Source organism: Chionomys nivalis, chromosome 4 (genome assembly GCF_950005125.1).
Source record: "Chionomys nivalis chromosome 4, mChiNiv1.1, whole genome shotgun sequence".
In the NCBI taxonomy this organism is placed as follows: domain Eukaryota; kingdom Metazoa; phylum Chordata; class Mammalia; order Rodentia; family Cricetidae; genus Chionomys; species Chionomys nivalis.
The window spans coordinates 19,424,501-19,496,589 of record NC_080089.1 but is presented as its reverse complement, the minus strand read 5'-3'; the positions used below and the strand labels follow the sequence as shown (position 1 = coordinate 19,496,589).

The 72,089-nt window shown below is 36.4% G+C and overlaps 3 protein-coding genes and 1 non-coding gene across 4 annotated transcripts; 2 read left to right on the top strand and 2 right to left on the bottom strand.

Moving 5' to 3' along the window:
- Positions 1–24,201: 24,201 nt before the first annotated feature.
- On the bottom strand, positions 24,202–25,140 carry LOC130873354 (olfactory receptor 7G2-like). Its single transcript, XM_057768151.1, has one exon. The coding sequence runs from the start codon at positions 25,138–25,140 to the stop codon at positions 24,202–24,204; it is 939 nt and encodes a 312-aa protein (XP_057624134.1).
- Positions 25,141–38,959: 13,819 nt separating this feature from the next.
- On the top strand, positions 38,960–39,877 carry LOC130872916 (putative gustatory receptor clone PTE03). Its single transcript, XM_057767299.1, has one exon. It carries the CDS (start codon positions 38,960–38,962, stop codon positions 39,875–39,877), a length of 918 nt encoding a protein of 305 aa, XP_057623282.1.
- A 16,614-nt stretch (positions 39,878–56,491) lies between these two features.
- LOC130874061 (U6 spliceosomal RNA) lies at positions 56,492–56,597 on the top strand. The gene has a single exon (XR_009057104.1). It is a non-coding gene; the product is annotated as a U6 spliceosomal RNA (small nuclear RNA).
- Positions 56,598–64,639: 8,042 nt separating this feature from the next.
- LOC130873125 (olfactory receptor 7G2-like) lies at positions 64,640–65,593 on the bottom strand. Its single transcript, XM_057767692.1, has one exon. The coding sequence runs from the start codon at positions 65,576–65,578 to the stop codon at positions 64,640–64,642; it is 939 nt and encodes a 312-aa protein (XP_057623675.1). The 5' UTR covers positions 65,579–65,593.
- Positions 65,594–72,089: the final 6,496 nt, after the last annotated feature.

The window sequence follows — 72,089 nt, the reverse complement described above, 5'->3', positions numbered from 1 at the left end:
CTGACTTGATTTTCTCTGGATGTTATGTATGCAATAAGAGCCACTAAGTAGAGTTACCAAGATATTTATTATGATTTCTTTTATTTTTGATATCATAATATAATTATATAATTTCTCTTTCTGTTTCCCCTGCAAACTCTTTTATGCCTCTTTAATATATTTCAAACCCATTGCATCTTTTTTTCAGTAACTGTTGCTAAATTCATATATATATATATATATATGTATATACACATACATACATGAATCTACATGTATGTTCTTAAATATTATTGTAGTCATGTTGATGAGACTTTATGGGTGTAGCTTCTGACATTACTAGAAGACACAATCTCCCAGAAAACTTCTTGGTTCTATGATTCATAAATTTTCTTCCCCCTTTTCTTCAATGTTTACTGAGCCCTGGGTGTGGGAGTGATTTGTATAAGTATCCTTTGGATTGCCTACATCTTTTTATTAGTTGCTTAACTTGCTTAAAAATATCCCCTTACAGAATTGGTCTATGACTACTGTTTGATCATCTGGCATATACTAGTGTACACAAAAACCATGAGACCTTGATTCTGTTTCCTGATCATTCCAGTCACTCTTTACATTTGCCTTTGGTATGCATCCCTTCACAGTCTTAGCCTTGAGGTGTTCAGCTTCTCTGACTTGGAATGTAACACAATTAATTTCACTGTGTATATTACTGATTAAATTGGTGTTTTTATGCTTTAAAATTAAATTATACAGTTTTCAGAAATCTCATGTAACTGGACATCATCATATAAAGCAAAAAAGCCAAATGCATAATAACAAGTATTTGTAGTTTCAATCATAAGTATAATCTAGTTTAAAAGAAGAGAAGAAAAATATGAAAGTAGAAGGGAGTATATTCATCTCTATTATGTCTCTATCCAATAATGCATGGACAAAAAAACCTAGAGGAGGAAAGGTTTATTTTGACTAAATTTTAGGATCTTTCCATATGTTGTGATAAGAAAGGCAATATGAGTTTCTCAGTCCGTTATAGTAGAAGTATCTGGCAGAAGTGCTCCATATAACTGTGAAACAAAAGCAGAGGGGCTATTTAATTAGAAGCCAGATAACTTTTTTCTTTTCTTTTATTTAATCTTTTTTATTTTGATTTTATATTTCTTTCTTTCTTTCTTTTTTTTATTGAAAAAAACTTTCCACCTCCTCCCCACCTCCCATTTCCCTCCCCCTCCTCCTGCCCCTCCCCCTCCCCCCACTCCTCTTCTCCTCCCTCTCCAGTCCGAAGAGCAGTCAGGGTTGCCTGCCCTGTGGAAAGTCCAAGGTCCTCCCCCCTCCATCCAGGTCTAGGAAGGTGAACATCCAAACTGTCTAGGCTCCCAAAAAGCCAGAACATGAAGTAGGATCAAAACCCCGTGCCATTGTCCTTGGCCTCTCATCAGCTTTCAGTGTCCGCTATGTTCAGAGAGTCTGGTTTTATCCCATGCTTTTTCAGTCGCAGTCCAGCTGGCCTTGGTGAGCTCCCAATAGATCAGACCCACTGTCTCAGTGGTGCACCCCTCGCGGTCCTGACTTCCTTGCTCATGTTCTCTCTCCTTCTGCTCCCCCTTAGGACCTTGGGAGCTCAGTCTGGTGCTCCAGTGTGGGTCTCTGTCTCTATCTCCATCCATAGCTAGATGAAGGTTCTATGGTGATATGCAAGATATTCATCAGTATGGCTATAGGATAGGGTCATTTCAGGTTCCCTATCCTCAGCTGCCCAAGGAACTAACTGGGGACATTGCCCTGGGACCCTGGTAGCCACTCCAGGTTCAAGTCTCTTGCCAACCCTTAGGCGGCTCCCTTAACTAAGATATGTGCTTCCCTACTCCCCTATCCAACCTTCCTTTATCCCCAATCATCCCGTTTCCCCAAGTTCCCCCCATCCTCTCCTTCACACTTTTCTTTCCCCATATCCTCTTACCCCCATCCCACCCCACCCCTAAGAGTCCAATTTTTTGCCCGGCAATCTTGTCTATTTCCCATAGCCAGGAGGATAACTATATGTTTTTCCTTGGGTTCACCCTCTTATTTAGCTTCTTTAGGATCATAAATTATAGGCTCAGTGGCCCCTATCCATGGCTAGAAACCAATTATGAGTGAGTACATCCCATGATCTTCTTTTTGGGTCTGGGTTACCTCACTCAGGATAGTGTATTTTCTATTTCGATCCATTTGCATGCAAAATTCGAGAAGTCATTGTTTTTTACCGCAGAGTAGTACTCTAATGTGTATATATTCCACACTTTCTTCATCCATTCTTCCATTGAAGGGCATCTAGGTTGCTTCCAGGTTCTGGCTATTACAAATAATGCTGCTATGAACATAGTTGGACAAATGCTTTTGTCATATGATAGGGCATCTCTTGGGTATATTCCCAAGAGTGGTATTGCTGGGTCCTGGGGTAGGTTGATCCCAAATTTCCTGAGAAACCGCCACACTGATTTCCAAAGTGGTTGAACAAGTTTGCATTCCCACCAGCAATGGATGAGGGTACCCCTTTCTCCACAACCTCTAGAGCAAAGGCTATCCTTGGTGTTTTTGATTTTAGCCATTCTGACAGGTGTAAGATGATATCTCAAAGATGTTTTGATTTGCATTTCTCTGATCTCTAAGGAGGTTGAGCATGACCTTAAGTGTCTTTTGGCCATTTGAACTTCTTCTGTTGAGAATTCTCTGTTCTCAGTTTCAGGAGGTCCAATTTGTTCAATGTTGCCCTTAATGTCTGTGCTGCTGGCGTTATACATAGAAAATAATCTCCTGTGCCCATAAGTTGTAGAGTACTTCCCACTTTCTCTTCTATGAGGTTCAGTGTGTTCAGATTGATATTGAGGTCTTTAATCCATTTGGACTTGAGTTTTGTGCATGGTGATAGATATGGATCTATTTTCATTTTTCTACAGGTTGACATCCAATTATGGCAGCACCATTTGTTAAAGATGCTTTCTTTCTTCCATTGTAAACTTTTAGCTCCTTTGTCGAAAATCAGGTGTTCATAGGATTGAGGGTTAAATCCGGGTCTTCTATTTGATTCCATTGGTCGACTTCTCTGTTTTTATGCCAATACCAAGGTGTTTTCAATATTGTAGCTCTGTAATAGAGTTTGAAGTCAGGGATGGTAATGCTTCCAGAAGTCCCTTTATTGTATAAGATTGTTTTGGCTATCCTGGGTTTTTTGTTTTTCCTTATAAAGTTGATTATTGTCCTCTAGAGATCTGTGAACAATTTTGATGGAACCTTGATGGGGATTGCATTGAATCTATAAATTGCTTTTGGTAGAATTGCCATTTTTACTATGTTGATCCTCCCAATCCAAGAGCAAGGGAGATCCTTCCATTTCTTGTATCCTCCTCAATTTCTTTCTTCAAAGACTTAAAGTTCTTGTCAAATAGATCCTTCACTTCCTTGCTTAGAGTTACCCCAAGATATTTTATGCTATTGGTGGCTATCGTGAAATGTGATGCTTCTCTGATTTCCCTCTCTGCTTCCTTATCCTTTGTATATAGGAGGGCAACTGATTTTTTGGAGTCGATCTTGTGTCCTGCCACGCTACAAAAGGTGTTTATCAGCTGTAGGAGTTCTTGGTGGAGTTTTTGGGGTCCCCTATATACACAATCATATCCTCTGCAAATAGTCAAAGTTTAACTTCTTCCTTTCTAATTCGAATCCCCTTGATCCCTTTATGTTGTCTTATTGCTATTGCTAGAACTTCAAGCACTATATTGAAGAGGTATGGAGAGAGTGGACAACCTTATTTTCCTGATTTTAGTGGGATGGCTTTGAGTTTCTCTTCGTTTAATTTGATGTTAGCTGTTGGCTTCCTGTAAATAGCTTTAATTATATTTAGGTATGACCCTTGTATCCCAAATCTCTCTCCAAGACTTTTATCATAAAGGGATGTTGAATTTTGTCAAATCCTTTTTCAGCAACTAATGAAATGATCATATGGTTTTTTTCTTTCAGTTTATTTATATGATGGATTACATTGATAGATTTGCGTATGTTGAACCAGCTCTGCATCTCTGGGATGAAGCCTACTTGATCATAATGGATAACTTTTCTAATGTTTTCTTGGATTCGGTTTGCCAGTATTTTATTCAGGATTTTTGCATTGATGTTCATGACTGAGACTGGCCTGTAATTCTCTTTCTTGCTTGAGTCTTTGTGTGGTTTTGGTATCAGGGTAACTGTAGCTTCATAAAAGGAATTTGGCAATGACTTTTCTGTTTCTATATTTATTGTGAAATACATTATGGAGTTTAAGTATTATGTCTTCTTGGACGTTCTGGTAGAATTCTGCATTGAAACTGTCTGGACCTGGGCTTTTTTTTTGTAGGGAGGTTTTTGATAACAGCTTCTAATTCTTCACGACTAACAGGTCTATTTAGATTGTTCACCTGGTCCTGGTTTAACTTTGGTATATGGTACTTATCTAAAAATGTGTCCATTTCTTTTACATTTTCCAGTTTTGTGGCATACAGGCTTTTGTAGTAAGATCTAATGATTCGCTAAATTTCCTCTGTGTCTGTGGTTATGTCCCCCTTTTCATTTCTGATCTTGTTAATTTGCGCATTCTCTCTCCACTGTTTGATTAGTTTGGAAAGGGGTTTATCAATCTTGTTGATTTTCTCCAAGAAACAGCTCTTTGTTTCATTGATTCTTTGTATTGTTTTCTGTGTTTCTATTTTGTTGATTTCAGCCCTCAGTTTGATTATTTCCAGTCTTCTACTCCTACTAAATAAGTCTGCTTCTCTTTTTTTCTAGAGCTCTCAGGTGGGCTGTTAAGTCTCCAATGTGTGCTTTCTCTGTTTTCTTTAAGTGGGTATTTAGTGCTATGAACTTTCCTCTCAGGACTGCTTTCATAGTGTCCCATAAGTTTGAGTATGTTTACTCTTTGTTTTCATTGAATTCAAGAAAGACTTTAATTTCTTTCTTTATTTCTTCCTTGATCCAGGTGTGGTTCAGTAGTTGACTGTCCAGTTTCCATGAATTCGTAGGCTTTCTGGGGGTAGCATTGTTGTTGAATTCTAACTTTAATCCATGGTGATCTGATAAGATACAGGTGGTTACTAATATTTTTTTGTAACTGTGTAAGTTTGCTTTGTTACTGAGTATGTGGTCAATTTTGGAGAAGGTTCCATGAGCTGCAGAGAAGAAGGTATATTGTTTCCTATTTGTGTGAAATGTTCTATAGATGTCTGTTAAGTCCATTTGATTCATTACCTCCATTAATCATCTTATTTCTCTGTTAGGTTTCTGTCTGATCGACCTGTCCATTGGTGAGAGAGGAGTGTTGAAGTCTCCTACTATTAGTGTGTGTGGTTTGATGACTGCCTTGAGTTTTAGTAATGTTTCTTTTACATAAGTGGGTGCTTTTATATTAGGGGCATAGATATTCAGAATTGAGACTTCATCCTGATGAATTGTTCCTGTTATGAGTATAAAATGTTCCTCTCCATCTCTTCTGATTGATTTCAGTTTGAAGTCAACTTTGTTAGAAATTAGTATGGCCTCACCTGCTTGTTTCTTAGGTCCATTTGCTTGATAAACTTTTCTCCAATCCTTTACTCTGAGTAGATGTCTATCTTTGTTATTGAGGTGAGTTTCTTGTAAACAGCAGAATGTTGGACCCTGTTTACATATCCAATCTCTTAGTCTGTGCCTTTTTATAGGTGAGTTGAGTCCATTGATATTAAGTGATATTAATGACCAGTGGTTGTTAACTCTAGTCATTTTTTCTTTTTTTGGTGGTAGAGTTCATGTGTTTCCCTTCTTTGAGTTGTGCTGGTGAAGGGTCATTAGATATTTGAGTTATTGTGGGCATTGTTGGACTCCTTGGTTTGTGATTTTCCTTCTATTTCTTTCTGTAAGGCTGGATTTGTGGCTATGTATTGTTTAAATTTGTTTTTTATCCTGGAAAATTTTGTTTTCTCCTTTTACAGTGAACAAAATCTTAGCTAGGTATAGTAGTCTGGGCTTGCATCCATGGTGTCTTAGTTTCTGCAGTACATCTATCCAGGACCTTCTGGCTTTCATGGTTTCCATAGAGAAGTCAGGTGTAAAAAGCCAGATAACTTTTAAAGGTTCACAGAACCGAAGAATGTCAGATGTTTAGGCTGTGGATGAGTATAAGAAGCAGTAGGCTCTTTCTTGTCCCACCCAGCTTGCATCCAGAACCCTTCTCCCTTCTGCCCCCTTTCCTCTTTGGGCACATAACACCATCCAGCTCAGTCTGTCTGGCGCTGGGGGCAAATCCTCAGGGCAAGTAGGCAGGCGAGACTTCCTTTGTTTCACTGGCCTGCCTGCACCAAGCAAGGTAGGCGCTTTGTTTACGAACTACCCAACCTGCACGGAGACCTGATCTCGGCACCAGGAGAGACAGCAGTGTGGTGAGTTTGTGACCGGCGCCGGAAGCAGCCCTGGACAGGGAACTCTGAAGTTCCTCATCCCCCACCCTATACTCCCTGGGCTCCCTGCAGGGGCTCTACACCCCGCATACTGCCTCTCTCTTCTTGTCCCACCCAGCTTGCATCCAGAACCCTTCTCCCTTCTGCCCCCTTTCCTCTTTGGGCACATAACACCATCCAGCTCAGTCTGTCTGGCGCTGGGGGCAAATCCTCAGGACAAGTAGGCAGGCGAGACTTCCTTTGTTTCACTGGCCTGCCTGCACCAAGCAAGGTAGGTGCTTTGTTTATGAACTACCCAACTTGCACGGAGATCTGATATTGGCACCAGGAGAGCCATCAGTGGGAGAGCTAATCTCGGTACCAGGGGAGCCGTCTTAGGGCACGGAGATCTGATATTGGTACCAGGGGAGACATCACTGGAGCACCAGGAGAGCTATCACTGCAGAGTGCCATCACCTGGAAGGTACATCAGTAGGCAAGAAGACCTGATCCGGTAAAAGAAGATCCATAGGGGAGCATTCAGAGAAAGAGATGGGCAGGCGCCAATGCAAGAATTCACCCAACAATCTGAAAAACTATATGAAACCACCAGAACCCAGCGACCTCACAACAGCAGGACATGAACACCTTAATCATGAAGAAGTAGATAAAACTGACTTTATGAAAGTGATTGACGCCCTTAAACAGCATGTAAAAAATGCCCTTATAGAAATGGATGAGAAGTATAACAGAAAGTTTGAAGAATTGAGTAAATCAGTGAATGATACCCTAGGAAACCAAGGAAAAACAATCAAACAGATAATGGAAACAGTTCAAGACTTAAAAACTGAAATGGAGGCAAAGAAGAAAACACAAACAGAAAGTCAGCTGGACAGGGAAAATCTAGGTAAACGAATAGAGACTACAGAAGCAAGCATAACCAACAGAATACAAGAGATAGAAGAAAGAATCTCAGATTCTGAAGATACCATAGAGAAAATAAACACGCTGATCAAAGAAAGCAGTAAGGCCAACAAATTCTCATCACAAAACATTCAGGAAATATGGGACACAATAAAAAGACCAAACCTAAGAATAATAGGAATAGAAGAAGGAGAAGAAGCGCAGCTCAACGGTCCAGAAAATATATTTAATAAAATTATAGAAGAAAACTTTCCCAACCTAAAGAAAGATATACCTATGAAAGTTCAAGAAGCATACAGAACACCGAATAGGCTGGATCAAAAAAAAAAAAAAATCCTCTCGCCATATAATAATCAAAACACAAAGCATACAGAATAAAGAAAGAATACTAAGAGCAGCAAAGGAAAAAGGCCAAGTTACTTATAAAGGTAAACCTATCAGACTTACACCTGACTTCTCTATGGAAACCATGAAAGCCAGAAGGTCCTGGATAGATGTACTGCAGAAACTAAGAGACCATGGATGCAAGCCCAGACTACTATACCCAGCCAAGCTTTCGTTCACTATAAATGGAGAAAACAAAATTTTCCAGGATAAAAACAAATTTAAACAATACGTAGCCACAAATCCAGCCTTACAGAAAGTAATAGAAGGAAAATCACTAATCAAGGAGTCCAACAATGACCACAATAACTCAGACATCTAGAGATCGTTACCAGCGCAACACAAAGAAGGGAAACACACAAAATCTACTACTAAAAAAGTGACCGGAGTTAACAACCACTGGTCATTAATATCACTTAATGTCAATGGACTCAACTCACCTATAAAAAGGCACAGACTAAGAGATTGGATATGAAAACAGGATCCAACATTCTGCTGTTTACAAGAAACACACCTCAACCACAAAGACAGGCACCTACTCAGAGTAAAGGGTTGGGATAAGGCTTATCAAGTAAATGGACCTAAGAAACAAGCAGGTGTGGCCATACTAATTTCTAACAAAGTTGACTTCAAACTTAATCAGAAGAGATGGAGAGGGAAATTTTCTACTCATAACAGGAACAATTCATCAGGATGAAGTCTCAATCCTGAATATCTATGCCCCTAATATAAAAGCACCCATGTACGTAAAAGAAACATTGTTAAAACTCAAGGCAGCCATCAAACCGAACACATTAATAGTAGGAGACTTTAATACTCCTCTCTCACCAATGGACAGGTCAATTAGACAGAAACCTAACAGAGAAATAAGAGAATTAATGGAGGTAATGAATCAAATGGACTTAACGGACATCTATAGAATATTCCACCCAAATAGGAAAGAATATACCTTCTTCTCTGCAGCTCATGGAACCTTCTCAAAAATCGACCACATACTCGGTAACAAAGCAAACATCCACAGTTACAAAAAAATATTAATAACCACCTGTATCTTATCAGATCACCATGGATTAAAACTAGAATTCAGCAACAATGCTACCCCCAGAAAGGCTACAAACTCATGGAAACTGAATAGTCAACTACTGAACCATACCTGGATTAAGGAAGAAATAAAGAAAGAAATTAAAGTCTTCCTTGAAGACAATGAAAATAAAGAAACAACATACTCAAACCTATGGGACACTATGAAAGCAGTCCTGAGAGGAAAGTTCATAGCACTAACTGCCCACTTAAAGAAAACAGAGAAAGCACACATTGGAGACTTAACAGCCCACCTGTAAGCTCTAGAAAAAAAAGAAGCAGACTCACCTAGAAGTGGTAGAAGACTGGAAATAATCAAACTGAGGGCTGAAATCAACAAAATAGAAACACAGAAAATAATTGAAAGAATCAATGAATCAAAAAGCTGGTTCCTGGAGAAAATCAACAAGATTGATAAACCCCTTTCCAAACTAATCAAACGGCAGAGAGAGAATTTGCAAATTAATAAGATCAGAAATGAAAAGGGGGACATAACCACACACATACAGAGGAAATTCAGAGAATCATTAAATCTTACTACAAAAGCCTGTATGCCACAAAACTGGAAAATGTAAAAGAAATGGACACTTTTTTATATAAATACCGTATACCAAAGTTAAACCAGGACCAGGTGAACAACCTAAATAGACCTGTTAGTCGTGAAGAATTAGAAGCTGTTATCAAAAACCTCCCTTCCAAAAAAAGTCAGGACCAGATGGTTTCAATGCGGAATTCTACCAGAACTTCCAAGAAGACCTAATACCTATACTCCTTAATGTATTTCACAATATAGAAACAGAAGAGTCATTGCCAAATTCCTTTTATGAAGCTACAGTAACTCTGATACCAAAACCACACAAAGACCCAACCAAGAAAGAGAATTACAGGCCAATCTCACTCATGAACATCGACGCAAAAATCCTCAACAAAATTCTAGCAAACCAAATCCAAAAACACATTAGAAAAATTATCCATTATGATCAAGTAGGCTTCATACCAGAGATGCAGGGCTGGTTTAACATACGAAAATCTATCAATGTAATCCATCATATAAATAATCTGAAAGAAAAAATCATATGATCGTTTCATTAGATGCTGAAAAAGCATTTGACAAAATTCAACATCCCTTTATGATAAAAGTCTTAGAGAGATTAGGGATACAAGGGTCATACCTAAATTTAATTAAAGCTATATACAGCAAGCCGACAGCTAACATCAAATTAAATGGAGAGAAACTTAAAGCCATCCCACTAAAATCAGGAACACGCCAAGGCTGTGCACTCTCTTCATACCTCTTCAATATAGTTCTCGAAGTTTTAGCAATAGCAATAAGACAACAAAGGGGATAAAGGGGATTAAAATCGGAAAGGAAGAAGTTAAACTTGCATTATTTGCAGATGATATGATAGTGTACATGAGCGACCCCAAAAACTCCACCAAAGAACTCCTACAGCTGATAAACGCCTTTAGTAATGTGGCAGGATACAAGATCAACTCCAAAAAATCAGTCGCCCTCTTATACACAAAGGATATGGAAGCAGAGAGGGAAATAAGAGAATCATCACCTTTCACGATAGCCACAAACAGCATAAAATATCTTGGGGTAACTCTAACCAAGGAAGTGAAAGATCTATTTGACAAGAACTTTAAGGCATTGAAGAAAGAAATTGAAGAGGATACCAGAAAATGGAAGGATCTCCCTTGCTCTTGGATTGGGAGGATCAACATAGTAAAAATGGCAATTCTACCAAGGGCAATTTATAGATTCAATGCAATCCCCATTAAAATCCCATCAAAATTCTTCACAGATCTTGAAAGGACAAGAATCAACTTTATATGGATAAACAAAAAACCCAGGATAGCCAAAACAATCTTATACAATAAAGGAACTTCTGGAGGCATTACCATCCCTGACTTCAAACTCTATTACAGAGCTACAGTAATGAAAACAGCGTGGTACTGGCATAAAAACAGAGAAGTCGACCAATGGAATCGTATAGAAGACCCAGATTTTAACCCACAAACCTATGAACAACTGATTTTTGATAAAGGAGCTAAAAGTATACAATGGAAGAAAGAAAGCATCTTCAACAAATGGTGCTGGCACAATTGGATGTCAACCTGTAGAAGAATGAAAATAGACCCATATCTATCACCATGCACAAAACTCAAGTCCAAATGGATCAAAGACCTCAGTATCAATCTGAACACACTGAACCTGATAGAAGAGAAAATGGGAAGTACCCTACAACATATGGGCACAGGAGATCGCTTCCTACGTTTATCCCCAGCAGCACAGACATTAAGGGCAACATTGAATAAATGGGACCTCCTGAAACTGAGAAGTTTCTGTAAACCAAAGGACACTGTCATTAAGACAGAAAGGCAGCCTACTGACTGGGAGAAGATCTTCACCAACCTCGCAACAGACAAAGGTCTGATCTCCAAAATATATAAAGAACTCAAGAAACTAGACTTTAAAAGGATAATTAACCCAATTAAAAAATGGGGCACTGAACTGAACAGAGAATTCTCAACAGAAGAAGTTCAAATGGCCAAAAGATACTTAAGGTCATGCTCAACCTCCTTAGCGATCAGAGAAATGCAAATCAAAACAACTTTGAGATATCATCTTACACCTGTCAGAATGGCTAAAATCAAAAACACCAAGGATAGCCTTTGCTGGAGAGGTTGTGGAGAAAGGGGCCTCATCCATTGCTGGTGGGACTGCAAACTTGTGCAACCACTTTGGAAATCAGTGTGGCGGTTTCTCAGAAAAATTGGGGTCAACCTACCCCTGAATCCAGCATAGCACTCTTGGGAATATACCCAAGAGATGCCCTATCATATGACAAAAGCATTTGTCCAACTATGTGCATAGCAGCATTATTTGTAATAGCCAGAACCTGGAAGCAACCTAGATGCCCTTCCATGGAAGAATGGATCAAGAAAGTGTGGAATATATACACATTAGAGTACTACTCTGCGGTAAAAAACAATGACTTCTCGAATTTTGCATGCAAATGGATCGAAATAGAAAATACGATCCTGAGTGAGGTAACCCAGACCCAAAAAGAAGATCATGGGATGTACTCACTCATAATTGGTTTCTAGCCATGGATAGGGGCCACTGAGTCTATAATTTGTGATCCTAAAGAAGCTAAACAAGAGGGTAAACCCAAGGAAAAACATATAGATATCCTCCCAGCTATGGGAAATAGACAAGATTGATGGGAAAAAAATTGGAATCTTGGGGGTGGGGTGGGATGGGGATGAGGGGTGATGGGGAGAGAAAAGTGTGAAGGAGAGGATGAGGGGAACTGGGGGAATCGGGGTGATTGGGGATAAAGGAAGGTTGGATAGGGGAGCAGGGAAACTCATACCTTAGTTAAGGGAGCCACCTAAGGGTTGGCAAGAGACTTGAACCTGGAATGGCTACCAGATGCCCAGGGCAATGTCCCCAGTTAGTTCATTGGGGCACCTGAGGATAGGGAACCTGAAATGAACCTATCCTATAATCATACTGATGAATATCTTGCATATCGCCATAGAACCTTCATCTAGCGATGGATGGAGATAGAGACAGAGACCCACACTGGAGCACCGGACTGAGCTCCCAAGGTTATAATGAGGAGCAGAAGGAGAGAGAACATGAACAAGGAAGTCAGGACCATGAGGGGTGCACCCAACCACTGAGACAGTGGGGCCGATCTATTGGGAGCTCACCAAGGCCAGCTGGACTGCTACTGAAAAAACATGGGATAAAACCGGACTCTCTGAATGTGGCGGACAATGAGAGCTGATGAGAGGCCAAGGAGAATGGCATGGGAACTTTCATCTGGCGATGGATCAAGAGAGAGACAGAGACCCAATTTGGAGCAACGGTCTGAGCTCTTAAGGTCCAAATGAGGAGCAGAAGGAGGGAGAACATGAGCAAGGAAATCAAGACCAGGAGGCGTGCACCCACCCACTGTGACAGTGGAACTGATCTATTGGGAGCTCTCCAAGGCCAGCTGGACTGGGACTGAATAAGCATGGGTTGAAACTGGACTCTCTGAACATGGCGGACAATGAAGGCTGATCAGAAGCCAAGGACAATGACACTAGGTTTCGATCCTAATACATGAACTGGCTTTGTGGGAGCTTAGCCTGTTTGGATGCTCACCTTCCTGGACCTAGATAGAAGTGGGAGGACCTTGGTCTTCCTGTAGGGTAGGGAATTTGGACTGCTCTTCAGTATCGAGAGGGAGGGGCAATGGACTGGGGGGAGTAGAAGAGGAGTGGGGATAGGGGGAGCGGAGCGGGGAGAGTGGGCAATATGTGCGAGGAGGGGGAGGGAAATGGGAAACGGGGAGCAGTTGGAAATTTTAATTAAAAAAGAATAAAAAAAATGAGAAAAAAAAAGAATCAGAAATATCACAATGCAGGGAGTTAGGACTCTGTATAGTGTTTCTTTGGCTGACTTGCAAATGGGAAGAAATAAATGAGGAGATAATCATAAAAAAAAGAAGCAGTAGGCTTAGTGTATACAGAAGTATGGTTGCACATGTGAATTCCCAGTAGTTGAGTCAGTAGGAACAAGACCTCTGCAGACATAGCCTATATAAAATTCAAATATGGAGAGGAAACAGAACCGAAACATCATTCTTTTTTTTTTCCCCATAGGCGAAGCCAGTTTCTTTATTCATTAACCAAAAAGCAACACATAGACAGAAGGGCCTCCCACACCCTTTCCCCTTTTCTGTTTAAACAAAAAGTAAGGTTTTAACTTTAGCACAGTAAAATTAAATATAACAAAACAAGCATCAAACAAGAATTATAACACAATATTTATATCTACTTTATCTTGTATTGTAACTAAGGAAAACTATAAGTATAACTTTTTCAACTCCATCAAAGACTCCAGAAGGATATATTACCTATGTAAACAGGAAGTACATTATAAGCAACTTCCAAAACTCTAAAAATGACAGAAACTTCTTGGAACCTGGACAGTCACCCAAAGTTCTTCTGTAATTTTGGGGCATCCATCTTCAGCCTACTGTCTCATAGTGTCCTGCAGACTTTTCCACAAGCAGGAAATTTCAAAGACAGTTTAGCCTATATTGTCAGTTACTTTATTCTGTATCATGCAGAATGTCTGGCAGACTCTTTCATGAAGCAGGAACCCCAAAGGACCATCTTACCTTTAGGCAAGTTCAGCAGTCATCTTTCTCTGGGTCCTACATGTCCAGTTACACAGCGTACCATCAAGCAGTCCAGGCAAGAGTAGTTTCTTGCCCAAATGACTAGCAAACTCCACGAGGAGCCTCTTCAATGCCCATTTTCCTCTTGAAGTAATTGGTGCTGCCAGGAGCAGATGTGTCTCACTGTCATGAAAAGTCCTAAGTTTTTTTTTTTTTAATTTTTTAATTTTCTTATTTTTTTGTTTATTTACTTTTTATTTTTAACTTAAAAATAAAATTTCCACCTCCCCCCTTCCTCCCATTTCCCTCCCCCTCCCCCCCCTCCACCATTCCCTTACCCCTCCCTCTCCAGTCCAAAGAGCAGTCAGGGTTCCCTGCCCTGTGGGAAGTCCAAGGTCCTCCCCGCTCCATCAAGGACTAAGAAGGTGAGTATCCAAACAGACTAGGCTCCCAAAAGCCAGTACATGCAGTAGAATTTAAACCCAGTGCCATTGTCCTTGGCTTCTCAGTCAGCCCTCCTTGTCCGACATGTTCAGAGAGTCCAGTTTGATCATATGCTCCATCAGTCCCACTCCAGCTTGCTTTGGTGATCTCCCATTGGATCAACCCCCTCCATCTCAGTGGGTGGGCACACCCCTTGTGGTCCTGACTTCCTTGCTCATGTTCTCCCTCCTTCTACTCTCCATTTGGGATGGAGGCAGGGTGGATATGGGAGTAGGGAAGTATATATCTCAATTAAGTGAGCCATTTTAGGGTTGGTGAGAGAGTTGACTCTAGAGGTGTTCCCAGGTGTCCATGGAGATGTCCCCAGCTAGATCCTTGGGCAGCTGAAGATAGGGAGCCTGAAATGGTCCTATTCTATAGCTATACTGATGAATATCTTGCATATCACCATAGAAACTTCATCTGGCGATGGATGAAGCTAGAGACAGAGACCCACATTGGAACACTGGACTGAGCTCCCAAGGCCCAAATGAGGAGCAGAAGGAGGGAGAACATGAGCAAGGAAGTTAGGACTGCGAGGGGTGCGTCCACCCACTGAGACCATAGGGCTGATCTAATGGGAGCACACCAAGGCCAGCTGGATGATGGAGCATGTGATCAAACTCGACTCCCTAAATGTGGCTGACAAGGAGGACTGACTGAGAAGCCAAGGACAATGGAACTGGGTTTTGATTCTACTGCATGTACTGACTTTGTGGGAGCCTAGTCTGTTTGGATGCTCATCTTCCTAATCCTGGATGGAGGGGGGGAGGACATTGGACATCCCACAGGGCAGGGAACCCTGACTGCTCTTTGGACTGGAGAGGGAGGGGAAGGGGGATGGGGGGAGCGGGAGGGAAATGGGAGGAGGGGAGGAGGTGGAAATTTTCAATTAAATAATATAAAAAAATAAAAAAAGAAAAAAAAGTCATTTAAACAAAACCTTAGATGGTGATAAAAACTTTAATAGTCCCAGAGAATTAACAGCTAAAGCAGAAAGGAAATGAACAATTGTTGAGGAGAAATTACAGGAGGCACATGTGGATAGGATAAATCTAAATGTTAATTGTATTCTAGTCATGTTGCCTTCCAGAATTTCTCTTACAGGAATTTTAATGCATAGGGACAATATTATCTTAGAATGTATCTTTCTACCAGAAAACCAAGTAAAAAAATTAAAAACTTATGTGGAAAAAGTTTTTAAATTTATTATAAAAGATAATTTGAGACTTTGTAAAATAGCAGGTATAGACTGCTCTTATTTTTACAGGAAAGTACACATCTTCGCAAATTCAAGACACCCTGGATGTTTGGATGCTGACAGAATCACAAATAACTATCCAATAAGCATCATCAAGAAAAAGGAATATGACTTGTAAGGACAGGTGATAAACACACACACACACACACACACACACGTTTTGGAGGAGTTGGACAACTGTTCTGTCCTTCTTCAAATCCAAGCATGTTGTTAAAAGGAATATTTAGAGTTTCTGTCTCGTGTCAAGAGCCAGCTGATATGAGAAAGAAAGAAAAAAGAATTTACACAAAATTTTACTTTTCTTAATATCTATTTTTTCCTTTATTGTACCTTTCATTGAATATATATGTCTATTTAAATAATGTTTAAGTTTTCCAAAATGAACAATGAATTTTACTGCAGTAATCTTGAAGTTTCCAGGAAGAAGATGGAGCCCCACAACAACAACTTCACTTGGTTGATATGAAGTCATGGTGCTGATAGCACTACTATAAGACCTCTTTTGGGTATGAGCTTCTCAAGATGGATCCAACGTGATTAGCTAAAATAGTGCACTTTTTTTTTTACAGTGTTCTGGCCAGAACTCCAAATAGGAGCCTCAGAAAAACCCTACCAAATACTCAGATACTATTTGCAATTATACTGGAAAGTAATCTTGGAACTTAACCATCATTTTACTTTCATAGAAAGAACATTGCCCCCATGACAGCTGGAAGTAATTCTAGAAGACAAGATTCCCTCTCCCAGCAAAGTCTGTCCTTAGGGTTAGGGATATCATTTAGGGATTAATTATAATTGATATAGGGTTGGGGGTTTGGGAGAGAATTTTTGTAAGCTCAGGGATCTCTTTGAAAATAAAGTGAAAATTGGATGGAATAATATATTAGTGTGAGCTTATTTACACTACTACTAATAATGAGTAAGAGAGTGAACACTTGTGAGCTATTATTTATAGGCAATTTACATTGGTATAGATTCTTGTATATTGATACAAACTTAAATTATATTGAATATATTCCTATTTTCATCCACCACATTTGTATACCTAGGCAAAGTTATTTTGTCGTATTGTAGGTATACATGCTTCTGCCTTTGTTTAAAACATTTTTGTATATTGATACATTTTGCATATATTCATCATATTGCAATGTACATTTCTACCTCTGATCAAGATATTACACATTTTGAGGTCATTGTCCTCATTTGTTGCATAGTTGTTTATTGTATAATATTTTAATATGAAGTCTTAGTCTTTAAGTAATATAGGTATTAAGAACTATAAATTAACAATCATCTATGTTTGTCATACTTATAGTTAGACTAATAATGTTCTTTAGATACATAGAGATTGTATTTTGCATAGATATGTAATCTTCAACCACTTCAAAGAGCTGTAGAATATCATTTAAATAACTTAGCATTCTGCTGAAGGGAGACTTGATGGATCCTGGCAGCACCAATCTATTCCCAAGAGAATGCTGACCACCGAAAATACTCCACTTGGCAAAACTTGCCTTTGGGCAAGGAACTTCTCATGCCTCAACCATTGACAAGGCTCTTGGTACCTGGAAATAAGCTAGACTGTCAAATCTTGCCAAGACAGGGTAGATGGTTTTGAAAAATTTCCTGCCTCTGAAAATGTTCTGTAAGTTACTTTTAGCCTTCAACGTTGCAAGTGACACTTTGGGTGATTTCCCAGGTAGGCAGTTGTTCCTGTCATTTGTTGCACATTTTCAAAGTTGCTTGATTGCACTTCCTTCTTACTCAAGTAATATTATTTTCTTTCTGGGATCTTCAATGGGTTTGAAGACTAGTTATTTTCCTCTCATGGCTTGGCCAAGTTATTTATTATACAAGACTTAAACTCATTAGAATAGGATAATAATTGAATATAGTTGTTCCTATCATATATAATTTTGCATTAGGGTTAAAGCTCTCTTATTTAAACAAAAGGGGGAGGTGTTGTAGGAAAATCCTATAGCCAGTAGCCTTCAAGTTACCTGCTCACTGGGGCATGGCCTCTTATACGATTTATGCCAATGTAAAGCATGTGTCTGCTCTGTTTTCCAGCTGCGGGATTCAGTTTCTGTTCTCTTTTCCAACAGAGGTTTCTGATTTGTGAGTCTACCTCTAAATAAATGATGGTCTATTATTCTTAGGTCTGAGTTAGTATAGGATTTCTTTTAAGCATCTTTCTTCAATCTTCAACAAATGGTGCTGTCATAACTGAATGTCAATATTTAGAGGAATGCAAATAGATCCATATCACCATGCACAAAATGCAAGTCCAAATGGATTAAAGACCTCAATATAAATCTGACCACACTGAATGTGATAAAAGAGAAAATGGGAAGTAGTTTTCAATTCATGGGCACAGAAGACCACTTCCTAAATATAATACCAGTATCACAGACCCTGAGAGAAACAATAAATAAATGGGACCTCCTGAAACAGAGACACTTCTCTAGAGCAAAGAACATAGTCAATACAACAAAAATACAGCCAACTGAATGGGAAAAGATCCACATGAGACAGAGGACTTATCTCTAAAATATATAAAGAACTCAAGAAATAAGACATCAAAATTTCAAATAACTGAATTAAACAATGGTGTACAGAACTAAACAGAGAATTATCAACAAAAGAATCACAAATGGCTAAACGATACTTAAGGAAATGTTCAACATCCTTAACCATCAGGGAAATGCAAATCAAAACAACTCTAAGATACCATCTTACACATGTCAGAATGGCTAAGGTCTAAAACACAAATGATAGCTTATGTTGCAGAGGATGTGGCGTAAGTGGAACATTCATCCAATGCTATTGGGAATGCAAACAGACACTCTAGAAATTACTAAGGCAGTTTCTCAGAAAATTTGGAATCAACCTACCTCAGGACCTAGCAATACCGCTCTTGGGTATATACCCCAAAGTTTCTCTATCATACTACAAAGACATTTGTTCAACTGTGTTCATAGCAGCATTATTCATAATAGCCAGGACCTGAAAATAACCTAGATGCCCCTCAACCAAAGAATGGTTAAAGAAAATCTGGCATATTTACATAATGAAGTACTATTCAGTGGTAAAAACACATGTTAACATGAAATTTGCATGCAAGTGGATGGAACTAGAAGAAGCAATCCTGAGTGAGTTAACTCTGATCCAGAAAGATGAACATGATATGTATTCAGTTATAAGTGAACACTAGCTGTAAAAGAAAGGACACTGAGCCTATAGTTCACGATCCTAGAGAAGATAAGTAACAAGGTAATCACTAAGAAAAACCTACATAGTTCTACCTGGAAAGGGGAAATAGTCAAGATCGCCTGACAAAATTGGGAGCATGGGAGTGGGGGAAGTAGTGAGGATAAAAAGAGTAGTGAAGTGTTGAATAAGAGAGGGGAGGAGATCTTGAGGGAAAGGGATATTTGAGATGGAAGAAGAATAGAGGTTAGAACAAGGGAAAAGATATGGGGCTAGCAAGAAACCTGGCACTAGAGAAATTCCCAAAATTCTACAAAGATGACCTCAGCTAAGACCCTAAGCAATAGAGGAGAGGGTGCCTGAATTTGCCTTGTAGTCATATTGATGAATACTTTTTAAAATTTATTTTTAATTAAAAATTTCTACCTCCTCCCCTCTTCTCATTTCCGTCCCCCTCTTCCCACCCCCTCCCCATCCTTCTCCAGTCCAAAGAACAGTAGGGTTCCCTGCCCTGTGGGAGGTCCAAGGTCCTCCCAACTCCATCCAAGTCTAGGAATGTGAGCATCCAAACAGACTAGGCTCCCACAAAGTCAGTACATGCAGTAGGATCAAAACCCAGTTCCATTGTCCTTGGCTTGTCAGTCAGTCCTCCTTGTCTGCCACGTTCAGGTGAGCTTCCATTAGATCAGCCCCACTGTCTCAGTGGGTGGGAGCACCCCTCGCTGTCCTGACTTCCTTGCTCACGTTCTCCCTCTTAAATGTCATCAAAGAAACTTCATCTAGCAACTGATGGAAACAGAGAGAGAGACCCACAGCAGAGCACTGGGCTGAGCTCCCAAAGTCCAGTTGAAGAGTAGGAGGATTGGGAATATGAGCAATGAAGTCAAGGACATGATGGGTTCACCCACTGAAAAAATTTACCTGAGCTAATTGGATCTCACCAACCCCAGCCAGTCAAAGAAGGAATTAACATAAGTCCAAACTAGTCCCTCAGAATATGGGTGACAGTTGTATGGCTGGGCAGACTGCAGGGCCACTGGCAATGCAGTGTGATTTATCTCTACTCTTCTACTGGCATTTTAGGAAGCTATTCTCTTTGGATGGATACCTTGCTCAGCCTAGATATGGTAAGGAGGACCTTGGACCTTCCCCAAAGCAATGTACCTTACCTTCTCTAAGGAGTGGATGGAGGTTTGGGTGGGAGTGTAGTTGGAGGAAATGGGAAGAGGGGAGGGAATGGGAACTGGGATTATTATGTAAAATGAAAAAAGATAGTTTGTTTTCTTTTCTTAAGAAGTTATAACAAAAGGACAATGGCACTAGGTTTTGATCCTAATACATGAACTGGCTTTGTGGGAGCTTAGCCTGTTTGAATGTTCACCTTCCTGGACCTAGATAGAAGTGGGAGGACCTTGGTCTTCCCACAGGGCAGGGAATTTGTACTGCTCTTCAGTATTGAGAGGGAGGGGGAATGAAGTGGGGGGAGGAGAAAAGGAGTGGGGATAGGGGGAGGGGAGTGGGGGAGGGGGAGGGAAATGGGAAACGGGGAGCAGGTGGAAATTTTAATTAAAAAAGAATAAAAAAAAAGAAAAAAAATTCAGTAGCCTTCTTAGATACTAGTTGCAAACAGATGAAGAAAGAAATGAGGAAGATAGCAACTTTTACAAAATTCCCTTCTAATATCTTGCAATAACTGTTAACATAGCAAAAGAAAGATTGTCACAATAAAAAATGTTAAGACACTGATGAAATAAAAAGCTACACGAAGGTGAAAAAATCTTTCATGATCATAGATTCATAAAATTAATATTAAGTTAACTTCCTACTGAAATCAATCTGAAGAATACATGGAATCCATTTCAAAATTTCAAAAGAAGTCTTTACACAAGCTGAAAAAATTCAATTTTATATGGAGACATGCACATACACACAAACCCCAGAAAAGTTTGAAGACATCACTCTACACAATTTCAAGTTATATTACAGAGCTGTGTTAATAAAATCAGTATGATATTGGCATGAAAACAGGTAAGTTGATTAATGAAATATAATTAAACACTAAGACAATTCCACAATCTATAAACAACTGATTTTTGATAGGAAAGTAAAATATACATACTTGAGAAAAAGATAGTATCTTCAACAAACAATGCTCTTCAAACCAGATCACTGCATGTAGATGAATGAGAACAGATTCATATTTATTACTTTGTAAAAACGTCAGTGCAAAAGGACCATAGTTTTTACCCTAATCATACGCAATGAATTTGGCAGAAGAGAAAGTACAGAACAGTTTTTACTTCATTGGCACAAGTAAGGGCTTTTCTAAACAGGAAACTTATAGAAAGGATGTATAGTGCAACAAACAATTAGTGTTTTCTCATGAATCCTAAAAACTCTGTACAGAAAATCACAGCATAATTTAAATAAAGTAACACACTATTAGGTGAGAAAAAAATCTTTAACACTTACAACCCTATAAAGGGCTATTATGTATAATATATAAAGAAATAAACTGATTGTCAAGAAAAGATGTAATCCAGTTAAAAAGTGAGTTGAGAACTGAGCAGAGGGATTTTAGAAGATGAATAATGTATGACTGAAATTTTAGAAAGAAATCTCCAACATCTTTAGCCACCTTAGCCTGGGAAATGGAAGTTAAAACTACTTTGAGATTTCACATTTTCCAGTTAGAATAACCAAGATCAATAAAACATGTTAGTGAAGATGCGGTGAAATAGGGAACATGAAATCATTGCTAGTGGGAGTGAAAACTGGTGCAGCCATTGTGGAAATCAGAGAAGAGTTTTCTCTGGAAACTAGGAATCAGTATACCTCAAGATCAAGTTATAGCATTCTTGGGCATATTCCCAAAGGTCTTGAAATTCTAATACAAAGATAGCTGCTCATCATGTTCATTGCTGGTCTATTTGCAATAACTAGGAATTGGAAACAACCTAGATGCTCAACAATTTTTGAATGGATAATAAAAGCATTATATATATAATTCATATGTTAAGAAAAATGAAATTATGAAAAATATACATAAATGATAGAGTTAGAAAAAATTTCCCAGTGATTTAATCTAATACCCTCCAAAAACATGCAATGTTTTTCTTTATGTAGATATTAGCTTTAAACTTTCATTAGGAATGATACAATCAGAATAACCACAAAAGTTAGGTAACTAATAAGTTGCTGGAGCATGGGAGATGATTTTCTCAGAGGGAAAATATAATATGTTATTATAAAAATACAAAGGGAAACTAGGGAAAGATTATGGTGGTTTGATCATTGACAATTATACATCTAATATATGTTTAGTGTACAAAACATATAAGGAAATACTAAAAACTGGTCATCAAGAAGTGTGGAATATATACATATTAGAGTACTACTCAGCAGTAAAAAACAATGACTTCTCGAATTTTGCGTGCAAATGAATGGAAATATAAAACACTATCCTGAGTGAGGTATCCCAGACCCAAAAAGAGGAACATGGGATGTACTCACTCATAATCGGTTTCTAGCCATAAATAAAAGACATTAAGCATATAATGTGTGATCCTATAGAACTTAAATAAGAAAGTGAACCCAAAGAAAATTATATAGTCATCCGCATGGAGAGGGGGAAGTAGACAAGATTGCAGGGCAAAAACTGGGAACTTATGGGTGAGGTGGCATGGGGCAAAGGGGAAATGGGATGAGAAATATGAGAAGGGGAGGATGGGAGGAGCTCGGGGGATTGGGATGGTTGGGATATAGGAAGGATGGATACGGGAGCAGCAAAGTATATATCCTATCTAAGGGAGCCATCTTAGGGTTGGCAAGAGACTTGACTCTTGAGGGGTTCGCAGGTGTCCAGGAATATGTCCCCAGCTGGTACCTTGGGCAACTAAGGAGAGGGAACCTGAAATGACCCTATCCTATACTGATGAATATCTTGCATATCACCTTAGAACCTTCATCTGGCGATGGATCGAGGTAGAGACAGAGTCTCAATTTGGAGCAACGGTCTGAGCTCTTAAGGTCCAAATGAGGAGCAGAAGGAGGGAGAACATGAGCAAAAAATCAGGACGACGAGGGATGCACCCACCCACTGTGACAGTGGAACGGATTTATTGGGAGCCCACCAAGGCCAGCTGGTCTGGGACTGAATAAGCATGGGTTGATTCCGGACTCTCTGAGCGTGGCGGTCAATGAAGGCTGATGAGAAGCCAAGGACAATGGCACTAGGTTTCGATCCTAATACATGAACTGGCTTTGTGGGAGCTTAGCCTGTTTGGACGCTCACCTTTCTGGACGTAGATAGAAGGACCTTGGTCTTCCCGCAGGGCAGGGAATTTGGACTGCTCTTCAGTATCGAGAGGGAGGGGAAATGGAGTGGGGGGAGGAGAAGAGGAGTGGGGATAGGGGGAGGGAAGTGAGGGGAGGGAGCAATATTTGGGAGGAGGGGAGGGAAATGGGAAACGGGGAGCAGGTGGAAATTTTAATTAAAAAAGAATAAAAATAAAAAAAAAGAAAAGAAGAAACCCATTTAAAAATGATGTGGAGGACTAAGCAGAGAATTCTCAAAAGATGAAATGGAAATGACTGAGATATCTTTAAAAATGTTCTACATTCTTAGTCATCCGGAAAATGATAACTCTTTTGAAATTTTATTTTATATGATTCAGAACAGTCAAAATCAATAAAATATCTAAAAAATTGTTATATATTTTTATTTTTGTGTACATGTATGAATGCATGCAATATATGTGTTTGGTAAATGCACAATCATAATGTGCACGTGGATCTTAGAGAATAACTTGCAGGAGTCAGTTCCTTCCTTACACAATGTGATTTCCAGGGATATAAATGAGGTTCTAGACTTGGAGGAAAGTGGGTTTGCATACTGAGCAAGTTACTGGTCCAGGTACCATTCTATATATGGTAGGAAACTGTTTTGAAAACAATTTCTACATTAATATTTCTAAATTTTTACATTTTCTGAGATTACACAAGAATAAATGTGCCTACTTTGGGATTTGTTTCTTTTGCATTATGCTCGAAAAATGTGAAGAATGAAAATGTTGTTAAAGAGGTAATACCTTGTTCTAAATTTTACAAATGTTGACACAAAGGAAATCCAGATTTATACTAAAACATATGATCAATTTGTCGAAGTATTATTTCAGTAAAGTATAGTAACAGCAGTCTTAGATATGTACTTTATCAGAAATCTAGTCATTTCTACTAATTCTATACACACAAACCCTAAACAAAGGATACGTTATTCAAGTGACAATATTGAAATTAAAAGATTTCTTATGGCAATTTTCATATCTTTGTTTCTTAAACTGTAGATAAAGGGGTTTATCATTTGAGGAAACACAGAATACATCACTGAAGCCACTGCAGAGTTTCTTGGTAAGGCACTCAGTGCAGAGCTGATGCATACCATAGAACCAGCCCCATAAAATAAGGAAACCACTGTCAAGTGAGTCCCACAGGTAGAAAAGGCTTTGCACTTTCCCTCCAGTGATGCTATTCTCAAGACTGTAGACACAATATGATAATAAGAATAAATGATTCCACAAAGAGGAACACCACCAAGTACACAAGTTGCAACAAAGAGCATGATGTGATCAATGAGGGTGTCAGAACAGGACAGCTTGATGACCTGAACAAGTTCACAGAAGAAGTGGGGGATTTCCAGATTTGTGCAGAAGGACAGCCGCTGCACCATCAAAGTGTGCATCAAGGCACCAATAACACTAATGAACACAGAGAACAGTGAGAGCAGAACACTTAAGTTAGGTTTCATAATGATAGTATACCTCAAGGGGTAACAGATAGCTACATAGCGGTCATAGGCCATCACCGCAAGGAGAAAATTTTCAAAGTATGCAAAAACTAGTGCAGAGAAGAGCTGTGTGAGGCAGGCTGTGTAGGTGATGCTCTGATCATTGGCTCGGATGTTCACCAGCATCTTGATGACTGTGACTGTGCTGCAACAGATGTCATTAAAGGACAAGTTAGAGAGGAAGAAGTACATGGGCGTATGGAGGTGGGACTCAAAGCTTATAACTAGAATTATGAGCAGGTTTCCCAGGACGGTGACCAAGTATATGAACAAGAAGAGGCTGAAGATGAGCGACTGGAGTTCTGGGTCATCTGTAAATCCCAGAAGAAGAAATTGTAACACAAATGTTAGGTTTTTGGGCTCCATGTTGCTTGTCAATCTTTGAGGAAAAATGGGAGAAATTGAAATTCAATTAATTAATTATTAATGAGGAAAAGCAATGTCACAGTGCACCTGAATAAAAATTAAAACTGTGTCAATCACTATTCTCTTACTGAATGTCAGTTGTTGATGAAAATGAATAGTTAATATTTTAACAGATTTCTTAATAATATTTTTATATTTCTTATTTTATTGATTAAATTTGATCTTTGACAATTTTATTCATCTATATAATGTGTTCTGGTTACTCTTACCTCACCATAACTCCCTCCCACCCTGTCACCCACTCACTCTCTTTCCATTCCGTTCTTGTTCCTTGTTCATGTCTTGTTTTTGTTTGATGACTCAGTTTAACCAGGGCTGTGTGTCCATGGTTTGTAAGCCCAGTTAATTCACTAGTTGGACTACAGATGAAATTGAGTCTTGGCTATAAAATTTTAATGTCCACCATACAAACCAACTTCATTCACCACCTAAAAGTTTCACACTTTTCCTAAGCACTGCCAGCAGCAGGAAAGCAAGTGTTAAAACTTCTGAGCATATGGGAGGAATTTCACATGCATGGTATTAAATTCATGCATTTTTTTTTCAAATCAGAGGAAAGTCTCAGGTGTAGGGTTTTTCTTCTAATTGCTTGAGATAAATTCTCTTCTGTTTTTATGATACAGCACCACAGGATATCTGGACCAGGACTTTATGGGAGCATTTCATGCATCTTCTTCCTGTCTCCTATTTTCTGTACTAGGAATTATACATGCTTGCACTTCTTTTTCCAGCTTTTATACTGGGTTTGATATTATCCCACCTATGTTCTAAATGCTTTTGACAATGTTCCATGCATAGAACCTCTATGTGATTCTTGTTTAAAATATTTTTCACAGCTAAAATCAAAATTGGCACTGTAAAAATGACAATCAAGTCTTTCTACGTTTTCCATTTTCTGCACATATTCCTCACATGTCCTCACAAGTACTTGGCAATACAAAGTAAGATGATTTTAATTGTTTGGGAAAGAGACATGTTTACCCCATATTTTATTTGGTACATGTTCTATTCTCAGTCCTTCAGACTATGATCACACAAGGGCAAAGCCAATTATGAAAAATCTGGCCAAGAGTTCATGTTCCAATACAACATAAAATATGATCTTACAAGGATAGGTATTTGCCACAGTAACAGAAATAGGAAAGACCACATGTATATACACAAAGAACATTCCCGTCTATATGCATATGATAAACTATTCTGGAATAGACTTGGCTGATTCTGTTGCTAATCATAGTCAAAATTTCAGAAATGTGGGAAAAAGATTATGAATAATTTACCCATTATGTAATACTTTACTATAGATGTTTTTGAAAGCAAGCATGCTAAGTAGCCCAAACTTTTGCTTTCATCTTCAAAGATAGTAATAATAAAAATTATTTAAGGCAGCTATCATATTTGAGAAGGAAAATATTTCTCTTTTGGCAGAACATGGCCTGGATCCTTTGAAGACAGGTAATATATATCTGGTAGAATGAGAGATAGCTGAATATTTGTCACAGTAAAAAATGACAATGATTAAACAAAATGTCAGGGTACTCACAGTAGATCTGTCTTTTAAAGCCTTTCACATACAGTTTCCTAACTGATTCCCTGAGATAGATCTGGTATAAAAGACCTGCTCCCATGTAAAATCATTAAATACAGCACTCTGCATTACTTGGATGGCTTCATGAAGAATGATCTTCTGCATCCCACACAATAGGAAAGAAAACAGCACACAGCCCTTGCTCACACAGGACAGAATCAGGGGCTCCTGGAAGAAAGACAATCTGCAGAGCAAGGTGAGACAATTCTTTTCTGACATAACTTTTAACTTCCAGAACTTTTAACTGGAGATTTCAGTGGCCGACACCTATAGTCTCAAGATCCCTGACAGTTTAATAGCCAAAGCTTCTTATTAGACAGTAAATAATATTTTCAGTAATATCCCAAGAGTGTAGGTCCTTAAAGACCAACTTTGTAGATAGGAGAAATTCTGAGTGCCTGGTATCCTTACCCATGAGGCCATATTTGCCTTATTTACCTTTCATTATATTTTCTGATCACCACCATTTCATAGACCTGGCAAACAGAACAAACTAAAATTTTTGTAAATTCAAACACCCTATTTTATTTTAACTATATCAATATATTTAGTTAGGAGATCTATTTGAATTTCATATTTGAATATATATTTTAATGTATTGCTTCTGTCTTCTTTCTTTATTATTATTTTATTACTTAAAATATACCAATACAAATTCCAACTTCCTCCCCTCTTCCCACTCCCCTCCCACTCCCTCCTCAACCCTCCCCTCTCTCCCTCCATTCTTAAGAGAGGGCAAGGCACCCTGCCCTGTGGAAAGTCTAAGGCCCTCCCCACTACATCCAGATTGAACAAGGTATACATCCAAAGAGAATATGATCCACAAAAGCCAGTATTCGCAGTAGAGACAAATCCCAGTGCCATTATTATTGGCCCCTCAGTCTGCCCCAACTGTCAACCACATTCAGAGGGCTTAGTTTGACCCCATGCTTGTTCATTCCCAGTTGGAGTTGGTGAGCTTCCATTAGCTCAGGTACATTGTCTCAGTGGGTGAACCCCTCATGGTCTTGACTTTCTTGCTTATACTCTCCCTCCTTCAACTCTTCAACTGGACATTGGGAGCTCAGTCCAGTGCTCCCATGTGGGTCTCTGCCTCTATTTTCATCTGTTGTTTGATGAAGGTTGTAAGGTGATATTTAAGATAATTATCAGTCTGACTACAGGTCAAGGCTAGTTCAGGCATCTCCTTTTCTATTACTTAGGGTCTTAGCTGGGTTCATTCTTGTGGATTCCTGGAAATTTTTCTAGAGCCAGATTTCTTGCTAATCCCAAAATGGCTCTCTCATCAAGATATCTTTTTCCTTGCTGTCATATCTGTCCTTCCTCCATCTTAAATATTCCTTTCCCGCAAGCTCTACCCAACCCTCCCCTTCTCCCCTTGTCTTCTCCTTCCCTCTTCCTTCAACAACCTGCCCCATGCTCCCAAATTTGTCAGGCAATCTTGTCTTCTTCCAGTTTCCAGGTTGCCTATGTATGTTTTTCTTTGAGTTCACCAGATTACTTAGCTTCTGTAGTATCAATGTCATTTGTTTATGGATAGTATCCACTAATGAGTTATAACATACCATACTCATATTTTGGGGTCTGGGTTACCTCACTCATGACAATGTTTTCTAATTCCATCCATTTGCATGCAAAATACAAGTTTTCAATTTTTTTCTTTTTTCTTTTTTTTAACTTCTGGGTAGTACTGTAATATGTAGATTGCTACACTTTCTTTATCCATTCTTTCATTGAAGGGCATCTAGATTTTTTCTTGGTTCTAGATATTACAAATTACGGTGTTATGAACATAGTTGAATAAATGCTTTTGTAGTATGATTGAGCATCTTTATTCCCAAGAGTAATATTGATGGATCCTGAGGTACATTGACTCTCAATTTTCTGAGAAACCACCTCAGTGATTTCCAAAGTGGTTGCACAGTTTGTATGCCCACCAGCAATGTATGAGTGTTCCCCTTACTCCACATTCTCTCCAGCATATGCTATCATTAGTGTTTTTGATTTTAACCCTCTGACAGGTGTGAGATGGCCTCTCAAAGTTGTTTTGATTTGCATTTTCCTGATATCTAAGGAAGTTGAATATGTCCTTAATTATCTTTTGACCATATCATTGAGAAGTCTCTGTTTAGTTCAGTAACCCATTTTTTAATTGGGTTATTTAGAATTTTAATGTCTAATTTCTTGAGTTATTTATACATTTTGGAGATCAGTCCTTTGTCTGATGTGAGGTTGGTGAAGATCTTCAGTAGGTTGCCTTTTTGTCTTATTGACTGTGTCCTTTGCTTTACAGAAGCTCCTCAGTTTCAGGAGGTCCCATTTATTCATTGTTGCTCTTATTGTTTGTGCTACTGGAGTTATACATAGGAAGAGGTCTTCTCTGCCCATGCATTGAATGTTACTTCCCATTTTCCCTCTATCAAGTTCAGTGTGGTCAGATTTATAATCTGTTTAATCCATTTCAACTTGAGTTTTGTGCATGATGATAGATATGGCTCTATTTTCATTCTTCTATAGACATGGATAAAAGAAAGCATCTTTTTTCTTGTTGCAGGCATAGCTGTATGTCAACCTATAGAAGAATGAAAATAGATGCCTGAGCCTATAATCACTTTTATGTTTGCAACAAATGCTGCCTAGAGCCAAAAGGTTTCACTATATATTTATTGAACAGCACATAAAATAGTGCACGTAAAAGTAATTAATATGGAAAAAAATCACATTTCTTGTCTCAACTGATACAGAATAGTACTCAAAATTGCATATAGATGCTATAAACCTTTAGCAATCCATTGCTTTCAACATTTATGGGATATTTATTTTGTTTAAGGTTTTGTTCAATCTGTTGGTTGATGTTAGCAAATACCACAATGCTCACATACACTATTCTAGGTCAGGAGAAAAGAAGAGTATGTAATATAAAAGAAACTATTTGCTTAGATTGTAAAAACTGATTATGTGGAAAATATAAGGCACTAGAACAGTGAATATCTTACATTCTTTGTTTCTTTTTTGTTTGTTTCTTTATTTCTCTCTCTTTTAAAAAATAGAACTAAAATTCTTTAAAAAATATTTTAAACATTTTTAAAATGTGTATGGAATTTTATTTTTCACTAAAAATAAAACATTCTCAAACGTTTGTACAATAAAAACTTCTTAGCAAGTTTCAGAATATTTTTCATGGTAGGAAAGCTTTGTGAAGCAAATTGATGGCCACACTTGTCAATATGTTTTTATAGTTCTTTCCTTGTGCCCAGTGCTCCTGGTTTATTTTTAATGGAATTTTTTTCACTAAGAAGTAGGTAGGCTAACAGCAGATCTTCACTCTCCTTTTGCTCCTCAAAATTCAATCCTCCAGTTTCATTCCTAGGTCCAAAGGAGACTACCTGCTACAGTCTTCCTTTGTTCTCTGCCCTCATCTCCAATAAAATACACAGATCTTTCCTTCCAAACTTCTCTCACCCCATTCATTGATTTATTCCAGCCCTCAAACTCAGAAGGCACTGTCTGGAAATCAATAGCCCTCTATAACCAGGTCAACAGGTAAGATAATTTCTCCTCCTCTCCTAATAATCTAATCCTACAATCTCATCACTATCTCTTCAATAGACACCTGCTGATGTCACTATCCATCCCTAATCACACTTTCAGTGAATCATACAGATCTTCCTATCCCACCTTACCTCTCCTCACATAGTTTTTCAAGCCCACAACTTAAGCAGGAATTCCCTGGGAACCCACAGGCCACTCCAGCCAGGGAAACAGGTAGGCTAACTGTAGAAATTCACCATTCCATTCATTTCTTCAAGACTAATTCTCCAGTATTACTTCCACCTCTGTAGCAGACCACCTCCTCAGGCATCTCATGCTCCATCCACATTCCCAGTGTACTACATAGATCCTTGTGGAACATCCTCCTTTCCTCCCTCTTGAGGATCCCCTCAGGCACCTCCTTCCTAGTCTATACACATCCGTAAGTGTTATCTTTTAGAAACTAATGTTTATGCTTAGAAACAAATGTTACCTGTAATTCCTAGTGGCCATAAGTAACAGGATCCCAGAATAATTTCCTACCAGAAAATATATAGCTGCCCCACACTTCTAAGAAGCAGAGAGGACAACAGAAACAAATAAACAAGATACATACCCAACAAAGACAAGAAGAAAGAAAAGAAGAAATATCATCATATAAAATAGCATTACAGTTTTCCCAAACCAATATGTCTAGATACCAGGATAAAAACACTATCAATAAAAGTCAGGAAAAGAAGTCTTCACCAGAGGCTAGCAACCCCACTACAGATAGAGTCCTGGGTGTTACAGCATAGATGAAGAACAAGAAAAGGGCCTTAAGATAATATTTATGAATATGAAAGGGGTCATAAGATGAAATGAATAATTCTCTTATTTATTTTATATATCTATGAAGACACAAACAGCAGAAGGAAATGAAGAAAAGAGTTCAAACCTAAAAGTGAATAAAATTACTGAACAAACCCAAAACTGAGAAAAATTGGAAAAAAAAACTTTAGAAACTCTAACACAAGTCTCAAAGGTAAGCCTTACTAATAGAATACAAGAGATGTTAAACATCTTTAGTCATTGAGGATTTGTAAATCAAAACTACTGTGAGATTCTATCTTATACCAGTCAGAATGGCTAAAAGCAGTAACAGCTCTATATCAAGGATATAGAGCAAGTGGTACACTCCTCCATTGCTAATGAAAGTTCAAACTTTTACATCTACTTCAGAAATCAGTGTGGCATTTTCTCAGGCTCCAACCCAAGATGCAGTTGGACATACACCCAAAGGATGCTTCATCATATCACAGAAACATTTGTTCAATCATGTTCACTGCTGTTCTAATCATAATAGTTAGATTTTAAAACAACTTAGATGTCCCTCAAAATAAGAATATTTGAAGAAGATGTACATCTGTGGATTGGAGTATTATTCAGCTTTTAAAAATGATATCATGAAATTCATAAGTAAATGAGTAGAGTTAGAAAAAACAATCATACTGAGTAAGGTATGCCAGACCCTGAAAGAGAAATATATCCTGTATTTGCTTACATGTAGATATTAGCTGTAAAGTCAATGATAAACAAGTTATGACTGGTAAAACCACAGAGGTTGGGTATAGAATAAGAGACTAAGGGAGACAAACAGATCTTATTAGGAAAGAGACATAAAATACAGGGTTATAGGAGGGTGAGATGGGAGGATCCAATGGTGAGTAGGAATGAAGAAGATGAAGACAAGGAGAGACAGCCAAAATTATTGGTTATTTGATGTGTAGTATAAAACCTCATACAGGGGACTGGAGAGATGGCTCAGTGGTTAAGAGCATTGCCTGCTCTTCCAAAGGTCCTGAGTTCAATTCCCAGAAACCACATGGTGGCTCACAACCATCGGTAATGAGATCTGGTGCCTTCAGGCATACATGCAGAAAAAATATTGTATACATAATAAATAAATAAATAAAGGTGAGCTTAAAAAAAAAACAAAAACAAAAACCTCATAAAGCAGGAGTTTCCTAAAATATATGCATATACATAGGTGATTTAAATGAAATTGCCCAAAATGGGGAAGGCAGAGTACCAACTTGTCACTTCTTGTCATCAAATGACATTTCGTGTTTGAGGAATAGCTTACATATATAATTGAGTTTTTGATCAAAGTGGCCCCATAGGAACTCCCAAACCATCAAGGCCTGAGGCAGCAACCTTCACAGAAGCAGGTACAAGGGAGTGACTTCTGAGTCCAAGGCAGAGACCTTGGTGGAACCAGGGGCGAGTAAGGGACTTCCAAAGGAGCAGTTCTGAATCAGAGACTTAGGCAGTACCTAGACCAAGCCATGGATTTCAGTGGGAGTAGACCCAAGCCAGGGACATCTGTGGGAACAGGCCTGTGCCAGTGACCTCGAGTAGATCAGATTTGAGCCTGCTATCTCTACCATAGCAGGTCTGAGGCAGTGACCTCCACAGGATCAGGAACAAGGGAGCAACCACCCAGGGAGCAGACATGAGACAGTATAGTTCTCAATAGTATATCCTTTAAATATAAATATAAATATAAATATTATTCTCTGTAGCATATTCTTTAAATGTAAACAAATGTTTATAAATGAACATTTAGGAAATTTGGGCATAGCTCTCTCCAAACTGCTTCCTGCCTTTTGTTGGGCATCTGTGTCCTGCAGCAGCTTCATGGCTTCTTCCTTGACTCCACCTACTCTCTCCTCTATTTGCTTGGAATTCTTGCCTTGCCCTATTCTGTGATGCAGTAGAATCACAGAAGATTCTTTATTAATCAATGGTATTCACAGCATACAGAGGGGAATTCTACATTATCTTGTTGTCTTCCATCTCTCTGGTTCTTAGAATCTTTCTGCTTCTTCTGCAGGGTTCCCTGAGCTCTTAGGGGAGGGATCTATGGGGATATCAAGTTTAGGATTGAGTGTTCCAAGGTGTCTCACTTTCTGCATTTTATTAGGGGGGCTTCTATTTATTCAATGTCATTTACTACAAGAAGGAGGTAGTGGTCTGAGTTACGGCAGAATGTATTTAAGAGTCATTTTATTGCTATGTTCTCTTAGGTGAGCTGGAGTACTTAATTTTTACCTAGTTTAAACTTCAATAGGCTGAGTACACATGGCAGTAGGATAACTCTATAGTTTCAAATGATCTCAAAACATAATATTAACATGAGTGTAAGATCAAACAAAAATTTATTTTCTTCAAAGGTAAGAGTATCAGAAAAAAATGAATCACCACAACCAGGAAGGAGTGTTGTATCACTCAAAGGCATTTTTTATCCATTGAGATGACACTATGTTTTTGATCTTGAGGCTATTTATGTGGTACATTGCCTTGATTAATTTGTATATCTTGAAATATCACATATATCTAGGATGAAGCTAATTTCTTCATAATATATGGTTATTTTGATGTTTCTGATTCAGGTTGCAACTATTTTCTTATGAATTATTTTGTCTATGTTCAATAAAGAAATTGGTCTATAGTGTATTTGTTTTGGTGTCATTGTTATGCCTCTATTCTATTTCATTGCAAGTGTAATGATGTTTTCTTAGAAAATGTTCAGAATTTTTTTTTTCAGCATCACTGAATGTTTTAATAGATTATTTATTGTTTGTTTTTGAGTAATTGTAGGATGAGTATATTTAAAATTACCCTAAATCTATACTCCAAAAGGGCCCTGTGATATTTTAAATACCTAGTTATTTACCCTACAACTCTACATTAGAGTCAAATTAATCAAATTCAAGACTTTTATGCAACTTTTGTTCCAATTAATTTTGTCAACTTTGCACAATCTAGAATAGTCTTGAAAGAAGGAATTTCTTGTAAAAGCTCCATTGCTGGAAGTGCAAACTGGCACAGCCACTTTTGGATCATAGTATGGTTATTTTTTAAAATTAGGCAAATATCTACCTTAAAACTCGGCAATACTTCTTTTGGGCCTAAATACAAAAGTTGTTCAAACATACCATAAGGACATGTGCTCAGCTATGTTTACAGCAGAATTACTTTATCATAGTCAGAATCTGAAAACAACCCAAATGAATCTCTTTTACACCTAGGATAAATGAGGCATTATCCTTTTAAATAACCATAAATATAAAATATCTTGGAGTAACTCTAAGCAAGCAGGACAGAAGTTTGGGTCCTGTCATCTCTGCTTGTGAAGGGGGAAATGTTTTTTTTACCATTATCACTTGTTAGAGTATAACCCTGGCCCTTGATAAATTTAATAAGAGGTCTGAGTCTCAGCAGTCCACCCTGAAGCAACACCTGGTAGCAGGAAAGGACCACAAGCTGAGACAACTCGACTCCCACAAAAGAGTGGACCACACAAATGGAAAAACTTGTATGATAAGAACTTTAAATCTTGAAAGATCTCCTATTTTCTTGGAAAGTAGAGGAAACACAGCAAAAATGACAGTCTCACTGAAAGCAATCTACAGATTCAGTGTAAATGTCCATTAAAATTATAGCAACATTCCTCACAGAATTCACCTACAGATTTAATGTAAATGTTCATTAAAATTATAGCAAAACTTCTCACAGAACTTGAAAGAACAATCCTCAACTTTATAAGAAAGAAATAAAAACTCAGGATAGCCTAAACAATTTTAAAATCCTCTGAATGTATTATAATCTTTGATTTTAAAACTTTCCTACAGGACCACAGTACTGAAATTAATCTACCTTGGATATAAATTTATAAACCTACAAACTAAAGATTTTTGACCAAGAAGCAAAATTATAAAATGGAAAAGAAGCATATTTAACCTCCTTTTACTGTCCTGAAGCTGTAGTTTTCTGAGGCTGGTTCCCTTTATAGCAAACCTGCCTGGCAGCTTTTGCTTCATATGGCAGGGGGTTAAGACATAGGCTCTCTAGGCCTGGCAGCCAGCCTGATTGGCAGGCGTAGCTTTGTGGATTGTACCCTTACTTATCACGTCTTGAGGAACTCTTTTTTGAGTCCGCAAGTAAACCTATCCTGTTTACTGAATGCTTGCCCCATGTCTGGGGGTGAATTCCTGGCCCTGTCAACACCAACCAGGGGCATTTTTCATCAATAAAACAAAAGAAGTTTACTAAATCTTTCTTTTTAACTCTTACTCCTTTCTCTCTGAGCCAACTCTTGAACTCCTTTTAGTTCCTTAGACAATGTATGGTCCATGACAATGGGACAGCAATGAAAAGCGCCTTACCTTCTCCTGAAGAGGCACACAAGCGATGCAGTCAACAGGATCCTCTGTGTCCTGGGATATTCCTCTGCCATCTGGTAGTTGACCATGCTTCAGGGTCCCTGTTCGGGCGCCACTCGACCTGTCCAGCAGATCCAGTTACTCATGGTCTGAAGAGGTTGTACCTGTATGAATCATGGGCGAGAAAAAAGAAGGAGACCAAGCAAGATTCAGTTGTCAAGGTCTCGGTTTATTAGCATAATGGTTGAGGCTTATATAGCCCCTGAAGGAGGAACTTGGCTTGGAGTGGGGGTAGGGGTAAGAAGGAACTTTGCCGGGGTGGCAAAGGTCACCAGCCAGCACACCTAGTGTTCTTTGTGTAAGCGGAAACATTCTTTTGTGGTTCCATTAACAAACAGTTCTCAAGATAGTTGGGATGTGGGGCTCTCTGCAAACATCCTTAGGACAATAGTCCCTGCTATCATCTTTAGGACAATGGTCCCTGACATATATATCTTCTTTATAAGAGTAACTATATTTTCTGTAGTTCTTATATTGTTATCAGGATAGGGTAATAAAGTAGATAGTTCAGTGACAAGGAAAGATTATCTGATGTTTATAAAGGGTAATTGAATTTCTTGTGATGAAAAATGGGAAGCTTTGTATGCAAATAGACTAGGGTCCCAAGGGAATAGGAGGAGGGAAGGAAGTGTAAATTTTTGAATTAAAAATAAATAAATAAATAAATGAATAAATAAATAAAAATAGGTAGGAGGGAGAGAGTATCCACTTGGCTTTTGTGTCCCAAAGAATCCACCAAAGCAATGTTTTACCTTTATTCAGTTTTGTTTTTTCCATAAACATTTGTGCTGTCCTCTAATAACATGGGAATGGAAGTGTCTGACTAATGAGGAGCTCTGGATATTAAACCCCAAGGGCCATGGAGACTACATGTAGACTGCTGGTGACTGTCTACTTATTAGCATTATACAGGTAGTAGGTGCTTTCCTGAGTCTGTTCTTTGTGACCACATTTCTCCACAGGGTCACAGTGCTTCCCCATCTTTTCGTGTTCCTCAAAACCATGTTTTCTCTTGAAATCTAGGGAAGAACTGACTGTCATTCTTTAATCTTGAAAACCAGGTAATCTGAAATTGCTTTCATTGTCCTCAGTAGTACTGAGAGGTCATAATCTATAAGTCCATTCAGAAATGTGTGGGATAAGGGAAAGCCAGATACCTACATAATTTTCAGTAACCTTCTCATGCTTGTCTGTACTTATATACCAATATTTGGGCAGCTTCCATTGCCTTAATTTTCTTACTCTAAGTTTAAATATCAATGCTAATTTACTCTTCCTAGTTTGTAAAGGATCTTTCAGGATTTACATAATTTTAATCATTTGACAATGGCCAAAGTTACATAGTGATATATGAGTTTTTTTTTTTTTTTTTGGTTTTTCGAGACAGGGTATCTCTGTGGTTTTAGACAAGATTGTGACTAACAATGTACTTTTGTGTTATAAATAAAAGCTGATTGCAAGATTATATATTAATATAACATTTTTGCATTCATCAGAGATTTATATTTTAAAAGAAAAAGTAACTGACTATAGATAAGACAATCATATTTATGAATGTCCATAATAAATAAACCAATTATGATAGTTTTGCCACCAGATCTAATTTGTCTATAAAAAACCAAATCTAATAATTTAATGTATACTTTACCTTCCACTCACATTTCTTACATTCACAGAGAGAAATAGATAGCATAATTTAATAATTCTTAGATATTATTCTCAATAATCCTCCAGATTTCACGTTTGCTTGAGTGTAAACATGTTAATAGCATCATATAAATGCTCTTCTTTTGGAGAGACAATAAATGGCTTATTATGTATGTAAAGCACTGAAATAACATCAAATTAATATTGATATAAAGAAAACAATATATTGTTGAAACTAATGAGAATAGGCATATACAGAAGATGAAATTAAAACAAAAAACAAAGACACTTCGCAGTTCTAAAAATTTAAATGAACTAAAAATCTTAGGAAAATAGTAAATATCAACTTCTTAATACCCTTGAAGAAACAAAAATGCATAATTCACACATGAATTAGAGAGATAACTGTATGTCATTTCATTTTTAGTACACTTAGCAATAATATTCAACCTACTTTAATTTAATAGTTCTTGATGATAATTTTATTGTTTTCAATAGTCTTCACGAATCATTTAAATATTTTATAAAATATTATAATTATATTATTTAAAGTATTTTACAAGTTCGCTATATTCTAGGTCTCTATTAGGAAAATTATCTATTCTTAGGGCAATTTTTATGTTTATATGGCAACTATATTTTTTATAATTATCACTGTAGGTACATGTGAAAATACTAGCATCAGTGTTATTTATTGAGTTGAGTACTTTTCTTGCTTCTCTATTATGTGATATTCTCAATTGCATTTTAAGACACGATTCTTTACTTAAGTTTGATATTATTTTAAGGATGATCTAATTTTTAATGCTGTTTTATTTATATTTTGGAGATCACAATATAATTAAAACATGTATCCTTTCCCCCTTATCCTTCCAAATTATGCAATATACTTTTCCTGTTCTCCTTCAATTGGATGACCTCTTTTTTAACTAATTGCTATTTCACAAATATATGTACATTTTTATACATAGATATTCCTAAATATAATATGTTCAGTTCTTATAATGTTACTTGTAGATATTTTTCAGGAATGACTTTTGGCCCTGATAAACTAATAGGTGTTCTCTTCGAGGGAGAAGACCACCTCTATCACTGCCAGCTTTCCTCACTTATCAATAATTTTTTGTGTATGGTTTCTTTTATATCTTTTCTTATTAAACTAATCACTTCTCTTGTACATTGAATTGTTAAAAGTGGTCTGATTATGTTCATGGCATAAGTAAATCACAATAGACATGCTAAGTGACTATTACATGTCAAATACTGCTATTAAAGATTTCCATTTTGTTTTCCCATCCTTGTCCTTTGAACATTAATTTAAGATTTTATAATTGTTTTCTGTTATATGAAAGAGAGAATGGAAACATCTGACACAATTGAAAACTTTTCTCAAGTTTATAAACTAGATACTGAAGTCAGGCTAGATGTATCTAATGTAAAATACCAACTAAGTCTATATTTTGCTGAGATTTAGTAAGATTTTTATATTTCTTAAGTTTTGGTAAATTTTCATTTTAAAAACTATATATAATTTTCTTTTATTCTTATTTGGTTCTATAATCTAAAAAGTTTTTTAGTACAATAAAATAATTTAGTAAAGAGAAGGATACAAAGATGGATAAAATAAAGTGTGGGGGGTAAGGAATATGAAAAAAATTCCATGAGTTTATAAATTTGCTTTTATGATCAATCACCTGTATTTTCCCCCTCAGACTCTAAACAAATTATGGAATTAGAAAACCAGACAGGTGTAATAGAATTCTTTCTCTTGGGACTCTCAGAAGATCTAGAGCTTCAGCCCATTCTCTTTGGACTGTTTCTACTTATATATCTTGTGACAGTTTTGGGGAATCTGCTCATCATCCTGGTCATTGTCTCTGACTCCCGCCTCCACACTCCAATGTACTTCTTTCTCTCTAGCCTGTCCTCCACTGATATCTGCTTCAGCACCACCACTGTTCCTAAGATGCTGGTAAACCTTCAGAGACAGAGCAAAGCCATCAGCTACACAGGCTGCATTACCCAACTTAGCTTTATCTTACTTTTTGCTGGAATGGAAAATTTTCTCCTTGCAGCAATGGCTTATGACCGTTATGTGGCTATCTGTACTCCACTTCACTATGCAGCCATCATGAAATTCCACCTGTGTTTTCTGATGATTTTATTCTCTTTGTGCCTCAGCATTATGGATGCCCTTCTGCATGGGTTAATGATTTTGCAGCTATCTTTTTGTACACATCTTGAAATTCCCCACTTCTTTTGTGAACTTGATCAGGTCATTAAGCTTGCATGTTCTGACACTCTCATCAATAACATTCTGGTATACACAGTGACTAGTGCATTAGGTGGTGTGCCCCTACTAGGGATTATTTTCTCCTATTTTAAAATTATGTCTTCCATCCTGAGAATGCCATCACCAGGAGGTAGGTATAAAGCGTTCTCAACATGTGGGTCTCATCTGTCAGTTGTTTCTTTGTTCTATGGGACAGCTTTTGGAGTATATATTAGTTCTGCATTTACAGAATCATACAGGAAGACTTCTGTAGCAGCACTGATGTATACTGTGCTCACTCCAATGTTGAACCCATTTATCTACAGTCTGAGAAACAGAGATATAAAGAAAGCTTTGAGGAAAATCATCTAGACATGTATTTTCTTTTTTTTAAACATATATTTTCTTAACATTGCATTGTAGCTTTGAATTTGGCCTTCTGAACTGACTCAGGGAAGAATGCGATAGCTAAATGGCAACCCATCAACCATTTGTTTCTTAGAATACTGACTAAATATAATAATATCTAAGGATCGTTATTATTTTACATGAAAGTTTATGTTGGTCTTCTTTGGTTTGTGGAAATTTTGAAGTACTATAGTAATTTTGAGACTAATTTCTTGAACAATATCCACAGAAGCAAACTCTGAACAAAGGACTCTGTATATAATTATCTGGGGGTAGGTAACTCATTATATTATTTACAGTATTATGTTAAACAATACCAAGTTAGTTAAGTGCATATTTTAATAGACTGAGCCTACTACATACTCATGGATATTGTAATATTATATGACTTTTTGAATTTATTGTAATAATTTTAACACCCAAATTAATTTGAATTTTTTTTCACTGGAGCTACAATGATGAATTATATGTAGAAGCTTCTGTTGAATTGAAAAAAAAATGGAAGAGCTATGTGTTGTGAGACAGTGCTGAAGCTGAGGTTCCCTTAGTGGCTGTTATCTCTATTACAGCAATACTTTTTTATTCCCTATTCATGAAATTATTCTATATTATGAATTCCATTTATTATAAAGTTTTGAGTTTCTTTGCAAAGATAACAGCAACTTACAGATTCTATAAAGGCAAAAATAGGACAAATGGGGAGTAGAAGGACTTATCTGAAGACCCTAGAGAAGAACCTCCTACTGCATCTTCTCTAATCCAGTATAATTTCTAAATTGAATTTTTATCCTTATACCTACATGTAAGTGTAACACTCACCTCTTATTCAGGAAACTTCTTTTTGCAGCAGATTAAGACAATCAAAGAAAGACACAACTGGTCAAAATGAAAAGAACAACTGGCTATGTGGTAGCAAATCTCAATACATAAAAAGTACAACTCCTACATGAAGAGTCAGGAAAAATCACAGAAAAGGGAGGAGTATATTTGTAAGAGGCAGACAGATAGGGAATCTGCTGTAAGATAGTGGTTCCTATATGACAGAGGAGTTCCACCCATGAAATACTGTTAATGTGATCACCTAGAGGAGACATGAAAATAGCTAACAAAATTAACATGCCAATATAGATGACAGAAATCTCAAAAGATGCAATCCCTATATGAAATATTACAGCTACAGGAAATTTTCATCTGAGAGAGGGAACATCGTTCTCCTCGAGGAGTCAGTCCCTATATATATGAACAACACTAAATGAAAACAATAGACAGAAACACAGACATATATATGTACAGCACACATTAACAATAATTAAGCAATGAAATGACATGAATTTGAAAAGGGGTAGTGGAGACAGACAGGACTGTCAAGAAGAAGGGGAAATGGTATAAACATAATATTTATATGTAATATTTTCAAAAATATATGTTATAATGTTACTGAATTACAGTAGTCATTTAGAGTAAATTAAAGTCCAGGAAGGCATGTTTGAGATATATCATTGTCAATTGGTTATTTTCTTCCAAAGGCTGTTTTACCCTACTGATACGTGATCTATTGCTGGTAATAACAGATATTATATCTTTCTTGAGTACTGTTTATCAAAATTCTATATTAATAGAAATGATGTTCTTTCAAGATCATCCAAAAATCACCCTTTTATATATTGTAAACCCGAATCTGGTATGTACTCATTTAAAAATGAATTTCTGGTGAGATAGATGAGGTTAACATTAGTCAATTAACAGCATCCACATGACTCATGACCATTGTGTAGCCCATGAATTGCCCATGGTCTCTGTAGAAACATGCATTTGTGAAATCCATAAAGATCAAAGGTGATGTCAGAATAAATACTCTGGTGATTATTTTGGGCATATGGAAACTATTCCTATAACACATGATTACTGTTGCACTTAATTGTACTGTGCAATTGCTATTGGAAAGAAACAGCACAATTCCTGCTTTAGAGTAAATAATGACACTTAGTATCAGATTCTTATATACAAGTTGATTCAAAAGTTAATTTTGTTGATTACTGTTTTAATAGAGTTTATTGTTCTGAGTAGAACTATTGACACAGTTCACAGACATTTACCAGGCATTTGACTCTTGTCAATGCCTTCTCATTTATTACCCATGATAAATTTTTATTTTCTCTTCCTATTTCAATCATTACATCTGGATTACTTCTTCTAATATAGATTCCAGAAAATGAAAAGTTTTTAAATAAAAATTGTTAGAACCTCTATGTAATTAGAGAATGTTGCATGCAAGAATTAAAGTTTTTAATTGAAAGTATAGTAAAATAAAGGAAATATGCATATATAAGCTGCATTTAAAGTTTGTACTCTCAGAAATATCAAGATTTCTCACAGTGATGTCTGTTCCAATTAATTCTTAGAATCATTTCCTCAGGAGAGTTCCCAAACTACCATACAACCATTATTTTACCGATTTCTGGACACAACTACCATCAAGAATATTTTTCTTTCTTATTTTTTTAGTTTAAATATTTTTATTATTTTTATTGGGACATACGTTTTTCTCTGCCTCCCCTCTCTTTCTCCCCTCTCCCCAACTAACTCTTTCATATTTTCCCCATGATCCCAATTTACTCATGAGATCTTTTTTTTTCTCTTTCCTTTGTATGTCCTTGTAAGTCTCTCTTAGGGTCCTCTTTGTTGTCTAGATTCTCTGGGGTAGTGGCCCTTTGGCTGGCTTTTCTTTGCTTTATGTCTAAAAGCCTCTTATTAGTGAGTACATATTGTATTTGTTTCTGGGTTACCTTACTCAATATGGCTTTTTTCTATATCTATCCATTTGATTGCAAATTTCAACAAGTCATCATTTTTTTCCATTATGTAGTACTCCAGTGTGTAAATGTACCACATTTTAACTACTCATTTGTCAGTTGAGAAGCATTTATTGTTGTTTTCAGTTTCTATTATGAATAATGCTCCTGTGTACATAGTTGAGCACATGTTCTTGTGATACAGCTGAGTATCCTCTGGGTATGTACCCAAAAGTAGTATTACTCTGTCTTGAGGGAGGTTGTTTCCTAATTTTCTAAGAAATCACCATACTAGTTTCCAAAGGAGCTGCACTCCCACCAACAATGGAGGAATGTTCCCTTTACTTCCTTCCTCTCTAGTATAGACTGTCATCAACATTTTTGGTCTTGGTTATTTTGACAGATTTAAGATAGAATGTTAGAGTTGTTTTGACCCGTGTTTCACTGATGGCCAAGGATGTTTTGTATTTCCTTAAGTTTTTTTCCCAGCACTCTGGAGGCAGACGAGGCCAACCTGCTCTACAAGAGCTAGTTCCGGGACAGGCACCAAAGCTACAGAGAAACTCTGTCTCGAAAAACCAAAGGAAAAAAAAAAACGAATAGTTTTTTTTCCCCAGTAATTTGATATTCATCTGTTGAGACTTCTCTGTTCAGGTCTGTACCCCAATTTTTACTGGATTATTTCTTCTTTTGATGTCAAGTTTTAGTCCTCTGTCTGAAGTGAGACATGTGAAGATATTTTCCCATTTTGTATGCTCCTATTTTTTTTCTTGTTGATCATGTGCTTTTCTTTACAGAAGCTTCTCAGTTTCAGGAGGTCGCAGTTATTAAATTTTTCTTTTAGTGTCTGTGCTACTGGGGTTATATTTAGGAAGTGGTCTTCTGTGCCAAAGCATTCCCACTTTTTCTTCTATGAGATTCAGTGTGGCTGGCTTTATGTTGATGTCTTTGACCCATTTTGACCTGAGTTTTGTGCATGGCAATAGATAAGTATCTATTTGCATTTTCCTACATGCTGATATCCAGGCATGCCAGCACAATTTGCTGAACATGATTTCTTTTTTTTTTCCATTTCATATTTTTAGTTTCTTTGTCAAAAATCAGGTGTTCATAGTGTTTGGATTGATGTCCATGCTTTGATTCAATTACATCGGTTCCTCCTGTCTGCTTTAATACCAGGCTATTTTTATTATTGTAGCTCTCTAGTAGAGTTTGAAGTCAGGGAATGTCATGCTTCCAGAACTTCGATTATTATATAGAATTGCTTTGGCTATTATAGTTTTTTCCGTATGAAGCTGAGTATTGTTCTCTTGAAGTTTGTGAAGAATTTTATTGGGAATCACATTGAATCTGTAGATTGCCTTTGTAAGTTTTACTATGTTACTTATACCTACCCAGGAGCATGGGAAGTCTTTCCATTTTCTAATGTCTTAAACTTCTTCCTTCAAAGATTTAAAGTTCATGTTATTGGCAGAGGCTGATCATTTATTCCTGGCTACCCAGATCCAAAATAATCACTCAGAAAACTGTATCATATGCAATACTGTTTGAAAATAGCTTAGGCATATTTCTAGCTAGCTCTTAACATCTTAAATTAACCCATTTTTATTATTTCATATTTTATCAAAGACTTGTGGCCTAGCGGCAAGGTTTCAGCTGTTGTTTCAAATCTTTATCCTCTGGTGGCTACATGGCTGTCACTGAGTCCACCTACTTTCTCCCAGCATTCAGTTTCATTTTCCTGCCTAGCTCTATTCTTCCGTATTACAGGCCAAAGCAGTTTCTTTATTCATTAACCAATAAAAGCAACAGATGGACACTATTTCCTTTTTTCTGCTTAAACAAACAGGAAGGTTTTAACTTTATGTACTAAAATTACATATAACAAAGCAGGTATCAAGCAAAATTATAGTTACAACTTTATATCTACTTTATCTTTGGTAATAACTAAGAAAAACTATAATTATAACGATCTATTCTTCAACTCCATTAAATACCCCAAAAGGATATAATATTATCTAAGTTAACAGAAAGTGCATTGTAAGCAAATTCCAAAATTCTAGAAATTACAGAGATATCTCACTGCCTGGACAGACATCCAATGGTCTTCTATAACATAGAGGCATCCCTCTTCAGTCTACAGGTCCATAGTACCTGGTAGACTGTTTTCATGAAGAAGGAAATTTGAATATTTCTTACGCCTTTTATTGGCAAAGATTATCAGTTGCTTTATTCTGTGTCCTGCTGAATGTCTGGCAGACTCTTTCATGAAGCAAAAACCCCAAAGGGTGGTCTCACCTTTAGGCATGATTAGCAGCCATTTTTATGTGGGTCCTGCATGTCCACTTCCTACAGCATAACATCAAGCAATCCAGGCAAGAGCAGTTTCTTGCCCAATGGCTGACCAACTCTTATGAGGAATCTCTTCAATGCCCATCATCCTCTTGAGGTAATATGTGCTGCCAGGAGAAGTTGTATTTTATTGACATGAAAAGTCTTGAGTTTTAAAAACATCTTATATGCCTTATTCCATAGGTTTTATGAAAGTTTTGAAGATTATCTAACTGAAATATATATCTCTATATATCTAGAAAACCTAAATAACATGACTTCAAACTTGAATATTATAGATGACTGTCTTTTAACCTGTATTTCTTAATTATACATTGCATTTTTAAATGAGGTGCACAAACACAATAACTTAATCAAGAGCATAAATATACATATAGCAAAATTTATGTTAAATTTGTATCAATAAACCACTGTATCAATAAACCACTGTTCTGTCTTGATTTAGCATTAGCAGCAAAAAAAGAACAAAAAAAAAATCCATGCTTGTCATCAGCAAACATAACATATAAAAACAATTGGCCAAACTTTGTTTTTTGTGTGTCTAGAATTTTTTATAAGCTCTCTCATATTTTATGTGGATTTAACTGGGACATGTTGGCAAGCCAATCTGTAGAGGAAGGCTGCTCATTTGTTTCCACCCACCCAGACCTTAAATAATCACTCAGAAACTATATTAATTGCAATACTGTTTGGTCAATAGCTTATGTGTATTTCTATCTAGCACTTATGTCTTAAATTAACCCATTTCTATTAATCTGTGTATTGCCATGTGGCCGTGGCTTAATGATAAGGTTCTGTTTAGCATCTGGGGTCTGTCTCTTGTGGAAGCTACATTGCTTCTCCTTGACTCTCTCTATATCTCTCCCAGCCTGGCTTTACTCTTTTAAGCCATCAACCAAAGCAACTTCTTTATTAACAAATGGCAATAAAACATATTCACATCCTATGTCACCACTCACATCACCTCCTGTTTTCTGTCTTTCACTTGTTTCGTTAGAGTTTCTCCAAGATATATTTTGTTTAAAATATTTTTTAATAGTTTTGGTTTCATTACTATGTAACTATTACATACTGTAGTATGAGGGAAAAGGAAAGAAGATAGTGAAAATGTAGAATACTATAATTATGATGTGTAATGTATGCATGTATGGAAATATTGTAAAGAATTAAGTAACCCGTGCAAGTTATATGTGACAATAATGTGATCAGTAACACATAAATACAATTTTAACAATAAAGATCATATTTAGAACTGTCTGTCTCATATTGATGAAAATATGATACTCCTTAAAAAGCAAAAGTTTTTGATTTGGGTTCAGTGAAGACATACTTCTAAGCAAATTATGAGACTCTGAGTTGTTCAGCATTTTAAAACTACATAAAAGTTTTTATTCACTTGCTCTGAGCATGGCGGTCAATGAAGACTGATGAGAAGCCAAGGACAATGGCACTAGGTTTCGATCCTAATACATGAACTGGCTTTGTGGGAACTTAGCCTGTTTGGACGCTCACCTTTCTGGACGTAGATAGAAGGACCTTGGTCTTCCCGCAGGGCAGGGAATTTGGACTGCTCTTCAGTATCGAGAGGGAGGAGAAGAGGAGTGGGGATAGGGGGAGGGAAGTGGGGGGAGGGCAATATTTGGGAGGAGGGGAGGGAAATGGGAAATGGGGAGCAGGTGGAAATTTTAATTAAAAAAGAATAAAAATAAAAAAAAAGTTTTTATTCACTTTTATATCAGAAGTGTATTACAGATAGTTGCACTTAAATAATATATTAATATTTTATGTTATTCCTTTAGTAGGTCAGATTTAATATATATGCTAATATATTATTTTAAAATCAATATGACCTATAAATTTGTCAGGGTTATCTTATGAAAGATTGTATCTTATTGAAGAAATTTTCTGTCCAGACTTTTTCAATATGGGGTATTTATAAATTATTATTCTTACTTTTTATAATTGCATTATTTTCCTCTTTAATTTGCTCTCTCCAAATCCTCCCAGATAACTTTTATTTCTCCTTTTCAAATTCATGGAATCCTGAGGTAGTGTCATATTCCAAGAATATATTTTACATGCTAAAAGATTGGAATCTTATGATAGTATACATAAGTAACCCTAAAATTCTATTAGGTAACCCCTAAAGTTGATAAACTCTTTTATTAATGTGGCAGGATACAAGAACAACTCAAAAGATTCAGTAGCCCTTCCATACACAAATGATAAAAGGACTAAGATATAAATCAGAGAAACATCACCCTTTAAATAGCAACAAATAACATAAAATATCTTAGGGTAATGCTAACCAAAGAAGTGAAAGACCTGTATGAAAGAACTTTAAATCTTTTTTTTAAAAAAAGAAACTGAAGATCAACTAAAAAAAAATCAGTAGCCCCCCTTTACACAAAGAATAGAGAAGCAGAGAGGAAATTCAGAGAAACTTCACTTTTACAAAAGCCACAAATAGCATAAGGTATCTTGGGATAACTCTAACCAAGGAAATGAAAGATCTATTTGACAAGAACTTTAAGGCATTGAAGAAAGAAATTGAAGAGGACACCAGAAAATGGAAGGATCTCCCATGCTCTTGGATGGGTAGGATCAACATATTAAAAATGGTAATTCTACCAAAGGCAATCTATAGATTCAGTGCAATCCCCATTAAAATTCCAACAAAATTCTTCACAGACCTTGAGAGAACAATAATCAACTTTATATGGAAAAACATAAAACCCAGGATAGCCAAAACAATCCTATACAATAAAGGAACTTCTGGAGGCATTACCATCCCTGACTTCAAACTCTATTACAGAGCTACAGTATTGAAAACAGCTTGGTATTGGCATAAAAACAGAGAAGTCGATCAATGGAATCAAATAGAAGACCTGGATATTAAACCACAAACCTATGAACACCTGATTTTCAACAAAGAAGTTAAAATTATACAATGGAAGAAAGAAAGCATCTTCAACAAATGGTGCTGGCATAACTGGATGTCAACCTGTAGAATGAAAATAGATTCATATCTATCACCATGCACAAAACTCAAGTCCAAATGGATTAAAGACCTCAATATTAATCTGAACACACTGAACCTGACAGAAGAGAAAATGGGAAGTAGTCTGCAGCACATGGGCACAGGAGACCACTTCTTACATAGAACCCCAGTATCACAGACAATCAGGGCAACATTAAATAAATGGGACCTCCTAAAACTGAGAAACTTCTGTAAAGCAAAGGACACTGTCATTAAGACAAAAAGGCAACCCACTGACTGGGAGAAGATCTTCACTAACCCCGCAACAGACAAAGGTCTGATCTCCAAAATATATAAAGAACTCAAGAAACTAGACTTTAAAATCCTAATTAACCCAATTAAAAAATGGGGCACTGAACTGAACAGATAATTCTCAACAGAAGTTCAAATGGCCAAAAGACACTTAAGGGCATGGTCAACCTCCTTAGCGATCAGGGAAATGCAAATCAAAACAACTTTGAGATACCATCTTACACCTGTCAGAATGGCTAAAATCAAAAACACCAATGATAGCCTTTGCTGGAGAGGATGTGGAGTAAGGGGAACACTCATCCATTGCTGGTAGGAATGCAAACCTGTGCAACTACTTTGAAAGATATCAGAAAATGGAGAGATCTTCCATGTTCTTGGATAGGTAGGATCAACAGGAGAATTGCAAATGACTGAAAAACACTTCAGAAATTTCTCAACATCCTTAGTCATCAGAGAAATGTAAATAAAAACCACTTTGAGATACCATGTTAAAACTGTCAGAATGGATAACTTTGACAACACCGATGACTACTTATGCTGGAGAGGATGCAGAGTAATGGGAACACTCATCTATGGTTGGTGGGAGTGTAAATTTATACAGCTACTTTGGAAATCAATATGGTGGTTTCTCAAAAAATTGGGAATCAATCTACCTCAAGTCCCAGTAATAGCACTCTTGGGCATAAAATACCCAAAAGATCTACACTCATACCACAAGTGTTCACAACAGCACTGTTTCTCATAGCAAGAATCTAGAAACAACCTAGATTCCCCTCAGCTGAAGAATGGGTAAAGAAAATGTGGTCTGTTTAAACAATGGAGTACTACTCAGTGGTTAAAAAAAAAACCAGAAACATCTTGAAGTTTGTATGCAAATGCATAGAATTTGAAATATGAAACATCCTAACTGAGGTAACCCAGACCCAGAAATAAAATTATGGCGTGCACTCACTCATAAGTGGATATTAGACATAAAGTAAAATATAATTAGCCTATAGTTTATGAGCCCAGAAAAGCTGAGTAGCAAGGAGAACTCTAAGAGACAAGATATCCTGAGCATATTGGGAGTATGTGTGTGTGAGGGGAAACTGAGGACAGAATGGGAGAGGAAGAAGAGAAGGAGTGGGAGGAGGAGAACACGAGAAACAGGATGTTTGAGATGGGTGGAGGAGAGAGAGGGAGAGGAAGAAAAGAGATATATTGATTGTGTGAGCCAGTGTAAAAAGGTCAATCTCTGTACCTGAAATCCCATCAATCTCTATCCTAGAAAGCTTCACTCTGACAAGCTCTATATAAGTCATGCCTTCTGCACGGTTCTCTGCTGATACTTACTGGAGCAGAGGTAGGCACTCTCCTGCTTTTTCCTCCCAATAAATCTCTTGTGTGAGATTTGCTGTGTGGTATGGCTTTGTGATATTCCTTGTCTCCAATCTTTCAGGATATCTTTCTCTCTGAGCTGTAAGGCTTCTACCCTGCATTGTAGAGTTCAGGACCTATGGGCTCCCCTCTGTTCATTTAAACATACATTTTATCATTTTCCTTGTTTTGCTCAGATTTGTGTTGTCATTTTCATGAGATTTTGATAGGTGTATATGCTGAACTTACTATGATACACATTCTTACAATATCTAACAGATCCTCTGGCTCTTCTAATCATTTTACTCTGATGGTGAAATTTGCCTCTGTATTTCCTGTTTTAATTCTTTTTTTTTGCTATTTATTTTTTTTATTAATTAATTTATTTAATTATTAAAGATTTCTGCCTCTTCCCCGCCACCACCTCCCATTCCCTCCCCCTCCCCCAATCAAGTCTTCCTTCCTCCTCAGCCCAAAGAGCAAGCAGGTTTCTCTGCCCTGTGGGAGGTCCAAGGACCACCCACCTCCATCCAGGTCTAGTAAGGTGAGCATCCAAACTACCTGGGCTCCCACAAAGCCATTACGTGCAATGGGATCAAGAACCCATTGCCATTGTTCTTCAGTTCTCAGTAGTCCTCATTGTCCATTATGTTCAGCGAGACCGGTTTTGTCCCATGCTTTTTCAGACCCCGGCCAGCTGGCCTTGGTGAGTTCCCGATAGAACATCCCCATTGCCTCAGTGTGTGGGTGCACCCCTCGCAGTCCTGAGTTCCTTGCTCGTGCTCACTCTCCTTCTGCTCCTCCTTTGGATCGTGAGACTTCAGTCCAGTGCTCCAATGTTGGTCTCTGTCTCTGTCTTCTTTCATCGCCTGATGAAGGTTAATATTCAGAACTTTAAGTCTTTGAAGAAAGAAATTGAAGAGGACACCAGAAAATGGAAGGACCTCCCTTGCTCTTGGATTGGGAGGATCAACATAGTAAAAATGGCAATTCTATCAAAAGCAATCTATAGATTCAACGCAATCCCCATCAAAATCCCTGTTTTAATTCTTAAAGTTTTATTTTATCCACTTGGAATTGAGTTTTGCACAGCGTATTAAGTATGGATGTATTGTCATTTTTCTTCATGCAGGCATCCAATTAGACCAGCAAAATTGGTTGAAGATGCCTTCTTTTTTTCCAATAATCTATTTCTAATTTCTTTATGAATAATCAGGTGTCTGTAGGTGTCTGGGATTATGTCATGGTGTTTGATTCTATTGGGTTGATCAACTTGTAGGCTTTTATGCCAATGCCATAAGATTTTCATTACCATACGAGTATAGTATAGCTTGAAATTGGAGCTCTTGATACTATCAGTTATTCTTTTATTATATACAATTGTTTTAGCTATCCTAGATTTTTCCATATAAAGCTGAGTATTGTTCTTTCAAGATCTGCAAAGAATTATGTTGAAATTTTGATGTGTGTGGAATTCATTGAATCTGTAGATTATTTTTGGTAAGATGACCATTTTTACTGTTAATTCTATTGATCCATATGCATGGAAGATCTTTCCATCTTCTGATATCTTCTTCAATTTCTTTCTTCAAAGTCTTAAAGTTTTATCATACAAGTCTTTCATTTGCTTGATTAGAGATACATCAAAATTTACATAAAATGCCTAATTTCATATTATTTATTTGTGGCTGTTATGAAGGACATTCTTTCCCTGAATTCTTTCATGGTCTGTTTGTTCTTTGTATATAGGAGTGTTAATATTTTTTTTAGTTAATCTTGTGTCCAGCCACTTCAGTGAAGGTGATTATCAACTGTAAGAGGTCCCTGGTAGAATTTTTGTTCTTATTTATGTATACTATCGTATCACCTGCAAATAAAGATAAATTGACTTCTTCCTTTCTTATTTGTATTCCTTTATTTTCTTCAATTATCTTATTGCTATAGTTAGAACTTCAAGTAATAACTGAATTTATATAGAGAAAGTGGACAGCATTGTCATGCTCTTGATTTTAATGGAGTTGCTTCTAGTATCTTTCTATTTAATTTGACGTTGGTTCTTGGTTTGCTGTAAATTACCTTTATTAGGTTTAGGTATGTCCCTTGTGGCCTTGCTCTCTCCAAGATATTTACCAGGAAGGGCTTTTATATTTTGTCACTGGGTTTTTTTTCAGGTTCTAATATGATGATCATAATTTTTAGTTGTTGTTTTGTTTTATTTTTCTTCCCAGGTATTTTTTTTATACAGTTGATTACTTTGACAAATTATTTTGTATTGAACAATCCCTGAATCTGGAATGAAGCCTAATTGATCATGGTAGATGAACATTTTTTTGTGTTCTCGGAAATTTGTGAGTATTTTATTGATTATTTTTGCAGCAATGCTCATTATAGAAATTGGTCTATAATTCTCTATCTTTGTTTGGTTTGGTTTGGCTATCAGGGTGACTTTGGCCTCATAAAATTGATTTGGAAATATTCCTTCTATTTCTATTTTGTAGAAAAATTTGAGGAATATTGACATTAGATCATCCTTGAAACCCTGGTCGAATTATGTGCTCAAACATTCATGTCCTTGGTGTTTTGTTTGGTGTGGAGACTTTTAATGGCTGCTTCTCCTTCCTTAAGGGTAATAGGTCTATTTAAATCCATTATCTAATCTTGATTTATCTTTGGTAAGTGGTATTTGTTGAGAAAATGTGCATTTCTTTTAGATTTTCAAATTTGGTAGAGTATAGGCTTTTAAAGTATAACCCATAGAACATCCCCATTGTCTCAGTGTGTGGGTGCACCCCTCGAAGTCCTGAGTTCCTTGCTCATGCTCTCTCTCCTTCTGCTCCTGATTTGGACCTTGGGATTTCAGTCCAGTACTCCAATGTGGGTCTCTGTCTCTGTCTCCTTTCATTGCCTGATGAAGGTTAATATCCAGGAGGATAGCTATATGTTTTTCTTTGGGTTCACCTTCTTATTTAGCTTCTCTAGGATCACGAATTATAGGCTCAATGTCCTTTATTTATGGCTAGAAACCAATTATGAGTGAGTACATCCCATGGTCCTCTTTTTGGGTCTGGCTTACCTCACTCAGGATAGTGTTTTCTATTTCCGTCCATTTGCATGCAAAATTCAAGAAGTCATTGTTTTTTTACTGCTGAGTAGTACTCTAATGTGTATATATTCCACACTTTCTTCATCCATTCTTCCATTGAAGGCATCTAGGTTGTTTCCAGGTTCTGGCTATTGGGTCTGAAAAAGCATGTGATAAAACCGGACTCGCTGAACATAGCGGAGAATGAGGACTACTGAGAACTCAAGAACAATGGCACTGGGTTTTGATCCTACTGCACGTACTGGCTTTGTGGGAGCCTAGGCAGTTTGGATGCTCACCTAACTAGACCTGGAAGGAGGTGGGTGGTCCTTGGACTTCCCACAGGGCAGGGAACCCTGATTACTCTTTGGGCTGATAAGGGAGGGAGACTTGATTGGGGGAGGGGGAAGGAAATGGGAGGCGGTGACGGGGAGGAGGCAGAAATCTTTAATAAATAAATAAATAAAATAAAGTATGACCTAAATATTCTTTGGATTTCGTCTGTCTCTGTTGTTATGCCACCTTTTTTTCTGATTTTGTTAATTTGGACATTCTCTCTGTGTCTTTTAATTTGGGTATGGTTTATTTATCTTGTTTATTTTCTCAAAGAACCAACTCTTAGTTTCATTGATTCTTTTTGAACCAACTCCTGGTTTCATTGATTCTTTCTATTGTTCTCTTTGTATTTTATTTATTTCAACCCTTGGTTTAAAGACTTACTGCTATCTACTACTCTTGGGTATGCTTACTTCTTTTTGTCAAGATCTTTCAGCTGTGCTGTTAGGATGCAAGTGCTCTCTCCATTTTCTTTCTACAGGCACTTAGCTGTATGAAATTACAGATAGTTCCACTTTCATTTTGTCCCATCAATTTGGGCATGTTGTATATTCATTTTTACTGAATTTTAGGAAGTCTTAATTTCTTCATTTCTGCTTTGACCCAGTAGTCATTCAGAAGAGAATTGTTCACTTTCCATGACTTTGTAGGCATTCTTTGGTTGTTGTTGTTATTGATGATGTTAAAATCCAGCTTTAGTCCATGGTTGTCTGATAGAATGTAGGAAGTTATTTCATTCTTTTAATATTTGTTGAAGCTTGCTTTGTGACAGAGTATGTGGCCAATTTTAGAGAAAATTCCAAGAAGTGTTTTGAAGGAGTTATATTATTTTGTGCTTGGTTGAAATTTTCTGAAGTTATCTGTTAGGTCCATTTGAGTCATAATGTGTCTTAGTTCTATTATTTTCCTGTTTAGTTTCTGTCTGGATGACCTGTCTACTGGTGATAGTGGGGTATTGAAGTCTCCCACTATTAATGTTTGAGGGTCAATATATCTTTTAAGCTTTAATAATGTGTCTCTTACAAATATGGGTGCAATTGACTTTGGGAAATGGATGTTAATGATTGAAACATTATTTAGTGGATTTTTCCCTTGGTGAGTAGGGAATGTTATTCTATTGGGAACCTTGAGTATCAGCCTCAGAACCCCCTCAAGGCTAAGAATTGGATGTCTATCGTAGCTTCACAAGGCTTTTACAGATATGACAGCAACTTTTTCAAAAGGCAAGTGATGTTGCAGCTCTGAAAAACATGTTGCTCCATAAGCTGTACACTTGTGGGTCTGTCTTTATGAATCTATCAGCTGTATATTTGTTGTATAGTCTCGTGGGCTCCAACATTATTCCTAATCTCATTTTGTTTTGACTAGATGTTGATTTTTTAGATATTATAATGGCTAAACCAGCTTGTTTCTTAGGTCATCTTAGGTCCATTTGCTTTGAAATTCATGTTCAATTCTTTACTCTGAGGTAATATCTATCTTTGATATTGATGTGTGTTTCTCATATGCTACAGAAGGATGGATGAATCCTGTTTCCACATCCATTCAGTTAGCCTGTGTACTTTTTTTTTATTTTTTTTATTCTTTTTTACTTAAAATTTCCAACTGCTCCCCGTTTCCCATTTCCCTCCCCTCCTCCCACATATTGCCCCCTCCCCCCCGCTCCCCTCCCCCTATCCCCACTCCACTTCTCCTCCCCCTAGTCCACTCCCCCTCCCTCTCGATACTGAAGAGCAGTCCAAATTCCCTGCTCTACATGAAGACCAAGGTCCTCCCACTTCTATCTAGGTCCAGGAAGGTGAGCATCCAAACAGGCTACGCTCCCACAAAGCCAGTTCATGTATTAGGATCGAAACCTAGTGCCATTGTCCTTGGCTTCTCATCAGCCTTCATTGTCCGCCTTGTTCAGAGAGTCCAGTTTCAACCCATGCTTATTCAGTCCCAGTCCAGCTGGCCTTGGAGAGCTCCCAATAGAACAGTTCCACTGTCACAGTGGTTGGGTGCACCCCTCGTGGTCCTGATTTCCTTGCTCATGTTCTTTTATTGGGTAATTGTGTTTGTTTTTCCTTGAGCATCAATCAGGCATACATTCTCTTTTCTTAGTTTCCTTAAGTTGTTGCTTTGTGTCTTGTTGAAACTTTTCTAATATTTTGATGAGATTTTATTGTCTTTTTTTAATTTTATGGGTTTCACCTAGGAAATTATTATTTGCAAACATTTATAAAATAATGGTAAGGTTTGATAAGAAGATATTTTCTTCTCATAGTCAAAATAAACTTATGCAAAAATAACAATGCTTGAGGAAATATCATACCATATTTGAAGATATCATATAAACTCATAGAGTATAAACAATGTAGTACTGACCAAAATCAGACATGCACACAATAGTTATACATCCGTTTGACCACATGGTATTTGTAAAAGGGTCTAATAGCAGAAGCTGAAGATAAAAAAAGCATCTTCTGTATAAAGTAAATATCCCCATGGAGAAGAAATTGTACTCATATATACTACCTTACACAAAAACCTACACAAATGGATCAAAGACCTAAACATGAAAACTGAAAACTGAGCTTGCTAGAAGAATACTTAGCTAACCCCAGCTAAGACTCCTAGCAATAGTGGACACATAGTCTGAACTGGCCAGCTTCTGTGACCAGATTGGTGACTAGCCTAATTATCATCAGAAAGGCATCATCCAACAACTGATGGAAACAGATTCACACCCACAGTCAAACATTAGGGAGAAGTCTGGGAATCCAGAGGAAAAGGGAGAGAATACATTGTAAGATCCAAAGGCATCAAGAATACCAAAGTAAACTCAAAGAGTCAAAAAAACTGAGCTCATAGGACTTACAGAGGGAACAAGGACTGTCTCCATCTCTCTCTTTTTTTTTTTTTTTTTTTTTTTTTTTTTTTTTTTTTTTTTTTTTTTTGGTTTTTCGAGACAGGGTTTCTCTGTAGCTTTGGTGCCTGTCCTGGAACTAGCTCTTGTAGACCAGGCTGGCCCCGAACTCCCAGAGATCCACCTACCTCTGCCTCCCGAGTGCTGGGACTAAAGGCGTGCGCCACCACCGCCCGGCTGTCTCCATCTCTTTCAAATTTTTGGGATCCTACTCCTCATAATAATTTGCCTTGCCCATTTATAATACAATGAGTAGTGCTTAGTCTTACTGCAACTTGATATGCCATGTTTTGCTAATACTCATGGGATTTCTGTATACTTTCCTGAACAGAAAATTAAGAGGAGTGTATTGGGAGGAGGGAGCAGAGGAGAGATGGGGGAGAATGATTTGAAGGAGAGAAGGAAGAAAATATTGTCAGCTAGAATGTAAAATGAATGAATGAAGATATTATTAAAAATTGTGCTTGCTTCAGCAGCACATATACTAAAATTGGAATGATACAAAGAAGATTAGACTGGCCCTGTGCAAGGATGACACGCAAAGTCATGAAAAATAAAAAGAATGGAAGTAGCATAATAGTAGACTATAATGATGTCAAAAAAGAAAGCATAGCCAGAACCCTACATGATATAGATTTGGGAAAGATTTTTCTTAATAAGATTTCATTGTACCAAAAATTAAGACTGACAAGTGGGATTTCCCAAAATTTAAAATTTAAAATCTGCACAGATAAACAAACAACCAATTGGGAGAAGAAAAAACCCCAAATATATGAAAGAATCGTTGCCAGCTATATATTTGAGAAAGTATTAATATCCAGGATATTTGAGAAAGTATTAATATCCAGGATATTTAAAGTAATCAAAAAACATAGAAAACAAATTACCTACTTTAAATGGTCCTCAGACCTGAAGAATAATTCATCAGAAGAAAAAATATTTTCAGAAAATTTTATCATCTCTAGCAGTTAGGAAAATATAAATCAAAGCAACATTGAGATTTCATCTTATCCAAGTGAGAATGGTAAAGATCAAATATCAACAAAACTGAAAACAAATACTGAAGTATATGATGAGCAAAGGGAAGCCTCATTGACTGTGGATGGGTTTTCTAACAGATTCAGTCACTTATATCTAAATACATGAAAAAGAGCTTGTAATGCTCATAAATATATTAGTAAACTTTTCTTCTGGTCAGAAAAGGAAATGGTATGGGATGTCCTTCTGTCTATGTGTTACTTTTATTGGTTAATGAATAAAGAAACTGGCTTGGCCTATAGCAAGATACAGAATAGTTAGGTGGGGAAAAGAAGGCTGAATGCTGGGAAAAAGGAGGTAGTGTCAGAGAGAAGACATGGAGATGCTACCAGAGACAGATGCTGAAACCTCGCCAGTAGGCCATGAGCCTTGTAGTAAAATATAGAATAATGGAGATAGATTCATTCTAGATGTAAGAGCTACCTAGAAATGCATTTAAGTAATTGGCCAAACAGTGATTTAATGAATACAGTTTCATTGTGGTTATTTCAGGTGTCTGGGTGGCCAAGAAGTGAACAAGTGGAGGGTTGTTCACACTAACAGCCTCTTACAATGTGGTTGACAATATATACATTAGGGAACTTTTCTTCTCTGGGTTGACGATGTTCTCTCTAAGAGACATAGACAATCCAACAAAAACCTAAACACAAGACGTGAGAATTTCTGTTTTCAATTGTTAATCATGACTATCCAAGACACTCTCCAACATGTGGCCCATTGCTAGTGCCCTTGGTTGATCTCAAAAGTAGAAAGGTAGAAGGTTGGAGGTGAGGACCCCAAGAATTTCAGAAATAGGTCAAGAGGTCTTCAATATAGAACTGACCTGCATGTCACTTGTCAGAAGACAAGTTTCCATGGTACATAATGGCAACATGCAAGTTTTCAAAGGAAGGAGACAAATAAAAGTATGAGGCACAAATAATAAAAGCTCAGAGATAGAAACTTGGGTTCAACCCGAAGGTAAGAAAAGCAAAGGATCCAGTCACTGGCACTTAATTCTACCTCATTCCATAATGGTGATCCTGCCTCCAGGAATCTGGAATGAGACTGTGTCTGAGAGTCTTCTCCCATTTTATAATTCTCTCTAGTACTGGGATTAAAGGTGTTCACCACTATCTACTGGTTTCTATGGAAAGGTAGTATGGCTACTAGGATTAAAGGTGTGTATTATTGCTGCCTCGTATGGAGGGCTGGCTGTTTTACTTTTCTGATCTTCTGGCAAGCTTTATTTATTAAAATTCAAATGAAATGCCACTAAAACAGTATTATTTAGTTATGATGTCTATGAACCACATTAATGACCAGCATCCAGAACAACACTAAGCATATAGTAGTGCCATGTGTAGCTTGGAAGTAACCAACCAACCTCCCTTATTGGAATGAAGAGTTACTGAAGAAGAGGAAAACCATGCCTGGTATGGAAATTTAGGTAACTGCTTAGTATTAGTGAAGTCATGAATATTGGAGAAGTATCTTAACCGGTACTTTACTAAGACAGTACAATATTTAGTAACAATCTATACATTTGTACTTATATTCACAAAATAAATGTGATATGCACCCCTGATCAAAGAAGTTTCTCTGTGCAACAGACAGAGACTACTACAAAAACCAAACCATTCAAAATGCAGAGTTGTGGAGCCAGGTCAAACACATACACATACAAAATATCTCGCACTTAATGCTCAGGCAACTTTGTGAAAAAGGAGGGGAGATGTGACAGTCAGAGGATCACAGAGTTTACGGTGAGGTAGTGTCTTCTAGTAGTAGCTGAAGTTACTCGCATTAAGTCTCAGAAAACAGGACTATTTAAGTGAGAGTTAAACAAGGACGACAGCAATGAAAATGCCAAATTAGATGAGAAAGAGACCTGGAAGCCTCAACCTTACACAAAATACTAAACACAACTGAGGAATTCTGAGAGTGGGACAAACAGTCTTCTCTAGGAATGAACACACCAACTGGTTATTCAATATCAAATGATGAGTACTGAATATATATATATACATACATGCAGGTATATATATTATCATATAATAATAGTTAATGCAAAGGAGTCAATGATTCTCACAGAGAGCAAGGAAAGATAAATGGGAGAATTTGGATAGAGGAGAGGGAAAAGAGAAATATAATAACAATCACAGAAAAAGAAACTATAACTCCCAGGAACAATGTTTTTCACTCATGCATTATTCCTTAAAGTAGTTTCTCCATACATTTTATTAAAATATTCAGCTTCAATTTTCAGTGCATTGAGTATGGACTAACCAGGGTAATTTGTGTAACAATTCTTTAAGTATTTATTGAATTTTATAGAACATTGAGACATTTTTCTTTTACAGTACATTTCTGATCATTACATAAACATTGATGTACCCTCAAGCATCTTAACTATTGATCTCAAAAATAATACCATAACTGAATAGACTACTTATACTTCTATTGTACTTATTCATGTCTGTAGTAATAGTAACCTGTTCTTTATTTCTGTGTGATCAATTTTGTTAGATTCACCAAGTGCATAGACTATATTGTTATTGACATTCTATTCTTGATGTAGTCACTTAATAATTTTCTCAAGGTTTATTAATGTCACCATTGAAAGCCCAACAATGGCAAGACTACATGATTTTCATGACAGAGTAATGTAATAAGTCTTTATCTATTTTGCCAGCCAGCTCCAAAATAGTAATATGGACAATTTTATTAATTATGAAAGCTTGGCCTTTAGATTAGGCTCATTCTTAGCTAGTTAATATAACTTAAATTAACCCATATTTTTATAAATCTACATTCAACCACATAGCTTTAACCTTTATTATTTAGGACGTGGTAATATTTTCATGCCAGTATCTAATGATTTTCTTTGCTTAAGGCTTCAAGTGATAAACTTGCCTAGTTTCCTGTGTATCTTAAACTATTGCAGGAATATTTAAATGTGCTTTTCTTTTTGTTGTGGTACAGAGTTCCATAATTACTTATATCGAACATGTTTTTTCATTTTTCTGGCATACCCTCTTATTTATATGCTATCTTCCATGGAAAAATATTTAAACAAAGATTTAGCCATTTTTTTCATGTTTCTCCACATGGCAGTTCATGTAACCACAGTTGCCTCTGCTTGATGTTGACATTGGATGTCTTTCTTATTCACATTGGGTTTTAGACATTGTTTCTCAGTGAATTTAGTTAATACAACTAAACTGACTGATAGTGAGACTCTAGGATCCTCTTTTCTGTATCTCCCCAGAACTTCCCCTATGAACACACACAATGCTGCATCTGGTTTGTAACAGTGTACCAGAGACTCAACTTTGATCCTCATTCTTGCACAGTAAATGCTTCACTGACTCTGATATCCTCTGAAAAATTCACAGCATTTCAAATAGATTTTCTATTTTAACACTGATTTGTTTGGTTTGCCTTATTTATACAATCTAGATAAAAACATTTTGTAATAAACACACTTTACAAGTTTGTCCACGCATTTTGTATATTTTGTTGGTTAGCCAGATATGTAGTATACACGATTTGTGTGTGTGTGTGTGTGGTGTGTGTGTGTGCCCAAATATCATTGGGTAGAACCATATTCTGAAACATTTCTAACCAGATTATTTTGGGATCTGGGTAATTTTTTGTTCTTATACATAAATCAACAATCTACTAAATAGTTTTAACTGAAGAGGTAATATGGTATTATTTTATTCTCATGCAGGCCATAATTTATTTGACAAATATGCTTCACATCCAGTTTAGGCAAAGCCTAAATCAATGACTACGTGCCTGAATCAGTGAAAAGTATCTCAGAAAAGTCTCTAAGGAAGAACATAGACAACTATTAGCATGATGGATGGATTTGTCGTAAATGAATGGCTGGTGTTGACTGAAGCCCTCAATGAAGCTGCAAAACAGCTAGTCAGGTTATAGCTTCATAATCATATAATTACAGGAGGGGAAGGGTTGTCTAGAGATAATATGGAAATAGTTCTGGGACACAATTCTTAAGAAGATATGAACTAATATCTAATTGATGCTGATAGGGAATAGGTCTCAGACAAAAGTACAATACTGCTGATTTCCAACTTGGCAAACCTACAGAATTACTAAAATAAGTTACAGGATTATGGGTAAGGAGTTACTTACAAGACTCAAATAGGGATGCATCATGAAAAACCCATATCAGCAGTGAAGACTACTCACAAAATCTGGAACCCTCAAACTTTTGCAAACTTGCAGGGAGTTTCATAGTTCAGAGTGTTTCTTTTAGGTAACTGGAATGATCTCGGCGTCTCCTATGCAGTTTGAATTGTCTGAATCTCTTCTACAAAGTTAGTCTTTGCTGAGTCTCCTCAGGAATTTTTACTTGGAAAAGAAGGGGTCTGTACATCTGGTCAGTTGTGAGGATCCAGAACACTTCCACATTGGTTGCTTTCTGAATATTAAAGAACTTTCCTTTAGAATTTTTTGGTCTCTGGATGATGGAATTTTCCACTCTCTTTGGAACACCCAGTGTCATAATGAATGTCCAGGAATGTTTTAACCCTGTGAAAGCTGTTACACAGCAGAGATTCCTATTGAAAAAAATTGGCACAAATAGGAATGGGATGAGACTGTAGCTATAGCACAATAAGACATGCCTCAAGATGCATTTATCAGTCAGGAAAAAGCGTGTCAGTATGACTTGAGACTGGAGGGAGTTTAAACACACTACCAACTGTATTACTAATCTATGAATAGTAGCTTTTAAGTGTACTAAACTGTTAGATTGATGCCAATAAGTACATTCTGAAAACTTTTATTTGAAGAAAGTTGCTTTGCCAATTTTGAATCTTAAATGATTTAAAATGTTTTTACAATGGGAGGATGTGGCAAGAGGTACCATCCAAAGATCACTTAGAGAAGTATTCTTAAGAAACAATTTATAATTATTAACTTTAAGCAATTTTTTAAAAGTTTATTTAAAGTTTATCTTTTAGTTGCTATTACATTATTTTGCAAACATACAAAAGATAAATTAAAAGAACAAAGGTTTAAGGCAAATCTAAGAAAGGAACAACCAATTCATACTATCTCTTGATGAGAACTGAGAAACACGCTACAGTCCACTTCTAGTGTCCAGGTTATGTCCATGCCTTAGTAGGACCACAAGAAAGATCCCACAAAATAAAGTCAAGTAAAGTATTTCTGCACATTTTATAAATTTCATAAATATTAGTAAATGTAAATATCTTAGAAGAAACTGCAATTGCTAAGTGAAAAATTCTTTTAAGATTATCAGGATATATACTTGCAAATATGGCATGGAATTTTTAAATTAAGAATAATATCTTGCATATCACCTTAGAACCTTCATCTGGCGATGGATCGAGATAGAGACAGAGACCCAATTTGGAGCAACGGTCTGAGCTCTTAAGGTCCAAATGAGGAGCAGAAGGAGGGAGAACATGAGCAAGGAAATCAGGACCACGAGGCGTGCACCCACCCACTGTGACAGTGGAACTGATCTATTGGGAGCCCACCAAGGCCAGCTGGACTGGGACTGAATAAGCATGGGTTGAAACTGGACTCTCTGAGCATGGCGGACAATGAAGGCTGATGAGAAGCCAAGGACAATGGCACTAGGTTTCGATCCGAATACATGAACTGGCTTTGTGGGAGCTTAGCCTGTTTGGAAGATCACCTTCCTGGACCTAGATAGAAGTGGGAGGACCTTGGTCTTCCCGCAGGGCAGGGAATTTGGACTGCTCTTCAGTATCGAGAGGGAGGGGGAATGGAGTGGGGGGAGGAGAAGAGGAGTTGGGATAGGGGGAGGGGAGTGGGGGGAGGGGGCAATATGTGGGAGGAGGGGAGGGAAATGGGAAACGGGGAGCAGGTGGAAATTTTAATTAAAAAAGAATAAAAATAAATAAATAAATAAAAGAATAATTAAGCTCTAGTTGACAGTAATGTTATATCAAACAGGCAGCTACTTATCTCTTAAAATTTAAAGAAGTGAAAGGACCTCTTTTAAAAAAGTATTTATACTGGAACAAAATTTTTGTCCAAATTTTAAATACTAGGTCTTTTTGGTTGTTACTGCACATGACATAAATAATCTAAAACAAAATGTACATGATTAGTTGCTAAACTACAAAAAACTTGAGTTGCAGTAATATTAGAAGTATAACAAATAACCAAAATTAAAAATTTGTTCACTATGCTTTCTCTGAGTCTGAAGAATAAACTATGGGAAGGAATTATACAGGAATATATGAAGTCTGAATATCAACTTTAGAAATGTTTATAATTTTTTTTTGTAGAGACATGGAAAAAATAAAAACACTGATCACATTAATCAAATCACTTTGTTCTATACAAGTTTACATAGAATTTTAATTGTGTTTGTACCCACAAAGGTCAAATGAAATAATTTTTTTTTGCTACAAACAAATATTTCTGTTCTGAGTGCCATTTATATCGGTATTATGTAAGAAAATTTCCATGAGTTAAGGTATTAAGAGAATGGCTTGTCAATTTAATGTCTAACACTCAAATACTATCAAGAATTGTGTGTGTGTGTGTGTGTGTGTGTGTGACTTCATAGAAAGGCATACTATAATGGACTTTAGGGCAAATATTGCATCACTTTACTGGAAATGTGAAAAATCTTTCATCCACCAAGTCGGTTATTAAAGGACATAAAAATAATTTTAAACAAAAGTAGATTACTGAACCAATAAATTTATTAGAGAAAGAAAGTGAATTAAATATAACTTAAATACCATAAAGCTTACCATAATGTGGGCAATTGTTCATAAATGCGCATCCCTGGATATCTCTGCTCAATTTTATCACAAGTTTAATAAAGAATCTTCTCCCCAGATACTTTGCTGCAACTATAACACTTTGCAGGTTTCTTCTCAATATTTTTGCTTTTAGAGCTTTTTCAGACTCTTAAGTGTTGACAGTTCCCTGAGTATTATTGGTTCTATATTTTCAATATAATAACTGTATAATTTGAGGGTGCTCAGAGTACTGCCTTTGGCATCCTGTAAATATGGGATATCTTCAACTTCTAAGACATCTAGAAACTGAGAAAATATAAGGTGTTTTCTCATATATGAATTGATGATTGTATTAGTTATTATAGATTAAAAATTTTCAAAGTAATTGTAATAGACATTTTTTCTCATTCTATTTGAATGAGGGTTTTTTTCTTATTTGAGGACCAATGGCATCCTTATAACAGAAATTCCAGTATTGCATAATATTTTAAGATACTAATATAATGGGGCTTTAAAAGTACTGAAACCAAGTATGAAGAAAGCTAATATAACATACATTTCAAAGACTTACTAATTACTTAGTAATTAGTTTATCTGAACCAAAGCAGGTCTACTTGTGGTTGACAATTCATCTGACCAAAACCATGAAATCAAGTTGGCTATAGAGTTTATATCTGCAACTACACATGCTCAAACCTTTTCTTTTTTATCCAAATGATGCACATTTTTCCTTTAAAATAGGTCTATGAATTTTCATTGTATTGGACCACTACGAGACTTTGTGCCTCAGTGATTAGCTCACAAAATTACAGAAAATAAATGATCCCAACGATGACCTTCCTCAAGGCCCCTTTGATTTCTTTGCTTCTCAAACTGTAGATGAAAGGATTCAGCATTTGAGGGACCACACTGTACATCATGGATGCTATTACATTGCTGCTGGAAGAGTTAGAAACTGAAGAACTCATGTACACACCTAAACCAGTCCCATAGAATAAAGATACCACTGAAAGATGAGACCCACAGGTGGAAAAAGCTTTATGCCTTCCACCAACTGATGGGATCTTCAGAATCAAGGACACAATTTGAAAATAAGAGAAAATAATTCCAGAGAGGGGGATAACTGAAAATACAATAGTTGCCAGATAAATAAAGATAATATTGATAAATGTATCAGAACAGGCAAGTTTTGTGATTTGACCAAGTTCACAGAAGAAGTTGGGGATATCATTTTCTGTACAAAAGAACAGTTGCAACACCAGAAGTGTGTGGAGCAGTGCATTTATAGTGCTGATTATCAGAGAAAGTAAGACTAGCAAGATGCACAGGAAAGGGTTCATAATAATTGTATATCTCAAAGGTTGACAAATGGCCACATAGCGGTCATAAGCCATTACAGTGAGGAGACAACTTTCTACACCACAAAATGTCAACATAGAATACACCTGTGAGATGCAGCCTATGTAAGTGATGCTTTGGTCATGTGCTTGAATGTTCAACAGCAACTTTGGGACTGATGTTGTGCTCGTACAGATATCAGTGAAAGACAGATTACACAGGAAGAAATACATGGGAGTGTGGAGGTGGGAGTCTATGCTCACAGCCAGGATAATGAGTAGGTTTCCCATTATGGTGATGAGGTACATGAGCAGGAACACGTTGAAAATGAGGGGCTGCAGTTCAGGGACATAAGCTAGTCCCATGAGAAAGAATTCTGAAATATGTGTCTGGTTTGCAGGTTCCATGTGTATGCTGAATATTGAAAAAAAAGGTGCAATGAAAATAATATTAATTTTTGCAGTATTATCAACAGCACATTAGTATGAGAAAGATATAAGAATGATTTAAATATTTTCACTTACTTTTAATGAGCTCCAATATTGTGAACATAATGCATCTTTAATTAAATTCTCCCAGTGAAGCCTGAAGATTTGACTCCTAGATTAAAAGCAGATCCTTGTCTTGCTTAGAACTCAAGACAGTTTCCTCAGCACCGTGACTGTAAGCTTACAATTCTCTGTGACTCCAGCTCTATGACCTAATGATATATTCTAGTTTCCAAAAATTATTATTTCACATGTGTTAAATGCACACTAACACAACATATAAAAATTTAAAAATACTTTTATTGAATTTTCTCCTTCTAAAGCTTTAGAATTTCTGTATAGAAAATAAGACTTTTCTGAGCTATAAAGTAAACTATAGAAATACTGAAGTTATCTTTCTAAAATATTTCTATATTCCTCTTGTATATTTATGTTGTAATATCTCCTCTGTCCATTGCACATATATTTATTTGCAAATATCCTGACAATTGATGAGACTGCATTGAATTCTAAAGCATGAATTCTTTCTTTCAAAATCATTTCTACTTTCAAGTGAAATGACAGTTGACAGCCCAAGATTATGGCTGCAGAATCATCTCTTCTTTCTATAAAAATTGCAGTTGAATTCCCTCACATATCAGATGCACTTATAATGTGATGACATCATCCATCAAACACAGTCTACAAAGAAAAAGTCTGATCTCTGGTCTTCTATGTTCTGAGTTGAGTCTATGAACCTTTTTCATGTATCTTTCTGTACAGAGAGTAAATAGCACCCCAAAATTATCCAGAGATAGCAAAATATTTTCTCATTTTAGTATTTAATTTCAAATATATATTATATATTTATATTTATGTATTTATATATTATATTATATATTTATTTTTATATATTTTATAATTATAAAATACTATATATATTAGGGTAACACTGGAAAAGTATCAAAATAATATAAATAATGAAATACTGAGTTTTTGTTGAATAATTTTTAGTTTCTTGATAGACATGTACAGATAACACAGACTTAGATAATTAGATATGAATATGAAACATACATGTTATATATTGTGTTAATGAGGCATATAGTAAATGTTGATGTTATAATTTCTCATAAACTACAAGGGAATGAGAAATGTATGTGCTCCTATTTCAGTGATACGCAGCTCACAGCTTGTTTTTCTCAAACATCACATTGAATGTCTTGAATTGTGCAAATTTTATTTATACATTTATGTTGGAATTTTGGGAATGACTTTATGGAGAATCTTCAATGATGAAAAACAAAACAAAGAGATCCCAAATGGTCTCAAAATAGTGCTAGGCATGTAAGATTAATTGTTTTGATATTGTATATCATTAGTGTGTATTTGTGTGTGTGTGTGCATTTATATTTGTCTTTGATATGAACAAGAGCAGGTAACAGATTCCTTTACTGCTGCATTGATGATAAATTGAGGCAGGCGAGACTATAAGAAAGAGAACATTCCTAACTTCATGAATGCCAGTGTTGAGTAAGAGCTTGAATCATTACTTCACTACTCATCTTGGTTATGTAGAAAAGTAATGAAAGAAGCCTGACCAATAATTACTATATTCATTAGGCCTATACATATGCTAACTTATATAGTGACAATCTGATTTAAATAATACTAATTTAGTTAAAAACTACCAATAAATTTTGAGTGTTATTCTGAGAAGCATATCATGTGAAAAAGTATAACATGACAGAATTTTAGGCATTTTTTGAGTATGCACAGTTGAGTGTATTTTACTGTGGATGATATTCGTATAATAAAAAGCAAATAAATAATGCAAATTTGGCTACTACATGAGAATAAACAATAAAAATACACTTTTTAAAATTATTGTTTTACCATATTTGCAATTGCAAACAAATATTAATGGAAGCTCCATCAGTCACAGAACACTCAACTTCCTCCTTTTCTAGGAAAAATACCCACACTCCCCTAATGTACATCACTCTATCACAGCATTATATTTAATAACATTACTCTAAATAATATATCTGCACTGTATTGAAATTAAAAGATACATACTTATAAAAGCAGAACATATATATTTTATTTAAATGTTACAAATTGGTATTTTTAAAATAGTGCTAATATATGCATGCATCCTTCATAACTTTTAATTAAAACCATAGTCTAATACACAGACTGCTCTCCATAAGTGATGCATAAGATATTTCATTTCTTTTATTTGTAAATGTGTGATTTATATAGAAAAATACATAAAAGATCCTATTGAATTCCAGATAAAATGTCTTTGCAATAAGAAGATGAATGAAGGAAAATAGTTAAGGAATAAATTTTATATGCTTATTATTTAATTTAAAATACAATTCAAAGATAGTACTGGTTAAGTGTGTGAAGAAACAAGGTATTAAGCATGTGTATCACTTACTATAATTAAGCACTGGCCTAGCATTGCCTCCCTGGTTCATATATATATGAACAATACCAAAAATCCCCAAGAGGATAGGGGGAAATGCGTATATATATATATATATATATATATATATATATATATCCTCTTTCCTAGATCTCAAAGCCTGCTAACTGATAGTACTACTTCTCTGTCTTATTATAAATGTAAGAATAATCAACGAAAATTAACAATGGACTGTCAGTCAAGAGTTGAACATACTCCAAATTCATGGTTATTTCCTCATTCCTAAAATGATTGATTTTGGACATGGTTTCTTGAAAGAATTATGAAAATGTGCTAAATTATAGTATCCTCATACAATATGACTTTTCTCCTTGTTAAAGCAAAAGATTGGGGAGATATATAAAAACAAGTGTGTATACAGACATACACACACATGTAATAACAGTTACATTACAGCACAGGAAAGATAGGCATTTCGAAGCTTCAGAAAAAAAAAACAATCTGAAGACATTTGAATTTTTGGGTGTCTCCAGAACCACAATAATATAACTCAATTATTTTATACTACAAAATTATTGTTACTTTAAAAGAGAAACCTAACAAACTAGCATTCACCAAAAATCTGTCCACTACCAACACAGCAACTTAAGAAAATATCTTAATGATTTCAGACAGTCATTATAATTGAGTAATGAATAATATTTAATCATAAGGAAATAGTAATTGTTCTTGTAGATAGTATTATATAAGCAGAATAAAGGTTGTGTGCATGTATAAATATACATAAGAATATTAGAGAAGATGACTAACAAGTGACATATAAAGTAAATCTCTATTTCTCATGATATTTTTTCCATGCCTTCATCTCTCAGGAGAGAATTCTAAACTCTTGCCCTCATTTTCAAAGTATTTAGTAAAGTATCATGAAGTACCTGCTTCCTTACTGACAATGATATTCAGAATCTCATCTTGATGTTGCACAAAATGAGTGTCTCACTACTCAATGGGCTACGGAAAAGCATGATCATATTTAGTTGAAAGATCTGGCATATCATCCTTATATACAAGAAACATCAAGGAGGTGGTCACAGGTTGACTCTGACAGTGTAGTGTAAGTGTCTCGTGTACTCAATATCCAAAGGTCACCATTAGAGCAATTATTTTACTCTAATTCTAATCCCAGTAGAGCAGGCCCTAACAACAGAGTGAATAGAAGTGTAGAATTCAACATTCATAATTTGATGACCCCTAGGGATAAGAATACTAGACACAGTTTTTTGTATCATTTCTGCTCACCTTTATCAGTAATATTTCCAAAGTTTTCTACCAGTATTATTTCAAGAACTATCATTTTGTTTTTTTACATGTTTATATAGAATGTTCCAATTTGTGTTTTGATTAATATTTTCCACTTTTTTATTAAGCTAATGTTTTGGCAATTTTATACATATACACAAAAATCTGAGTATTGACTTCTCATTCTTTCCTATCTCCCTTGCACTGATAGCAACTCCCTGCATCCCCATCTTATTCCTAGACTTAAGATTTTGGGTGTATTGTATGACACATTTAATTTAATCACAGTCATCTGAGTGACAATGTGATGGGATTTATTCACTGAAGACTATTGATGTAAAGAGTAGGTATACAAATGAAGGCATTAATTCCATCTTCTTTTAAATCTACCCATAGGAAAGAGTTCAGAAGTCAAGGGTAAGTCTTGCCAAGTCTCTCTTCCATTGACCCCTAGCTGTTGGCTGGTTTATTTTTTTCATATCAACTGTAATCAACTATAATTAGTGAGACTTCATGATTATAGTGCCATTTATGGTCCAGAAGATGTTATTTTGCAGTCTTTGTGTTCCCAATCTTATGTCTCCTTCAGTCCATTTACTTCATCTTCCTCAGTGTTCCCTGAGTCATAGAGGGTAGGGTATAAAATGTCTTATCTAGAACAGAAAACTTAGCTATCACTTATTTTATGCAGACCCAAATCTATGAATTCACTAAACTTCACTGGAAATGGTAGTCTTTCTGATTATGCCTCAAGATTATATCTAAGGCATTTCCTGCACACATATACAGTTTAATGCTTTGTAACTTTAATAAAGTAATAGAATTTCTTCCACCAAGGGCCCATGACTTCACATGCTATGGGCTTTTGAATAAGCCCATAGGAATTCATTCTTAAGAAGTTTCCCTTAAATCCAACCACTGCACAATTCTTTACCCCTATGAAGCTTGTGCCACTATCACATAAGTGAGCATATAATTCCTTGCATGTGGATATTGTATTTACAGAGTTCACAAATGGATAAGACCACTGATACCTTTTCTTACAAGGAGACTGGCTTGTGTGTTACCTTCTAGTGCTTTATGAATGTTAGAAGGTAAGTAGACTCCAAATTTGTTTCCTGTATAACTTTCAACATTATTTAACCACATTGTGTAGTATTTTAGCAATAGGATAATACTATATAATTTTGGATGACAAACCAAAGAATAGCAACATCATAAATTATTCTTCAGGTTTAAGTGACTCCACAATTAACATCTTATAGAGAGTTATCTCAATTTTTGCATTAAAGTTGTTCTAAATGAGAAATACCTTCAAGAAGCATTTTTACTAACATACAAGGCATCTCCTCTCCAGTTTATTTTAGTTTGGTTTCAAAATTGTAGTTTTTCCTTGGCTTTATATAATGCTCTTAGTTTGTGTAATCCTGATCCTTTTTCTGCATCTTCACTATTCTTTCAACTCTTGTCTTCATAAACCTTTCCATTACCAGTATACCCACCCTTTGCTTTGATATTTTGTATCAGCCCCTGTGCACAGTACCTTTCTGACAACTCCATTGAAGATTTATTTTTCCTTGAAAATGTTAACTGTATATATAATTTTGAGGAGGAGCCTCTCAAGTCCTGTAACTTTCAGAGCTTTCACACCCATTTAAAATATGTTTTGAATCAACATTAATTAAAGAATGAGTCTGTTGGGACGAAATAGCTACAAAAATTGTGGTGATAGGCAGTTTAGTTATAATACGTGTCAACATGGAAGATATTTATCTTCTAAAACCACACAGAAAATGGAAGTTGATACGACTGCTTCACATAGAATGTGATAACTCCCTCATATCTGAAGCTATAGATTCACAAATCCTGAACTACTTGCAATGGACAATATTTTCGTAATGTACTACAGTGGAGATTTCTTCTTACTTGGAAACTATCACCATCTTTACTGATGCAGTGTTGATATAACAAAAGTAATGTAAGTTTCAAAATTATGAGAAACAATACTAGGTAGGGTGGATTCTAATTTGAGTCATAAAGATACACTCTCGTATGAGGTCAGTTGTTACACAATTAATGATAAAATTTAGTTCTATCTATTGCAAAGCCAGTCTTCTTGTTGGATGAAAGCCATATATCCAAAGCCATGGAATTAGAATGAATACAGCTTATGATATGATCCTAATCACGATTAAAGTTTTCCCTTAAAATGTAATGATACACATTTCTTACTTTTGAGACATTCCACTAATATTTTTTAATTTAGAAAAAAACACCTATGTAATAAACTTAAAAAACCTGCTTCAATAAATTACAGAAGCAAAATAGAGTTAAGATGCTGAAAAAACAATCATGAAACATCATGCAACTATATACAAAGCAAATGAGATAAAATTCCAGTTGAAATATTGTCATTAAATTATCACTAGTAGATAAAATTTGATGTGAAGCTCCAATTCATGGGAATCAATGGTGTTTTATTTAATTCTAGAAATTCTAGCCCCTTGAGGAGACAACATGCAAGAAGGCACCCCACTGATAAAATGACTCCAAATTCACTTGATTTCCCTAGTCTTAAAACTACATAAAGAGATTCAGCACATAAACAACATTGTCCACCATAGAAGCTGTACATTTTTATTGGAAGAGTTAGAAGTTGCAGTTTATACAAACAATAATTCCTGTCTAATATAATAAAGACACCAAGGATAGCTGTGATTT

What these genes read in the sequence shown, in the direction of transcription:
- LOC130873354 (XM_057768151.1), bottom strand. Translation starts at nt 25,140, where the DNA reads ATGGAGCCCAAAAACCTAACATTTGTGTTACAATTTCTTCTTCTGGGA.
- LOC130873125 (XM_057767692.1), bottom strand. Translation starts at nt 65,578, where the DNA reads ATGGAACCTGCAAACCAGACACATATTTCAGAATTCTTTCTCATGGGA.
- LOC130872916 (XM_057767299.1), top strand. Translation starts at nt 38,960, where the DNA reads ATGGAATTAGAAAACCAGACAGGTGTAATAGAATTCTTTCTCTTGGGA.